This window comes from Salvelinus sp. IW2-2015, linkage group LG22 (assembly GCF_002910315.2).
Source record: "Salvelinus sp. IW2-2015 linkage group LG22, ASM291031v2, whole genome shotgun sequence".
Lineage (NCBI taxonomy): Eukaryota > Metazoa > Chordata > Actinopteri > Salmoniformes > Salmonidae > Salvelinus > Salvelinus sp. IW2-2015.
In genome coordinates this window covers 2777011-2837958 of record NC_036862.1, presented here as the reverse complement: position 1 = coordinate 2837958, position 60948 = coordinate 2777011, and the positions used below count along the sequence as shown (strand labels likewise).

General features: G+C 42.3%; 4 protein-coding genes across 4 annotated transcripts in view; 2 read left to right on the top strand and 2 right to left on the bottom strand.

The window, feature by feature from the left end:
* Positions 1 to 3880: 3880 nt before the first annotated feature.
* LOC111982819 (stress-associated endoplasmic reticulum protein 1) lies at positions 3881 to 8510 on the bottom strand. Its single transcript, XM_024014426.3, has 3 exons — positions 8138 to 8510; positions 7890 to 7965; positions 3881 to 4517 (listed from the first exon to the last, which is right to left on the bottom strand). Exons 1-3 carry the CDS (start codon positions 8219 to 8221, stop codon positions 4477 to 4479), a joined length of 201 nt encoding a protein of 66 aa, XP_023870194.1. The 5' UTR covers positions 8222 to 8510; the 3' UTR covers positions 3881 to 4476.
* Positions 8511 to 8728: 218 nt separating this feature from the next.
* Positions 8729 to 15801, top strand: LOC111982818 (eukaryotic translation initiation factor 2A). The gene is made up of 14 exons (XM_024014424.3): positions 8729 to 8819; positions 9173 to 9242; positions 9341 to 9412; positions 9654 to 9772; positions 10213 to 10312; positions 11113 to 11195; positions 11425 to 11498; positions 11592 to 11736; positions 11866 to 11982; positions 12290 to 12864; positions 14227 to 14340; positions 14548 to 14664; positions 15177 to 15242; positions 15383 to 15801. Exons 1-14 carry the CDS (start codon positions 8792 to 8794, stop codon positions 15446 to 15448), a joined length of 1746 nt encoding a protein of 581 aa, XP_023870192.1. The 5' UTR covers positions 8729 to 8791; the 3' UTR covers positions 15449 to 15801.
* Positions 15802 to 23282: 7481 nt separating this feature from the next.
* tsen34 (TSEN34 tRNA splicing endonuclease subunit) lies at positions 23283 to 25740 on the top strand. Its single transcript, XM_023966980.2, has 4 exons — positions 23283 to 23860; positions 24156 to 24294; positions 24385 to 24669; positions 24870 to 25740. Exons 1-4 carry the CDS (start codon positions 23564 to 23566, stop codon positions 25070 to 25072), a joined length of 924 nt encoding a protein of 307 aa, XP_023822748.1. The 5' UTR covers positions 23283 to 23563; the 3' UTR covers positions 25073 to 25740.
* Positions 25741 to 36025: 10285 nt separating this feature from the next.
* mindy4b (MINDY family member 4B) overlaps positions 36026 to 60948 on the bottom strand; it is a 25147-nt gene continuing 224 nt past the window's right edge. The window contains 13 exon segments of the mRNA XM_023967041.2: positions 36026 to 36873; positions 37274 to 37454; positions 38190 to 38366; positions 38679 to 38751; positions 47694 to 47764; positions 47918 to 47983; positions 48328 to 48493; positions 50462 to 50559; positions 51945 to 52064; positions 55108 to 55287; positions 60358 to 60385; positions 60570 to 60700; positions 60703 to 60741. Of these exon segments, the coding sequence (XP_023822809.2) occupies positions 36731 to 36873; positions 37274 to 37454; positions 38190 to 38366; positions 38679 to 38751; positions 47694 to 47764; positions 47918 to 47983; positions 48328 to 48493; positions 50462 to 50559; positions 51945 to 52064; positions 55108 to 55287; positions 60358 to 60385; positions 60570 to 60700; positions 60703 to 60741 (1473 nt within the window). The 3' untranslated portion in view covers positions 36026 to 36730.

Here is a 60948-nt window from a genome sequence, read left to right as displayed (position 1 = left end):
GAAAACCCAGAGCGTCGTAGCTCTTATTGCGGGACTCCACTGTGAATTGAGCCACATTTATTGTACCAGTCAACCAACTACGTGTATTGAACACTATTCCAGAGGAAAAACAATGCAACGTGTATGTTTTTGATTCTGAGGACTCTATTGGACTATGGGAAAAAAGTACTTTGGTACTAAGTAGACTGATACCCCATTTCATTGATCCCCAATCCAACCCTATTTAAACGTTCTTCAGGATTGGTGGGTCCCCTGCGGGACGTTTGAGCTAACGTAGGCTAATGTGATTAGCATGAGGTTGTAAGTAACAAGAACATTTCCCAGGACATAGACATATCTGATATTGGCAGAAAGCTTAAATTATTGTTACTCTAACTGCACTGTCCAATTTACAGTAGCTTTTACAGTGAAAGAATACCATGCTATTGTTTGAGGAGAGTGCACAGTTTTGAACATGAAAAGTTATTAATAAACAAATTAGGCACATTTGGGCAGTCTTGATACAACATTTTGAACAGAAATCCAATGGTTCATTGGATCAGTCTAAAACTTTGCACATACACTGCTGCCATCTAGTGGCCAACATCTACATTGCACCTGGGCTAGAATAATACATCAAGGCCTTTCTCTTGCATTTCAAAGATGATGGTACATGAAGTAACATTATCTAGTCTAAATATGGCATGATTCCACCAATTTTAACCTTCTGCATCACTTTCAACAAGGAACTTTTATTTTGAAGGCAAACCGCAAATTCCACTATTGTGGCTAGCTTCACAACACATACCAGGTCCGGTCAAGCCTGACTAGCCAGATGAAGCTAGGTGGTTGTTTATAAGGTTAGCTTAGGGAAACAGGGTTAAATAGCTGGCTAGCTAGTCTTTTTTATTTTCTGAACTTTAGTTAAATTTCAATAGGCGAACAAACAGTGGCTACCTAGCGAATACTTACTCACAATGATTCCTAAATCATTGCTAAGAATATTGAAAATGACTGCAGTTTCTACTGGTCATTGTTTTCAGGCTGGTTGCATTGGTGCTATCTAGGTACCAAGCTAAAKCTAGCTAGCTACTCCAGAAGTTTCTAATAACATCTGTATCAAAAATATTTGCACATTTTATTGATCCTGCTCGTTTGGTGGTGCTTGGCTTGCACGTGCAAATTCAGCACACACAACATTCTATAATAGAATTGTGTTATTTGACGTGTCAAATTAAAAGCTTATTTGATGTGTCAAATATTGTTGTTTGACGTGTATCTTTTTGACACGCAAAGACCCAAACGGTGTTCCATAGAATTTGATAGGTACAGTGGCGATTTTAGCATTTGTCTTCAGAACAGACACAATTCGTACGGGCATTCCAAAGGGATGCTGGCCCATGCTGACTCCAATGCTTTCCACAGTTGTGTCAAGTTGGCTAGATGTCCTTTGGGTGGTGGACCATTCTTCATACACATGGGAAACTGTTGAGTGAAAAACCCAGCAGCACTGCAGTTCTTGATACAAACTGGTGCGCCTGGTGTAACAGCTTAACTTTAGTCCGTCCCCTCACCCCGACCCGGGCGCGAACCAGGGACCCTCTGCACACATCAACAACTGACACCCACGAAGCATCGTTACCCATCGCTCCACAAAAGCCACGGCTCTTGCGGAGCAAGGGGAACCACTACTTCAAGGTCTCAAAGCGAGTGACGTAACCGATTGAAGCGCTATTAGCGCGCACCACCGCTAACTAGCTAACCATTTCACATCCGTTACACTGGCACCTACTACCATACCCCGTTTGAAGGCACTTCAATCTTTTGTCTTGCCCATTCACCCTCTGAATGGCACACAAACGCAATCCATGTCTCAATTGCATCAAGGCTTAAAAATCTTTCTTTAACCTGTCCCCACCCCTTCATCTACACTGATTGAAGTGGATTTGACAAGTGAGCTCAATAAGGGATCACAGCATTTACCTGGATGTCACCTGGATGTTTTGTAAAGTTTTGTACACTCAGTGTATATCTGGCACACCTGGCTCATGTGGTTGTGCATTCTACATCACTATGAGAAATGCAGGGCATAAACTACAATTATATTTCATACAGGAATGGTCATGCAAAATTTTCCACTAAAACCCCATTGAGTTGTTTGGCGGCCATATTGGAAAAATGGCTTCTGTGGGGTTAATGAGGGAATTCTGTGATGGCCCTACAAATCTTCCGTTCTAGCTGTGTGTGTGCAATTTGGTGCCTTTATCGCCAAAGTTACAATCCAAAACATAGCTGCCCCATTACATGGAATTCTATGGCTAAGCTTCCAACATTCTAATGTCATTGGTAAAATATAGGATTTTAAAACAATAGTTGTAGCTTTGCTTTCAAAGTTGATTATATTGGGCCTCCCGAGTGGCGCAGTGGTCTAAGGCACTCCTGCGGCAGGCTGAGTGCAATGCATGCTGACACAGTTGCCAGGTGTATGGTGTTTCCTCTGACGCATTGGTGCGGCTGGCTTCCGGGTTAAGTGGGTTGTGTCTCGACCTTTCCCTCTCCCGAGTCTGTATGGGAGTTGCAGCGGTGGGACAAGACTAACTACCAATTGGGGTAAAAAAAGGGGTAAAAAAAAAGAAGTTGGTTATATAATTTCATGATCTTTTAGAACTTGTCAAACATTGCTTAAAATGTATCAGTGTTTCCTTTTTAAAGCCACTTATACAGGTAATTCTGATATGTCCACTAAAGGTCAAAGTTCTGTTGACCCGAACGTTCCAAAAATTATTATGGATAGCTGTGAACCTAAGCTTTCCAATGATATATGATTAAAGGGTATAAGTAAGCAATAACTTGTTGTATACGGACATTGTCATAGGGTGCTAATCTCTATGGGCAAAATTAATGGGATGGAGGGATGAAAGAAAGTAATAACACACAAAAAGCTACCAATGCTGCACTGCTACTACACATTTTCCAATTCTAGGGACTAAAAGCCCAATTTGCACAGGACTAGTATTACTATGGAACGTCAGTTAATTATTACCCCAGCATGTCCGTTTTTCCAGTGGACGATTCGGACGGGATTAGTTTTAACCAAACTGCCCCAGTAAAGCTTTTTTTTCCTCATTCAAAATTGAACGTTATGACAGAAGCCTGGAGGCCCTTCTAGGCGTGAAGATATTTCATATCTAGGGATATCCTAATATTGGTCTAATGGCCTTCAGTTGGGTAAAAGTCTAAATAATAATRCATATCAATAAGAACCATGAACTGTAACCTATGCAGACATTTAATTAACTGACGTAGTCTGCAATTTATCTATTCATTGGCACAATATTGTCCACTTCATCTTTTTAAAATAAGTATGTCACTAGGACAGTTAATATATGACAAAACAGAGCATTCATCTGTAGGCTACGTGTATAGCACTTTGAAGAATCAATTTCTTCCCATGTTCTTACCCAAACTGGGCCCAGCACCTGTTAAACTCTGTAATATCCCTCAAAACACAGGGATGACGATTCGCACAGGGTAAGTATTATCAGAGGACCAGAGAGTTTGCCAAAAAACAGTAGGTTTTTATGGCTGGGATAATAAACCTTCCTGCCAAGTAAAAACTATTGACATGGCAGATTCAGACAGGACTAAAATGACAGATGTTACTGAGCTCCACCAGTAAAACTTATCCCATCTGAACATTTTAGAGCACATACATTTTCATACTCCCCCCCCCATGGGAATCAAACCCACAACCCTGGTGTTGCAAGTGCCATGCTCTACCAACTGAGCCACACATGACCAGTTGTTTATATTCCTCTTTCAATACAACATTACACATTTGAAGTGCATGAACCCATACAATGTTATTTGGCATGCAGCCACTCAAGAAAATAACATGTCAAACCATAACAAGGACACACCTTTTTTTAATTTGTTTAAGCAGAAATAGTAGATGTCATTGTCTTAGCCAAACAGTGCAAATCTTCTGATTCAAAAGACCTTTCATTTCCTTTCGTTGACTGAAGAAATTACTGGAAATACAGAAAAGGCGTCACATAACATATTCATTATAATATAAAGGGTATAAGACACCAGATACTGGCCGTGTACAACCAAGAATAGTTAAGAGTTTAGTCCTAGAATGAAGTCACTGTGGTCTTGTGTTCCGGAATTTATACCACAGGAGAATATCAGACATTCACTCCATTTGGTTTTGGCACATCAATCAACACATACAGCAGTCATCACTGTACAAATACCCATGTAGTTCCCTGAAACAACATCTCCAATCTTTTTTTTCTTCTTTCAGTTATGTAAGGCAAAGATGACAAGGGTGTGCTTACTCTGTTTGGCAATGCCAAAGAGGGGAAAAGAGAAATAGGGAAAAAAGGAATGGACAGATGGTAGTTGATCATCTTCAGTCTTGTGAGGCACCATGAAACCACTTGATGTGTAGAGGAATGCTGGAAACAGGTGATGGCGGTAGGGCTCCTGATATTACATTCCCATTCGAATGCTCTGAATGATCTGGAAGATTGCTGAAAAATAATCAGAGAACACTATTAAGCATTCGATACGTTTGAGAGAGGGATATTAAATAGGGCCCTCAATCACATTACATAAACTGATAGTTCCACTGTGGTTTATGTACTCTTGATTTATTTATCCCACTTGTGGAAGGGAAAAAAACATGCGTGATAGTATGACGCAGCAAATACAAACCCATCTTATCTTTAGATTGAGCATTTAAATACAGAGGTTATTCCTGCTTCTATCAAATAGCAGGGGGATGGTTAGATTAGATTGATGAACTGGCGTCTTGTTCCCAGACAAGCTAAACACCTTCTTCGCCCGCTTTGAGAAGAACACAGTGCCACCGACGTGGCCCGCTCCCAGGGACTGTGGGCTCTCGTTCTCCATGGCCGACGTGAATAAGACATTTAAACGTGTTAACCCTCGCAAGGCTGCCGGACCAGACAGCATCCCTAGCCGCGTCCCCAGAGCATGTGCAGACCAGCCAGCTGGTGTGTTTACGGACATATTCAATCTCTCCCTACCCCAGTCTGATGTTCCCACTTGCTTCAAGATGTCCACCCTTGTTCCCGTACCCAAGAAAAGGTAACTGAGCTAAATGACTATCGCCCCGTAGCACTCACTTCTGTCATCATGAAGTGCTTTGAGAGGCTAGTTAAGGATCATATCACCTCCACCTTACCTGACACCCTAGACCCAGTTCAATTTGCATACCGCCCCAATAGATCCACAGACGATGCAATCACTACCTGCCCTCCAGGACATCTACAGCACCAAAACTGGGACAGAGAGACTGAAAAACAGCTTCTGTCTCAAGGCCATCAGACTGTTAAATAACCATCAATAGCCAGCTACCATCCGGTTACGCAACATTGCACCTTAGAGGCTGCTGCCCTATATACATAGACATGGAATCGCTGGCCACTTTAATATGGAACACTAGACACTTTAATAATGTTTACATACTGCTTTACTCATGTCATATGTATATACTGTATTCTATTCCACTGTACAGTCAATGCCACTCGACATCGCTCGTCCTAATATTTATATATTTTTGAACTCCATTCCTTTACTTTTAGATTGTTGTGAATTGTTAGATACTACTGCACTGTTGGAGCTAGGAACACAAACATTTCGCTACACCCGCAATAACATCTGCAAAATATGTGACCAATAAAATTTGATTTGAATCTGAAAAATGTATGTGCGCTCCTATTCAGCAGTAGCCTGCTGGCTATGGTATCACTACAGCATACAAATCAAGTCACATTTTATTGGTCGCATTCACATACTTAGTAGATGTTTTGCGGGTGTAGCAAAATGCTTGATTGTTGGATAGGACCTTGCAAAAGTAACACTACACTTCTTCCATATGCTTATTAGGTACAGACAGGAAGTATAACTATCTAAAACTCTGTCCACAGCCAGAGGGCCTAACCTCAAGGTTTGTGAGAGTTAGTGGATATAGTGGTGAACTTCAACCTTTCAGTCAAACAGCACTTATTTGAGAGACTGATGTTTGATATCATATTGCATCTCCTAACCTAGCCAAAGAATGTACTCTTAAGCAGTGTAGGCAAGCATACCGTTACTCCTGAAAGCCAATTTATGCTTGATTTAAAAATGTGGTTGGAGGCTCCGTATGGAGGGTGTAAAGCAATTGTGGAGCATCCAGAGGGATGCAGAGGCCAAACTGAGCTCCGTACCGCATCGCCATGCGCCTCCAAAATGCTGTAACAATGAGGGCGCAGTATAGCTCCACAATGAGCTGATTGGTTGACGATAGGTGGGGGCGGGAGGTCCTGTATAAACACAAACGAACTTCCTTGACAACAGCTCTGCGCTACTCCACAAAGCGCAAGAAGTATGAATGCCCTGACTTCTGCAGAGGCCGTATCACCTTAAATGCTGCACGGCCAATGCAGATGTCAGATGGACATGAAAAGGCGCTGCATGGTCAAAGGATCTTATGTTATTTTCAGAGGTAGACTGGCTCTAGCAGCCAAAAACTCCACCTAAACATTAAATCAATTCTCATTTACATTACAGTTTTAGAATCAAAACCTATTACTTTCATATCAAATCAAAACAATTTCACAAATGCAAAATATACCCTTAAATGTACATTATTTTATCTGGATTTATTGCAGTTACAGCCGACAGAATTTTTCAGTTCCAACATGTTTCTGGCGGCCTTCTTCCATTACACACAGGTGTTTGGAGCATGCTCTATAGCTAATTAGCACAGGTGGTCGCCACTGTCTTCCGTAAACACACACTGTAACATGGAGATAATGGCCGTGTGATTGCCAGAAGATACTGACCCTACCGTTACACTGGTTTACACTGAGCTGCACTGAGGTCGGAACGCAATTGCCATTGCAAAATGCATTGAGGTACGTTTTCTGACCCATATCTCGCGCCGGCTCCACAGTGTCTTAATGTAACCATGATGGCGTTCTGACCTCAGTGCAGCTCAGTGTAAACAGGTGTAATGGTAGGGTCAATATCTTCTGGCAAGGCTGTGTGGGAACACGAATCCAAACCCTATAAAAAGGTGTGTAGTAATTTAACCTTTTGTTTTTTGAAAGTTATTTCTCGCTGATATGAAAGATGTGATCCTTATGTTTCCAAAACTGTACCGCAAGCCACGCATGTTCACGTTGAAACCTAGCCTTTGAGCATGACTCTCAGTTCCATTACATTACAAATAAGAGAGTCATTGAATGAAGGCCTCTTCTGTATTTTTTTCTCCAAAAAACAAAACGTTAAATTGATACACACCTTTTATCCGGTTAGTATTCCCACAAAGCCATATATCCATGTTACGTGTTTACGAAAGACAGAGGGACCACCTGTGCTAATTAGTTATCTATAACATGCTCCGAACACCTGTGTGTAAAAGAAGAAGGCCAGCAGAGACGTGTTGTCACTGAAAAATACTGTTGGCTGCAACTATGATAAAGGCGGTTAACAGTGTTTTATGTTTCTAGAACTGTGTCGCAATTAAGAATCGATTCAAGTTTAGAGTATTTGGCTGCCAGAGCCAGTCTACCTCTGAAAATAACATAAGGTCCTTGGTAACGTTAGGCTTCTTAACATACTGGGCTAGTTCAGACCAAGGGTGGGCTCTTAACTAAAGTCCCCCGGGAAGAAGTTACCTCCATCAATAGGCGCTAAAGGTAGTTATAGTGTCTATGAATGGGGAACTCCTTACCTGAATCACATATTAGCCGCGTAAAACATTTGGTTTATCATGAGACATAGACATTTTCAATCAGTTCTAAAACATGGGGAAATAAACCAATAATGTATAACATGTTTGTATACATCATTGGGAAAAAAACACGTGTACACTGTACATATGCATTCACCTGATCCGCAGACGACAAAGATGAATAATGCCAGAAGCCATGGTCCCACTGCCACCTTGTCTTCGCCTGGATTTCTCTGCAGAAATAGATCAGAAACCAACATCAAGATACATCAGAATGTTGAAGTAGACTTTTAGATATTTTGAAACCATTCAAACTAGTAACTAGGCTATTATTTTCAAACAAAATAGAAATGTATCTAGTACAGTCTTCACTGACTATTGATTGATTGTATCCCAAAAACTTACCGTGGATTTGGCCACATTGCCTCTCAGCGTGATGTTTTTGCTGTGTTTCTCGTTGGCCATGCGTATTCTCTGTTTTGCAACCATTGTTTAAGCTAATTGTAGCCTTTTAGCTATTGATTATTTATGAAGTTGTAGCTGTCAAATGTAGACAGTAGGCTAATTTCCAGAGCTCGGTCGCCGTTTAGTGACGAGTGAGTGGTGGAGTCCGTTTTGCATGCCCCGGTACCCGGGCGTAATAGACTTTAGACAATTCCAATTGGTCCTTCAGTAAAATCTCGATTAAGCGGAGCACCGGATCCTGCAAAACGAACTCCACCATTGGCAGGGGTGTCTCGAACTTGTCTACGTACACACAAAGCAGACCACTCCCACACAGGAAAGGCTATTCCGTGGTCGTGTCATTCCTCAAATGTTTTTTATTTTCTTAGAAAGAATACAAAATGGCTAAAAGCATTTCATTAAAATATTTTTATTTATAGATCAGCATGTATTTGTTCATAAACAACAATTCAATTTAGGAGTRAATTTATTATGGACATAAAATGTGATTAGTCACATATTTCATGATGATGTGGCCAATGTTCCAATGACACGCCCCTTTTTTCTTGAGACTTCCGCATTTCCTTTTGCAGATTATTCTCTTTCCGGTACATCATGGCGCCCCCCATACCTATTTTAGCAGGTGGGTTACTTTATTGAAGAGTAAACTCTTTATTTGTTGTTTACGTGTTGTGTTATATGTTAACCTGGGTTGTAGAATATACGCAACGGCCCATCTTAACTGTCATGTGAGTTGGAATGCTGAATAATTTCCTTCATTTCAAGTCGACTGTGACCTGCTGTTGTCAGAGTAATAGTGTTACAAGCTAGCCAAATGCTTCATAAACATTTTGGCAGATGCTGTAGCATGCAAACCCAATTCCATTCCTATCAGATTTACTTCCTGCTGATGATAATGTGGCAAATTCTTTCATTTTACATAGCTATTACATCAGTGATTTTAGATTAACTACTGCTGTTATTGTGATCACACAGTCCGGGGATCTGACGGGACAGTGCTGCTCCGTGGACCACCAAACTGCGAAAAGAATGCAGATTTTCAAAGGTCATTCCCCTTCTATCAATTTTAAATTGTTAACCAAATCAATCAATGTGCAACTGTTTCAAATTCTATTTTTTATTTACTAAACCTTTCAATTTCAGGGACCCTCGGCAAAGTAGATATGTGGCTTTCAGCAAGGACGGGACATTGTTTGCGTGGTGCAATGGAGAGAAGTAAGAAAAGCTACATCATGATACTATGGCTACGTCCAAAATTGCACCCTATTCCCTTTATAGTACACCACTTTTGACTTGAGCCCTATGTATCAGTATGCAGAATTAGTATACAACCCTTGCATGCTGTAGTGTGAATGACATTAGTCCTGTAGACTACCTCTTCAGTCATTGGAATATTTTGCATGTGTTGAGACTGTTCCGATTACAGTAGTTGTCATGCCCATGTTTTGTTTGTCAGGGTCACTGTTGTGAAGGTTGCAGATGGCTCTCAAGTCAGGTTGTTTGACCTTCCAAAGACTGCAATGTTGGAGTTCTCTCCGCTGAACACTGTGCTGGCTACATGGCAGGTGTATAGCAGTAAGTTTCCATAACTACATTGAAATGCAATAAAACATTATACGGTTTGGTTAGATGATGATAAATGGAAAACACTGACTCTTGATATTGTACTCCTTAGCATATTTCAGGAATCTATTTATGGCTGAAGGGCTCTACACACTACGCAAATGGAGTGACGGAGAGTCACTTTCTACGTAGTTCTATGCACCTTTTATTCACAGAATTTTTGTTTGGCATATTTTTTTTTAGAACAGACCGTATACGTTACTCTGTTTGCCTAGTGTATTAGAGCCTTCAAGCAGGCACACAAGTAGGCAGTCGAAATGTATTCCGTTTGAAACTAGATATMATTTGAATGTCCATGTCCATTGCAATGTATGGTTTGTGGTTGTTTGTGCTGCACTAGCAATCATCTTTACAATAAGTAATGTAATTATAGTTTCCCTTTCTCTTGTCAGAGACACAGGACAACCCACAGGGAGATGCCAACTTGCAGCTGTGGGATTTGAAAACTGGGACCTGCCTCAAGGCTCTCTACCAGAAGAAGGTACAGGGATGGTGAGTTTGCACAGTGTTCTATTATTGTGTGTTTGTCCATCTGTAAAGAAATGCAGAGGATTAGCCAGCAGCATAACACCCTGCATCCCACTACTGGCTTTCCTCTCAAGCTAAGCAGGGTCGGTCCTGGTCGGTCCCTGGATAGGAAACCAGATTCTGCTGGAAGTGGTGTTGGAGGTCCAGTAGGGGACACTTTTCACTCTGGTATAAGGAGATCCCAATGCCCCGGAGCAGTGAAGGGGACATTACCCTGCGTAAGTTGCCGTCTTTCAGATGGGACATTAAAACAGGTGTCCTGACTCTCTGTGGTCACTAAAGATCCCATGGCACTTATCATAAAAGTAGGGGTGTTAGCCGGTGTCCTTGCAAAATTCCTATCCTGGCCCCTTTCAATCACCCCCAGCTTCCAATTGGCTCATTCATCCCCTTTCCTTCCCCCTGTAACTCTTCCCCAGGTTGTTGCTGTAAAAGAGAATATGTTCTCAGTCAACTTACCTCGTAACATAAGGGTAAATAAATACATTAGTGACTGAGTTAGAAACTGGTTCTCCTGTGTGCCCGCTAAGCTAAAGCCTAGGCCCAAGTCTATGACAAGGTTACTAATCATGTGAGTGTGATTTAATTAATGATGGACTTGGGAAGGCTAGATAATGTCTTCCACCACTATGTCCTACTGTCGGTCATTATCACCTCGCGCTCCATTGAATAGAAACTGAAATTGATGAGAGTTTTTTAGTTATGTTTGCATAGTGCCCTTTATTTTCTGAACAGATCATTTTTTGTCTTGTCAATGTGTACAGGTGTCCAAGTTGGTCAGATGACGAGAAGATTGCGGTCAGGAGTGTTAACAATGAACTTCACTTTTTTGAGAACAACGATTTTAGTAAGTGTCTTCATTGCCCCCTTTCTTGTTCACCATAAATTGTATTTATTCAACCAGGAATTCCCATTGAGGTCAAGAGATCTCCTTAATGGAGAACAAGCTATGATGGCAGCTCCCTACTGATGTGACACATAGAACCAATCATTTATTGAGAGAACTAGGTAGTGATTGTGCACTTTATATTGTGAAAGTACCAATATTTGTATTAGTTAATCATCTCTTTTTCCAGTCACCATTGCCAATAAGCTTCACTTGCAGAAGGTGTCCGAGTTTATGCTGTCCCCTGGAAGTCAGCCTAGTAAGGTATACCTCTGTTTTGTCTTGTTTTCATATATCTATTTGGTTAGCTGACTGTAGAAGAGGGTATTGACATTTGCCACTGTGTTTCTGCTGAAGGTGGCTGTTTATGTCCCTGGGAGCAAAGGTGCCCCCTCGTTTGTCCGGCTATACCAGTACCCCAACTTTGGTGGCCCGACCTGTGCTCTGGCCAACAAGAGTTTCTTTAAGGCCGACAGGGTGACCATGCTATGGAACAAAAAAGGTTGGTCAACGTTTCTAATAGAATTATGTTAAGTAAATGTTATGGAGAATGTGTGGTTTGCGTTTTCCTAATAAAGTTTGTAGTTGTAGAAGATTACTGCCATGGCGGCTTTTGTTTTTTCCCCATCAGCCACTGCGGTTCTGGTGCAGGCCAGCATAGAGGTGGATAAAACAGGAGCCTCATACTACGGAGAACAAACTTTACACTACTTGGCCACCAATGGGGAGACTTCTGCGGTGCAGCTACGTGAGTCTGCAGATTTGTATATCGTGTGTTTTTACGCCACCATTATTTGTATGTCTGAAGGCATGGTCATTCGGTATGTTTTTAGCTGTTACACTGGACATGTAGATTTGGCCTGCGTGAGCCACATTATTAAGTGTTCTCTGGCGTGAGCAGCGCGTCATTCTTCAAAAATAGAACCAGAGTGCAATTGTACGCTGAGCAGCTCAAACCTCTGAATGAGCCATGCCGCTTACGCCCAGGTTTCATTTAAATGAATTTAGCTGATGCTCTGTGGTTCCTAAACGTGTGGTGTCTGTGTTGTGAACAGAGAAAAACGGGCCCATCTACGATGTGGCATGGAGCCCAAGCTCCACAGAGTTCTGCGTGGTCTATGGCTTCATGCCCGCCAAGGCTACTGTCTACAACCTCAAGTGCGACCCTGTCTTCGACTTCGGCACGGGCCCCCGCAATGCCGTCTACTACAGCCCCCAGGGCCACATCCTGGTCTTGGCCGGCTTCGGGAACCTGCGGGGCCAGATGGAGGTGTGGGATGTCAAGAAGTGGAAGCAGGTGTCCAAGCCCCAGGCGCCCGACTCCACCCACTTCGCCTGGTGCCCGGATGGTGAACACGTCGTCACGTCGACCTGTGCCCCCCGGCTACGTGTCAGCAACGGCTACAAGATCTGGCACTATACCGGCACGGTTCTGTACAAGCAGGACACGCCGACGGGAACAGAGCTCTGGGAGACTGTGTGGCAGCCCTTCCCGGACGGGACGTTCCCTGAGAGGCCAGTGAAGTACCAGGCAGCACCCAGCGAGCTGGGCAGCACAGAGGCCAAGCCGGCCCAGGCCTACCGCCCACCTGCCCTGCGGAATAAACCGGTCACAGCCAGCTCCAAACTGGTGAGTAGAGGAGGTCCAGGGGTCAGGTTTGGGTTGTTTTCAGTTGGCATTCAATTGTAAAACAAAAATGTGCATTTAAAGAGAGAGTTCCTCAAATTCTAATTAGCATGTCCAATCATATTTTAAGTAACTTTATTGAGCTACACAATCAGTTTGAAACACGCTGGGTTGATTTGGACATAAAACGCATTGGTGCTAATATTAGTGATACCAGGCATTGGTTTTGTGCCATAAATGCTGAAAAGTTAGCATTTGGAGACAGTGGCCAGGTAAACAAAACCAAAGGATGTATTGCTGTCTTACCTTGTCCATAGACTGCTTACGGAGTAAAGAAACCATGATGTCATGTGGGTGAACTATCCTTTTAACCCCCGAAGGTCAATGTCGGCGTGGAAATCTAATTAGCATAATACATTTAAAAAACGATGTTTAAGATAGAGACTTCTTTTGCATTGGATGTGTCTCAATCCACCACATGTGCCTATGTCGCACTTCCGCATCTGTGGTGAAAGGTGACAGAGCTAGAGCGGTGTTTGTCAGACCATGAGACATCCCGAAAATCGGTCTTCTCACAAAATCGTCTGAACGTTTTGGCCTACAAACTATTATGACCCCTCTATGGAAAGATGAGACTCTCACGAACACGATGGTAGCGTTTTGCTCTAAGACCATTACAAGTGTCAGGAGACTCGTCTGACGTCGGTACAGCCGATCTGCCAACTTCTGTCTGTAGCGTCCAAATCGTTTGGGCAACACACTAGTATTACCCCTCTGTGCAAAGGTGAGATTCTCACCAACATGTACAGTACCAGTCAAAAGTTTGGGGACACTTACTCATTTAAGGGTTTTCTTTATTTTTACTATTTTCTACATTGTAGAATAATAGTGAAGACATCAAAACTATGAAATAACACATGGAATCATGTAGTAACCAAAAAAGTGTTAAACAAATCAAAATATATTTTGCCCAGCAAATGTTTTTGTTCCTGATCTTAGCAGTTATAGGAGAGACACTTCAGAGCAAACTTCCTTTCGATATTTTGGGGTTTATCTGTTGTTCCATGTAGTGAATCTGTTATTCAATGCGTTTGTATGGGCTAGTAGCAGTAAGGCCAAAAATAATTATTTCATCAAATCTGTTTTTTGGTGTCTTAACATTTTTAAATCAAATAACTAAATGATCCCTGTTATGACCATCTTAAAACAATTCCATATAACTTAGTAGAACCCACACACCCCTCCCCCGGCTTAAACTCTGATGGGTTAAAGGGCCAAATAAAGTTGTATTGAATCCACCCCTGAGGAGAAAGACCTAATAGCGATGAGGGAATATCCATAAATATCCACCCTTTTCTCTGTCAGCATGAAGAGGAGCCTCCACAGAACATGAGGCCTGGCGCCACCGGGGACAAGCAGCTGTCAAAGACGGCTCTGAAGAACCAGAAAAAACGAGAGGCAAAGAAAGCAGCCAAACAGGTACAGATGCTTTGCACGATCTTCTCCGAATGTGCGGTAATGAATGAGCGAGTTGGGAGAATAGCTCAGAGCTACTGCTCTTGTCTAAGTTATCAGATGGGGAGAAGTGGGTGTTAGCGAGGTAAGTGATCTCAAGTTGTGTGTATTATTCTTGTGATGTTTGAAGCCTTCTAGGGTTTGAACAAGTTGTGTTTTCTGCTTGTGTAGGAGATAAACCCAGATGCCCTTGAGCCTCAGTCAGACCCATCTCCAGCCAGCAGTGCTCAGCCTGAAACCTCTTGTGGCGACCCAGAGACAGACAAGAAGATCAAGAACGTTAAAAAGGTAGCAAAACACGGTCACTGTATATTACTCAGGAGTTACTGTATCAGTTGGTGGCTGAAGTACCTGTCGTAATCTGTTTGTTACTTACAAATTGACCTTACAGTAATTTTCCAGGTGCAATATACAGTACCAGTCAAAAGTTTGGACGCATCTACTCTTTCAAGGGTTTTATTTTTATTTTCTACATTGTAGGATAATAGTGAAGACATCAAAATTATGAAATATCACATATGGAACCATGTAGTAACCAAAAAAGTCGCTATTATTCTACAATATAGAAAATAGTCAAAATATAGAGAAACCATTGACTGGTTTCCCGAATGTCTGTGGGAAAGCGAGTTTTACTTCTTACTGTAATTGACCTTTTCATTTTCACTTTTATGAAAATGATTTATCACAAGCATACTGTAGACAAATGAGTCTTCGGTAAGTTCCACTTCAAGTGTTGCCCTTTTGGTGTTGAGAATGGCTTAGCTCAACGTTAATTCTGTTCATTTCAAACTGACCCCTAGAAACTGAAAGCTATCGACGAGCTGAAAGCGCTGCAARCAACTGGGAAACCCATTCAAAAGAACCAGGTATTATTCTGACAAACTATTGTCACGCACACCGTCAATAAATATCCACAGTTTTTACATTTGTATATTCAACTTGAAAATATCACAGATGTGTGTTAAAATATGTATTCTCTTTTTCTCCCTTGTCATTTCTCTTTTAGCTGGAAAAGATGGAAAAGGAGGCTCAACTCATGAAAGAGCTTGAGGATCTTCAACTAAAAGTGTAAAAATAAATGACTGAATTTGTTCATGAATAAAACACAAAACATCCATGCCATATGATCAAGATCCAAGAGCACTCCCAAAGCTATATTTAATGGACACAAATTCGGATCTCATACAATCTTTACTACTTGTCACATTTTAAAGTAAATTTGAGCCTTAAAAGCATCAAGGCGCTATTGCTATGCAATGTATGTACAGGTTATTAAAGCCAGTGATAATACATATTATTTAGAATTGATGTATATAGTAAGCAGTTAAAGGTTTCAACAGCTAGGTGTTACGTTGGTTTTTACTTTAAGTTGAATTAACTAGTTTCAGTTCATTGAGATTATGGAATAAAAACATTTTAAAAAGGTATGCTGCCAAAACAGTTGTTCTTTCATGGTTCCAAGAAATGGTTGCTAATTTCATAAATCGCCACAAAAAAAAGTATAATTGAGAATAGTTTGTGTGATGTCACTATTATTGATTGAATTGGGTTTTCATTGGACGAGAGCATTGCCAATCACGGTTCTTCCTTGCCATTGGCAACCACACAACACACCAGTGATACTGTAACCACCCGAAAAGGTCAACCGAGAAAAATAAACATTTATGTAGAAAACGTTTTTGTGGTCTCAAGGGTCGGTGGAGAAGCAAAATAGAATCCATCGTTCTATATTGGGTTAGGCTGTACTGGACTGTACACGACATGGATGATAGTTCTGATGGTATGGGTGGGGATGATGAAAGTCATGGACCTGAATGGTTTGGGGTGAAAAGGAAAAAGAATGACCCTTCTATACGCGCTGCTGACAGCGGTGGCACTTATAGTGTTGCGAGGGTGAAGGTAGTGAAAAACGAAAGTAATGTGTCGAAGTGGAAAGTTGTAATCGTGTTTGATGAGACCACGGGGTCTTATCTACTGTGCAACCTATTCGATTAACCAATGGCGTAAGAAAGATAGGTGAAGTCACATTAGCCGGATTCGTTGGTTAATATTCTGTGCTGACCATGTTCAACCGGGGACGATTCTGAAAATTAATACTCTCAATGGGAAGAAAAAAACAAGTTATGTCCCTGGAGCTTCGGCTAAGCTGAGGGGGGTCATTTCTGCGATTCCACTATCTATGTCCATAGATGATATAAAATAAAATGTAGAGGGGAGCATAGTGGTTGAAGCCAAAAGGCTGTTCAGTAATAAAGGGGCAGAGAAGTGAAAGCCTGACAGTATTATTCATGTTTGAGAAGGTTTAGCCTAAGGAAGTTCAGATGGGCTTCCTGGCTTTCGCTGTTAGAGAGTTTGTCCCGCCTCCATTAAGGTGTTTTAAATGCCAACGAATGGGACATGTAGTGTCTCTGTGCAAAGAAAAGAAAACATGTACCAAGTGGGGAGGGGAACAGGATTATGGTGAATGTGGAAACAATGTCAAGGTTAACTGTTGTAATAGTGGGGGGAACACAGTGCCGCAATTGGTGGATGCCGGGTGCAGAAAGAGGCTAGAGGTCCATATATATATATATAAAATAACTCATTATGTTTCTTATGCAGAGGCTGCAAGGCAGATTGGAACTATTAGACAGAATGATGGAGATAATAGGGTCAGTCCTGGAATAAGTGGAACTACGGTAGGAAATGTTGCTTGTGTTGGTCCAGGCACGGATACCAGACCTGTTTAGAAATCTTGCTCTCACAAATGTGTTGTGTCGAAGAACACCTTGTTAGTTAATCAGATTGACTTCATAGCCTTAATTGGAAAGGTTACTGACCTGACTGTGTTTGTGGAAAGAACAACTGCCACGTTAAAGATCATTGTGGAAGCAGCAACAGAGTATTTAGGAGTAACAGTTACTGTCACCATGGCTGTTGATATGTTGACTCCTAATGATGGAATGTTACTGTCGCCATGGTTGTTGATATGTTGACTCCTAATGATGGAATGTTACTGTCACCATGACTGTTGATATGTTGACTCCTAATAATACTAATGATGGAATGTCTCAGTATGATGATAATCCAAGTTATGTTTTTTGTTATCCTTCAGTGGAATGCCAGAAGCCTTATTGTTAATGGTCAGGAGTTTAAGAAATATTGATATGGAGATCAAACTTGATGTGATATGTGTGGCTTAGACCACATCTTGATTGTATTATTCCTGGTTATTGTTCAATCAGATCTGATGGATCAATTTGACAGAGTGGTGGTTGTGCTACCTTCATAAGGGAAGATCTTGTATATCGTAATATACCTGTCCCATCTGGATATGAATGTGTGATGGTGGAATTTTACAGTGCAGGTAGTAATATTAAGTAACAACATTTTTACAACCCTTGTCAACTATCTGTAGTGATGTTTGATGAGAGATACGGTGCGGAAACTTCAATACACGTAAGTTTATGGGGAAGCACACATACAGATGCTAATGGTACTATTGTGGAAGATTTGATGGAAACGAGCATTAGTATGCCTTAATGATGGATGTGGTACAAGAGTTGATGTTAGAGGGGTTACATCCTGCCTGGATCTCACCATGGCTTCTAACTCTACTGGATCTATGTGTGAATGTAATGAATGATTCTACTTGTTGGAAGTGATCATTTCCTGATTTCATGTACCATGAACATTGATGTTACTATTCTAGATAGAGTACCATTCAGAAGATGGGGATTTCAAAAAGCAGACTGGGAAAAGTTTAGTGATCATTGCTTAAAGTCTGTTGGACAGTTGTCTTTAGAGAGGCTGGTCGATGTATGTGCTGCCTCTGTGACCTCTCTGATTTTGAGTGCTGTGAATGTATATTTGCCAGTAAGTGAAGTGGGTGAGAAAAGGAAGGTGGTTCCTTGGTGGACTGAAGAGTGCACTGCATCTATTCGAGAAAATAAATTGTGTTTACAGGACGTTGCATAGGGATTATGACTCCTGAGAATCTACTTGATTTCCAAAGGATGAGAGCATTAGTACGTAGGGTCATTAAGTCTTTCAAGTGAAATGCATGGAGACAGTTCTGCTCTACAATAGGCAGGGGTACAGAGCTGGGGGGGTGTATGGTCTATGTTCAAGAGAATGACTGGAAGAAGCAAGTCCACTCGAATTCCAGTTTTAATTGTGGGTCAAAAAATGACTGTAACTGATAAAGAAAAAGCTGACTTGTTGGGGAAGACATTTGTTAGGGTACATAGTGGGGTTACTTTGGATGAAGTATATAAGCAATGCAGGTGTGAGATTTTAAATTCTCATGTTAATGTGTATAAGAAAAGGGATACTGTTGACTCTTCTTTGGATGCTGTTTTTACCATACATGAGATGCGTTCAGCCTTAATAGCCTGTGGATATACAGCACCAGGTCATGATCAGTTGTGCTATGTAATGTGTAAGCATCAACCTGATGAGGTCATACATGTTCTCCTGGGATTATTTAATACGATTTGGAGTGAGGGGGTTATACCTTCTGTTTGGAAATGTGCAATAAGGCCTGATCACCGACAACGAGGAGACAGCCTATAGGGAGGAGGTCAGAGACCTGGCAGTGTGGTGCCAGGATAACAACCTCTCCCTCAACGTGATCAAGACAAAATAAATGAACGTGGACTACAGGAAAAGGAGGGCCGAGCACGCCCCCATTCTCATCGACGGGGCTGTAGTGGAGCAGGTTGAGAGCTTCAAGTTCCTTGGTGTCCACATCACCAACGAACTATCATGGTCCAAACACACCAAGAGAGTCTTGAAGAATCCCTCAGGAGATTTGGCATAGGTCCTCAGATCCTCAAAAAGTTCTACAGCTGCACCATCGACAGCATCCTGACTGGTTGCATCACCGCCTGGTATGGCAACTGCTCGGCCTCCGACCGCAAGGCACTACAGAGGGTAGTGAGTACGGCCCAGTACATCACTGGGGCCAAGCTTCCTGCCATCCATGACCTCTATACCAGGCGGTGTCAGAGGAAGGCCCTAAAAATTGTCAGAGACTCCAGCCACGCTAGTCATAGACTGTTCTCCCTGCTACCGCATGGCAGCAAGCGGTACCGGAGCGCCAAGTCTAGGTCCAAAAGGCTTCTTAACAGCTTCTACCCCCAAGCCATAAGACTCCTAAACCGCTAACCAAATGGCTACCTGGACTATTTACATTGAACCCCCCCACACACACACATTTGCTGTTGCTACTCTTTGTTTATTGTCTATGCATAGTCACTTTACCTCTACCTCTACCTACATGTACATATTACCTCAATTACCTCGACTAACCTGTGCCCCCGCTCACTGACTCTGTACCGGTACCCCCTGTATATAGCCACGTTACTGTTATTTTATTGTTGCTCTTTAATTATTTGATATTTTTCTATTTTCATATTTTTTTTTACATTTCACTTAAAAACAAAAAAAATCTGCATTGTTGGCTAAATGCTTGTAAGTAAGCATTTCACTGTAAGGGTCTACACCTGTTGTATTCGGCGCATGTGACAAATAAAATTAGATTTCATATTACCTTTTGTAAAGCCTGGTAAGGACCCTTCATGTGCTGATAGTTATAGACCAATAGCACTGACCTCTAACTTGTGGAAACTGGTGGAAAAGATGATAGTCAACAGATTGTCATATTTCCTGGAAYATAAAGGTTTATTGAGTCAATGTCAAAGTGGATTCCATAAAGGTAGATCTACTTTGGATGCATAATTAAAGGTGAGCAATGAAGTTGAAAAAACCCTGGTCATGAAAGATGTAATGGCTGTTTTTTTTATATTGAAAAGGCATACAACTCTATGGAGAGAAGGCCTACTGATTAAAATGGAAAGACTTGGTATTGGTGGGAGATTATATAACTGGGTTTTGGCCTTATTTAATCACTCTTTTTGAGTTAAAATAGGCAAAATTGTATCTGATGCCTATGGAGTTGACAATGCCATTCGTCAAGGCAGTGCTATCAGTCCTATTGTGTTCAACATTATGATTAACAATGTGTTTTTGAATGTAGGTAGGGGTATTGGGGCTTCCCTATATGCTGATGATGGAGCTATTTGGAAGAGGGGAAGGAATGTCTGTCATCTGATCAAATCTATTCAACAAGCTATAGTGGATGTTGAAAGATGGTCGATTGACTAGGGTTTTAAATTGTCAGTGAAAAAAGTATTTCGAAAATTGGAAGTTGCTGATAATATACAGTTGTTTCTCTATGGACAGCTTATGGGGAGGGTTTCTGAGTACAAATATTTGGGTCTATGGTTCAATGAGGGATATACATGGAAAGATCATGTCATAAATGTTGAAACAAAGTGTAAAGAAGGTGGTGAATCTTATGCGCTCGGTCTCAGGTTATGAATGGGGTGCTGACAGACAATTGTTGATGGATATTTATAGAGCTCTGATCAGGACGGCAATTGATTACGGGTGTATAGTTTATAGAATGGCGGCGAAGACATGGCTTCAGAGGCTGGACAGAATCCAGTATATAGCTTTAAGGATATGTATTGGTGCATTTAAATCAACATCTGTATGTGCCTTACTAGTGGAGGCAGGTGAGATGCCTTTGCATATACGACGTAAAACATTGTCATTACCTTATTAGGTTAGGCTGAAAGGCAGTGAGGTTGACCATCCCACTGCTACTGTTCTAGATGACTGTTGGGAATATACTAGTAGACAWGGCAGTGGTTTTGGTTGGACAGTTGGAAAGCTTGCTGATGAGAGTGGTTTGAGGGAGTTGGAGGTTAACCCTTCTGTAGTGATAGGGGATGTTCCTCCATGGTTACTCCCAGATCCTGTTGTTGATCTGACCTTGGCAGAGAAAAGGAAAGATTGCTCAGAAGTCAGGGATAAAGGGAAACTGGTTGATAATTACAATGGTAGAAGTTTTTATGCCTTTTTCCGCTGTTCACAGATGGATCCAAAGACCCAGATAGTTGGTGCACAGGAGCAGGCGTTGACGTTCCTGAATTTGATGTGCAGATATGTAGAAGACTAACAGATGAACTGTCAGTGTACTCTGTCAGTATACAGTTGAACTGTTTTCGATAGTAGTTGCCCTCTAGTGGGTGGAGGATGTACAACCTGTCAGAATTATAGTAGGCTCAGATTCCCTGTCTGTATTGAATAGTTTATCATTTGGCAAATCTAATAGGAGTGACATACTATTGGAGGTATTAATGTTATTATGGAGAATTGAGAGACTGGGTGTAGTAGTGAGATTCTGCTGGGTCCCAGCCCATTCGGGTGTGGAAGGGAATGAAATTGTAGACCATTTAAAACGAGATATATAAATTATATTAATGTTCCACTGGGTAAAGGTGAGGGCAAATGTAAGATCAGAGCCATTTTGATAGTGTGGCAGAAGAGATGGGTCATTGAGGTTGGGGGGTTAGGAAGGGATTTGAGGGATGGCGTCTATTAAAAGTTAATAGGGCTGTTTTTTATTTTCCCAGTAGTACTGAGTTAGGTAGGAGGATTTAATATTGTAAACCGTGATTGACCACACACTCCAGCACGGTAGGTAGCGGCATGCACCTTTAACGTTTGTTTGCGGACCGCAATCATATAATAGAAGAAGGTTGTTCCCACACAAAAGGCTTTGCCCAAGTCTTAATCTTAAGTAAATTCTAGTTGCATATAATAAACGTTGTTGTGGTGAATGCTAGTAAGTGTTCTAGGAGGTGATCCTGCGGGGTTCGTGCTGATTGTACAGAGATTGTGACAGCCGGTTAAATGGCGTCCCTTGAGAAAGCAAKAATAAGATATATGTCAGGAGAAGTGCAGTATTATCATAAGGAGTCGTGTACTTGGAATACGGAGGAGGAATGGACGGGAAAAAGAGAGGCAGAGGAGGGGTCTAAGAGAGGGAGAGAAGAAGATGGTTGGTTAAAAATGGCAGAAGAATGGTAGAAAGTGTAAGCAGAGGGAGCTGAAGACAGGAGGAGGAATGGAAGTGAATGAGGTCGAAGTATCAGAGGTGGTAGGTGTGGTGAAGTTCTCGGAGCCCGAGGCTTGCACCGAGGGTCAGGATAAAGATGAGTCTGACAGTAGGAGTGAAGTTTTGGGAAAAAGTGGGACCCTTGCCTTTTGGCTGATCCATTTGTGGTTTCAGGGTGGGTGAAAACAGATTTGGGTATTGTAACCAGAAGAGGTCTTGTGATAGTTTGTGTTTCTGTTGATCAGAGGGAGAAGGTGCTCTGCGTTAAACAAATGGGGGCAAGAAATGAGAATTGTTTCGCTCTCAAAGGGCGCCATTGAAAGGAGTGATTACAGGGGTAGCAGTAAATGTTAAAGTTGACCAACTGAAGGGGAAGATTCCTGGTGTTTGTTGTGCTCGTTGTTTATTGTGTGACGCAGACAGGGTGGCAAGAGTGGTGAAACAGAAGAGACATTGTCTGTTATTTTGAGTGAAGAAAGTAGAGGAAGATGGGTCAAGGTGGAGGGATCCTGAGAGGAGTGTGTGACTAGTAGATCTGTACCAGTACAGAGGGATAGGCCAACAAGTGATATATGTTTCAGTAAGATTGGATTTTTAGCATTTATAGCAATGGTTATCAATTGTACTGCAGGGATGGAATGTAAGTTGCAGAAAATTGAGGTTGTGGTGGCAGCTGCAGAGAGGTATTTGGGTGTATGAGACTTGACATCAGAAGAGTTACATGGTGTGTTAAGTGGTGATATCCTCTCCTATCAGGTTGTTGGCATGAGGTAGGTCTAAATAGATTTAAATAGTGGAGTATTTATTTGGTRAATAAAAAAATGWGAGTGTAGTGTTAGATGGTAGGGTATTTATTTATTTTACAAGCAAAGTATAAGAGAGTTGTACTCCAGTCTAGTAGGTGGCGGTAATGCAACATATTGGATGCCATCCSCCGTTAAACCTCATCGAATAAGAAGTTGTTCCCACACAACAAGGAAGTCCCAGAACTCACCCGCACTAGAATTGCACGTAAGGTACGCTCAATATTTAAGAGATTGTCTTGTCGTTTCTCTCGATATTACTGTTGCAAATAGCTTCTTAAACCCAAGGAATCATTAAATTATTGTGCTTTTCAGCCAATACGCATCATGATAACTCATGTGGACACCACCCCGGTGTATGCGACAGTTAAGTGCGTGAACATTTAATTCAAAATCGACCTCAAAAGTATCATATGTTTGGGTATGCTACATTCAGATGGATTCGCCGGAGCAAAAGATAACGAAAACTGTGTCCAGAGAGGACGCGAGTAAAGAAAGCATGGCGAACAGCCGCCATGTCATCGGAATACATTTCTGTGGGCCCACGCCTCTGGTGTGGCGTGCGGACGAGTTGAAATCGGCCCGTGAACTGGGCATCATAGGGACCCTGGTGGGGTCTCTGGCCCGACAACCTAGGCAGAACACCCGGCTGGGGAGACCCCTCGAGCTGCTGCCGGAGGAGGGACGACTGCTGGCGGACATGGGGAGAGCTGCAGTTATTCCTGACTCGACAGTAAACACTTTTTTTCACTTGTTCAGTACTTTCAAGTGTAGTGGTGACGCTATAATAACTAATTGGCTGCAAATACTTTGACATTACGATTTGTACTGTATAAATAAAGCAATTGGTGGTTGGGATTGTAAAAGACAGATCTAGCCACTTAGTGAGCATAATATAGCCTCTGCCAAAGACATTTATGGCACAGGGGKTAGTGTCTTACCATATAACTGGGTTGTGTGTTCAAGCCCTAATCTGGCGTTTCTCCCTCAAGCCCTTCACGCTCAGTTTGGTTAATTGATCCTTACAGAATGAGGATCCCGAGGTGAATCCAGAGCAAGTGGAGCAGTACCATGCAGGACTGGAGAACAGCTTTCAGGAACAGGGTGCCATGGCCTTGGAGGACAGGAAGACAACATTACTGAGAGTAATGACTGAGAAACATAACGGTGAGGGGACATCATCACTCACATACAGGCATTTGTGCGAGACAAGTGCATCAAGTGTCCTGGCTCTGATGGCACTATGTTTTCTCTTAGAGGATTCTGTAAGCCAGGAGGATTCAGACGGTGCGGTGAGAGACCGCCTCGACGCTCTGGAGCACGGCTTCTCATTCCCTCGCACGGCCATGGCGGTGCAACTGTGCACAGCCCGAGCAGGACTGTCTCACTGTCCCGAGGTGCGCCGTTTCCTGGCCGCAGACTGGCCCACACCACGGGACGAGAGGTCCGAGACSCGGTTCCGAGTGTTCAGGGACCTGAGACGCCAGGGCTTTTACCTCACCTCGGCCGGGAAGTTTGGGGGAGACTACCTGGTGTACCCAGGTGAGCTCCGYACTTCAATCACATTGATCTATGGTTAAATTTGATTGAGCTCAGCTGAGTGCATGATTCCAGTAGTTTCAAAGTGGCTTTTTTTTGGTCCGATCTTGCCGACTTGGGTAGCCTATCATTCTCTACAAAACAGAACTTATGGTCGTGTCAGTCTTTTTCTGTTCCTCTCTTCTGTATCCCCTTTCTCTCAGGTGACCCCCTCCGTTTCCACGCCTATTTCATTGTCGTGTGCATCTCCATGGACGAGTCGATGCCCCTGTGTGACGTTCTGGCCATTGCCAGGCTAGGGTCCAATGTGAAGAAGACTGTCCTCCTGTGTTCGTCAGGGGAAAGCCAGGAAGATGACAGGGAGGAGGTGGTGTACACGTCACTACAGTGGAGTGGAATGGTGTAGGATCACAGTTGGGAGACTATAGGTGGAAACAATATGGCAATCTAGAAGGGGGATAAAATGGAGACATCTCTCATCTAGCCAGAGGCTACACGTCACTACAGTGTAGTGGAATGTTGTAGGCAGCACCACAGTGGGACACTATATATGGCGATATATTTCACCTAGCCGGAAGTTGTCATAATGCTTATATCTTTCATATTCATTCAACACGACAGGAGTGCCAAGGGTGTAGAGTCTAGGGTTCATTTGTAATTTCAGCCACTGAACAGGAGGTGGGACGGTTACAGACAGCAGGGGTGTATCCACTAGGAAGCAAACAGGGTGGAATTTATCTGAATTTGTCCAATAAGAAGCTTGTTTTTGTTGCAAAACATTTAGCTAGTGTCCACTAATGAATACACCCCTGGTGCGTTGCTCTCCAGTCCAATGGGGAGGCTACTATTATTGTACAACAATTARCAGCGGTACAGTAGGAGTTTGTGAATAAGAGTGTATGATTTTGATTAAGTAGCTTGGTTTTTATCAAAGATGAAAAGTCGATAATACTGCCAACAGTCATGGCTTGGCTTGAGTGGGGGGGGGGGGCGTTTCCTTGGAAAAATATTTACTTTGAAGGGTGTGTGGATTGTAATGTGACAATTGTTGAAAATTTAATTGAAGACAATTCACTTTTGTGTAACCATTGTTTGAGTGCCGATTTGTGTTCAGAAATACCTGACAGAGAGTTGCCACCACAGAAGAAAAGGAAAGCACTTGCATTAGGAAATGCAATTGAAAACATTTTGTGGTGGAAAACAAAACATAAATGAGTGTTTCTTAATGAACACTCCAGGTAGTCCCAGTTTAAGTTCGGTTTTCTTTTTGGTGCTTAATGAACACGACCTTGGACTGCCCCACATWAAACTGTCGGCTTCTTGGAGAATGGTCAACGGTGTGAAAAAGCATGTATATTTACTGTACATGACACCAAATAGATATGACAACATCCACGTTAGAACAATACATCGTATTTTGCTGTTGGCTTGTATTCAAAATTGATTAAATAGATTTTTCTCACCCATCTATAAACAATACCCAATAATGACTAAGTGAAAATATGTTTTGGACATTTATTGAAAATGAAATATAAAATTTACACAAGTATTCACACCTGAGTCAATACATGTTAGAATAACCTTTGGCAGCGTTTACAGCTGTGAGTATTTCTGGTTAAGTCTAACAGCTTTRCACAGCTGGATTGTACAAAATTCTTCGAGCTCTGTGAAGTTGGTTGTTGATCATTGCTAGACAGCMACTTTCAAGTCTTGCCATAAATTTTCAAGACGATTTTAAGTCAAAACTATAACTGCCACTGGAACATTCCATGTCGCAACATGGAACATTCCAAGCAACTCCAGTGTCTATTGCCTTGTTTTAGGTTATTGTCCTGCTGAAAGGTGAATTTGTCTCCTAGTGTCTGATGGAAGGTACACTAAATAAGGTTTTCCTCTCGGATTTAGCCTGTGTTTAGCTCTATTCCATTTTATTTTATCCTAAAACACTCCCTAGTCCTTGTCGATGACAAGCATACCCATAACATGATGCAGCCACCACCATGCTTGAAAATATGAAGTGGTATTCAATGATATGTTGGATTTGCCCCAAACATAGCATAATTTACATAATTTGTTAGTATTGTGGAGTAACTACAACGTTGTTGATCCATCCTCAGTTTTCTGCTTTCAGCCATTAAACTCTTAACGCCAACCTTTTCTGAAGAAAAGTAATTTCAACGATTTTACTGAGTTACAATTCATACAAGGACATCAGTCAATTTNCTTTTCTGAAGAAAAGTAATTTCAACGATTTTACTGAGTTACAATTCATACAAGGACATCAGTCAATTTAAATAMATKTATTAGGCCATATTCTATGAATTTCACATGACTGGKCAGGGGCACAGCCACRGGTGGKTCTGGGAGGGCATAGGTCCACCCACTTAGGAGATAGGCCCAGCCAATCAGAATAAGTTTTCCCCYACAAAAGGGCTTTATTACAGACAGAAATATTCCTCAGTTTCATCAGCTGTCCGGGAGGCTCGTCTCAGATGATCCYGCAGGTGAAGAAGCCAGATGGARGTCCTGTGCAGGCGTGGTTACACATGGTCTGCGGTTTTGAGGCCAGGTTGGAAGTAATTCAAAATTMTTTTAAACAGTGTTGGAGGTGGCTTATGGTAGAGAAATGAACATTAAATTCAGCTCTGGTGGAMATTCCTGCAGTCAGAATGCCAACTGCACGCTTTGGCAAAACTGGAGATTATCTTGACAATGGAGAAATGCTCGCTAAGAGGGATGTAAACACATTTCTGGCCAAAATTTGAGAGATAACTTTTCAAAATTTTGTGCGTATGGAACATTTCTGGGATCTTTTATTTCAGTTCTTTACATGTTGCGTTTATATTTTTGTTTAATATAGATTATTTAGCTCTTAGCTTAGCTCTTAGCTTAGCTTTTGGGCCAATCTCCAGCCTTACATTCTTAAGCAATAAAATTAGTTTTCAAACAGCTAAATAATTTTTTATGTTCCAGCTTTATTTTGGAAAAATTCCAGTCTGGTTTTTGAGCCCACCACAGCACAGAGACAGCCTTCGTTAAAGTGGTAAATGATGAGCTCTCTGTCCTTGTACTCTTGGATTTAAGTGTTGCATTCGACACTGTTGACCATGATGTCCTTCTAGACAGACTGAAGAGGTGGGTTGGCCTCYGGTCCAGTTCTAAATTGGTTTAGGGCCTATTTAACSAGTCAAGAGTTTGTCACTCTTTGTGAACATAACTCAGAGGAAATACATATCRCGTGGCATTTCACAAGGTTTGATTTTGGGTCCAGTACTGTTCAGTTTATATATGTTCCCTCTAGGCAGCGTTATCATAAAGCACCRCATWGATTTTCACTGCTACGCAGACGATACACAACWTWACATTTCTGTGTCACCATTTTAGCTCCACGGATAAATTATTMGAGATTTAAATACTTGGATGGCTCACAACTTCCCCCAGCTAAAYCAAGACAAGACTGAGGTACTTATTGTTAGAGCAAAGCACAGAGAGAGAATCTRGCMGCWSATTTTAATTTACGGGCAATAAAGATAAAACACCGGGTAAAAAAMCAAGGTGGTWTTTTAGATTCTGAACTCAATTTCGATTCACACATTAGRAATGTGACCAAAATAGCTTTTACCACCTGAGGAGCGGCCGTTTCTCTCTCAGGCTGATACAGAGAGACTCATCCATGTTTTTATTACAAGCAGGCTTGACTACTGTAATGCTCTCCTGTCTGGTCTACCCAAGAAAGCCATTGGTCAACTGCAAAACATACAGAATGCTGGAGTATTACACTGGTTTTAAGGTCTCTGCACTAGCTGCCTGTGAGTTTTAGAAATAATTTGAACAGGGGGCTCAACTTTCACTGGGGATGTGAAATTGCATTTTTGTCCCCCCCCCTAGTTTTATCATTGGAATGTGATACAAAACAGGGCAATTGTGTGCTTTAGGGCCATGCGGATGCCTCCGAGCAGTTGGATAGGCTGTTTGGAGCATTTTATCCGTCCGGATAAAAAATTAAATTGTAAAAGTTGTTCAGTTGTTAATGTTATTCTGTAGTTTTTTTATCCTCTTGTTTGTTGTGTAGTAAATATTTCAGTTTTTATTTTCATAGTTTTTATTTTCCTGTGAAGCACATTGTGTTGTATTCCATGTCTGAAATGTCCGTGCTGTATAAATAAAGCTGGATTTGATTTTGATTTGAAGATCACTTTCGNTTTCCTGTGAAGCACATTGTGTTGTATTCCATGTCTGAAATGTCCGTGCTGTATAAATAAAGCTGGATTTGATTTTGATTTGAAGATCACTTTCGCAGTCAAAAAGCAAGCCTAGATCTACCACTCAGATAAAATATAACATGACTTAAGCCTCCCGAGTGGCGCAGCAGTCTAAGGCACTACATTGCAGTGCTTGAGGCGTCACTACACACCCAGGTTCGATCCCAGGCTGTGTCACAACCGGCCTTGACGGACAGTTCCATAGGACGGCGCACAATTGGCCCAGCGTTGTCCGGGTTAGGGGAGAGTTTGGCCGGGAAGGCTTCACTTGGCTCTAGCGACTCCTTGTGGATGTGCCGGGTGCCTGTTGGCTGACTTTGGTCGTCAGTTGAACAGTGTTTCCTCTGACACGTTGGTGCAGCTGGCTTCCGGGCTAAGTGGGCGGTCGTTTAAAATAAGTAAAATCATAATGTCAGTAATCTTCAGGTCAGAGCTCAGATTGGGAAAAATAGTTTTCAAGGGTCATGCAACACGGGAACTCGGGCCTCTTTCTAGAGCTCCGACTGTTCGACCTGAAGATCACTGACGTCTTGATTTGACCTCGTATTTTTCCAATTTCGCAGTTGTCTTGAACGCACCAACAGCCTCAGAGGAGGGAGGGAGAGTGCAGCAGAGGGTCTGCCTCTCATTGTCCCTGCTCTCTCCTTCCTCTCCCGGTAAGACTGACCAAAGAGAGTGGACACCATCTTCCACCTGATGGTGAAACTCAAGTCGCACCGCATCTATGACCAGAGAAAGTGAAATATTCCTTGATATTAAAGTAGACATGACGAGCTGCTAATAATAATAAAAAACGCAGGGCTGTCGATACACTTGCCTACTCATTCACTGCAGCTGCAGCATGAGAGGAAGTAGTGAGAAGCGTGTTTTATGTTTTGTAATAGCGTTGAATAAAAACTTTTGACAGTGCTGAATAAAAAATGTAACATGAACTCACTCATAAAAACAGCAGCTCTTTGCTGTATTCTTTGACAGTCTGTCTCTGGTCATGGTTTTAAAAGTTATGAAATCTCACGTAGGCTAGTATCAAACTTTGCTGTGGTCGGGGTCTGTAAAATCTGTAAGCACAGTGATTTGAGCTATCTGATTGTCCAGCAGTAGATACACTTGATTTAGCCACAGATCTCCTGGTCCGTTGGCTAGAATTCATTTGTCTTTTCAGAGTAATGAAATAGTCCAAAATGCCTACATGGCGCACAGGGCTTCTGAATCAAGTGCACCTACCATGATTTTTGTTGTTCTTGATGTCTTTTGTTATTTGCATTGTTGTTGTCTGTTTTCCTTTGTCTTTGTCTTTTCTATTTTGTTCATTTTGTTGGTTGTTGGTGAATTTGGAGATGGGCTGGGGGGTGGGGAATGGAATTATTTTATTATGTTTTCTTTGGGGGGTGGACTGTTGGGGGAGTCTTGGATGGTTGACGGGCAGCTCCCGGGGAACTGTAGGGTGATCTTGGAGGGCTGGTGGCCTGGTAGTTGGGAGCTTGGGCCGGTGGCTGATAGTTCACTAGTTCGGGTTCCCGTTTTTGACCTTGTGGGAGATCTGTCGACGTGCCCTTGAGCAGGGCGTTGACCCTGGTTGCTTCTGTGGGTTGCTCTGGATGGGAGTTTGTTAGATGACTGAATGTAATGTAAATGTTGAGCGGCTTCACTACAAGTAGATTGTATGTTTTAATATTCAATAATAAAGAAAGTGCACCTACCAACAGCACAACACAAAAAATAAGAAAAAAAGGAGCGCAAGCCTTTTTTCAACAGAAATGTTTGGTAATCGACTAGGAATGCCTTGGGTTGGTGACCACTGCTCTAACTGTTGGTCTCCTGGTGAAATCTCTGAGTGGTTTCCTTCCTCTCTGGCAACTGAGTTAGGAAGGATGCCTGTATCCTTGTCATGACTGGGTGTATTGATACACTATTCATACACCATTCAAAGTGTAATTAATAATTTCACCATGCTCAAAGGGATATTCTTTGTGAGGCATTGGAAAACCTTCCTGACTTTTGTGCTTGAATCTGTGCTTGAAATTCACTGCTCGACTAGGGTCCTTATAGATAATTGTATGGGTGGGGTACAGAGATGGGGTTGTCATTCAAAAATCATGTTAAACACTATTATTGCACACATGCAATTCATGTGACTTAGGCTAATTTATTTAGGCTTTCCATGACAAAGGGATTGAATATTTGTTGACTCAAGACATTTTAGCTTTTCATTTCTAATTCATTTGTAAATATTTCTAAAAACATGATTCCACTGTGACATTATGGGGTGTTGTGCGTCAGGCAGTGACACAATAAAATGTTGAAAAAGTCAAGGGGTGTAAATACTTTCTGAAGGGGCTGTAGTTCCACTATATACTGTTGAAGTCGGAAGTTTACATACACTAAGATTGGAGTCATTAAAACTCTTCTTTTTTTTCAATTTAAACATGATTCAATAATACATGATTCCATATGTGTTATTTCATAGTTTTGATGTCTTCACTATTATTCTACAATATAGAAATAGTACAAATAAAGAAAAACCCTTGAATGAGTAGGTGTTATAAAACTTTTGACCCGGTAGTGTATATCGACATAACCTGAATGGTCGCTCAGCAAGGAAGAAGCCACTGCTCCAAAACCACCATAAAAAAAGCCAGACTACGGTTTGCAACTGCACATGGGGACAAAGATCGTACTTTTTGGAGAAATGTCCTCTGGTCTGATGAAACATAAATAGAACTGTTTGGCCATAATGACCATCATTATGTTTGGAAGAAAAAGGGGGAGGCTTGCAAGCCGAAGAACACCATCCCAACCGTGAAGCACGGGGGTGGCAGCATCATGTTGTGGGGGTGCTTTGCTGCAGGAGGGACTGGCACTTCACAAAATAGATGGCATCATGAGGAATGAAAATGATGTGGATATATTGAAGCAATATCTATAGACATTAGTCAGGAAGTTAAAGCTTGGTCGCAAATGGGTCTTCCAAATGAACATGAACCCAAGCATACTTCCAAAGTAATCAGAAGCTTCTAAAGCCATGACATCATTTTATGGAATTTACCAAGCTGTTTAAAGGCACAGTCAACTTAGTGTCTGTAAACTTTTGACCCACTGGAATTGTGACACAGTGAATTATAAGTGAAATAATCTGTCTGTAAACATTTATTGGAAAAATGACTTGTATCATGCAAAAAGTAGATGTCCTAACCGACTTGCCAAAACTATAGTTTGTGAAGTGGTTGAAAAACAAGTTTTAATGACTTCAACCTAAGTGTCTGTAAACTTCCGACTTCAACTGTAAATAATAGAACGAGCAATGTCATCGTGGCATTGACTAAAATACAGTAGAATAGAATACAGTATATACATATGAAATTAGTAAAGCAGTCTGTAACATGTCTATATAGGGCAGCAGCCTCTAAAGTGCAGGGATGAGTAACCGGGGGGTAGCCGGCTAGTGATGGCTATTTAACAGTCTGATGGCCTTGTTTTTCAGTCTCTCGGTCCCAGCTTTAAAGCACCTGTACTGACCGTGCCTTCTGGATGGCAGCGGTTGAACAGGCCGTGGCTCGGGTGGTTGATGTCCTTGATGATCTTTTTGGCCTTGCTTTGACATCGGGTGCTGAAAGTGTCCTGGAAGGCAGGCAGTGTGCCCCCGTTGATGCGTTGGGCAGACCACACCACCCTCTGGAGAACCCTGTGGTTGTGGACGGTGCAGTTGCCGTACCAGGCGGTGATACAGCCTGATAGGAGGCTCTCAATGGTGCATCTGTAAAAGTTTGTGAGGGTCTTAGGGGCCGAGCCGAATTTCTTCAGCCTCCTGAGGTTGAAGATGCGGTGTTGCACCTTCTTCACCACACTGTCTGTGTGGTTGTACCATTTCAGATTGTCAGTAATGTGTACACAAAGGAAGTTGATGCTTTTCACCTTCTCCACTCTCGCCCCGTCGATGTGGATGGGGGCGTGCTCCCTCTTGAAGTCCACGATCTTGAGGGAGAGGTTATTTTCCTGGCACCACTCTGCCAGGGCCCTCATCTCCTCACTGTAGGCTGTCTTGTCATTGTTGGTAATCAGGCCTACCACTGTTGTGTCGTCTGCAAACTTGATGATTGAGTTGGAGGCGTGCGGGGCCACGCAGTCATAGGTGAACAGGGAGTGCAGGAGGAGGCCGAGTACGCACCCTTGTGGGGCCCCTGTGTTGAGGATGAGCGTAGTGGAAGTGTTGTTGCCTACCTTCACCACCTGGAGGCGGCCCATCTGGAAGTCCAGGACCCAGTTGCACAGGGCGGGGTTCAGACCCAGGGCCCCGAACTTAATGATGAGCTTGGAGGGTACTATGGTGTTGAAGGCTAAGCTGTAGTCAATGAAAAGGCATTCTTACATAGGTATTCCTCTTGTCCAGATGGGATAGGGCAGTGTGCAGCTCGATGGTGATTGCACCAACCGTGGATCTATTGGAGCGGTATGCTAATTGCAGTTGGTCTAGGGTGTCGGGAAAGGTGGAGGTGATATACTCCTTAACTAGCCTCTCAAAGCACTTCATGATGACAGAAGTGAGTGATATGGGGCGAAAGTCATTTAGTTCTGTTACCTYCGCTTTCTTGAGTATCTTACTGTAATAAACTGTAACAGTTTTCCATTCAAATTGAAAAAAGCAAGAATGTSTGGGAGTRGGGAGGGGRAAACTGAAAACTAGCTGTTATTGGCAGTGTGGTTTGGAAGYCTTTATTGTTCTATTAACCAATTTGCCTCCGTTGATCAACATTAACACATTTATCACCACGCAAGCCAAAACTCTCRCACATGCAAACCTGCTGATTAGAAGGTCCTATGTCAAGAAATAAAATGGATGATTTTTTTTTTTACAGTGCTAGTTTTCTCAGCTGTTGTACAAAGCTCAATGTTCTGGTACTGTACAACAAACGTTAACTCCAGTTGCRAAGCAGAATAGATAGAATTTGGTCTCTAATTTGGTGGATTTAATTTGTCATGCCATCATAGAGACTAACTATCTCCTTTTCATCTTGCACAGGACACAGAACAGTAGGCTACTGTAGCCATAGGTTAGGCCAGTTGGACAGTCTACTGATGTTTACAGTGTTTATACCTTTCACTTTTTTATTTTTTATTGAACCTTTATTTAACTAGGCAAGTCATTTAAGAACAAATTCTTATTTACAATGACGGCCTACCCCGGCCAAACCCTAACCCGGATGACGCTGGGCCAATCGTGCACCGCCCTATGGGACTCCCAATCACAGCTGGTTGTGATACAGCCTGGAATCAAATCCAGGGTCTATAGTGATGCCTCTAGCACTGAGATGCAGTGCCTTAGACCGCTGCACCACTCGGGAGCCAACGTACTTAGCTCACGTTATTCCATTGTAACCAGGATGGTTCAGAACCACACTTGTGCAACAATTTAAATTTCCCTGAAGACWTGTTTCGTCTCCCCAAGTTAATGCCTTCAGGCTTTAGCTCAGTGGGCTAATACGCTCTAGTGGAGTGCAGTAGACCCGAGGGGTATACGACAAAGCAGGATCAATGAGTTAGCCAACCATCTTTGATAAACAACCAGAAATAACTATTTATTTTCTGGTTCAATAAGAAAGCTAGACATGTGTTTATGGTTGATGAGTCAATTAGACCATGTCAATTTCAAGCTCATTATTTCAGAATATTTAGGCAAGTTTGCTGGTTGACTCATTGATCCTGCTTTGTAGTATGTCCCTCTGGGTTCGACACTTGTTGATCACACCATTATCACTATCAGGAATCATTTATTGCTGTTATTGTTGCAGTTCCACTGTACCTCAAAATACTAACAGAAGAACAAATGCAAAACACAAATGCATTGAACATTCATTCTGTTCATCCTCCTCACTGAGGGTGAGAGGGAAGCATACTGTATACACACCTTGAAATTGCACCGTGGATGCCACYTTCTCCATGGCCAGGTTCCGGATGTTTGGGGTGAGTGAGCCCCTGCACATCGAGCAGCTGCTCAGCTTCTGCCGACATTGGTTGCAGACTAGATGGTCAGCTCGACACTGCAGGATCAGAGATAGAACATAGTCGAAGCACACAGTACACTAGAGACGGAGGGGAGTTCGTGCTGCTGCAGGGACACTGCACCCTGTTCAGGGATGAGGCCCGCCGTTTGGTTGTATCGTCTGGGTGGCCGGTGAGGGCGAGAGATGCTCTTTGATGCAGGTCTTGGCACGGGTACTATAATGGACGGGCCACTCATCGTTGGTAAAAGAACTCCCAAAGTTGCTACTGATTTGGCTGACAACCATGAATATCTAAGATGTAAACAATGTTTAATTTCAACAGTCAGGAGACTACTGATATCACTCACTCAGCTGCGCGATTCCTTATTAAAATCACCAAGGACATGAAAATTATATTGCAATAGCGTCTAATTTCGTCAATATCGTCATCTTTCTCATGATTATGGTGGACATATTTAATTCCCAGGTTGTACAGTATTTTCTCTCAATGGACTTCCACGGCTGCGTTTAGACAAGCAACCCAATTCTGATCTTTTTTTATTTTTACTTATTGGTCTTTTGACCAGTTAGATCAGGCCTGAAAAACATCTGGTGTCAAAAAATCTGATGTGATTGGTCAAAAGACCAATTAGCGGACAAAAAAGATCTGAATTGGGCTGCTTGTGTAAACAAGGCCCACGGCACGAGGATTACACAAGAAAGTAGGCCTATAGTTTGAGTGTGTACAGTCCCCGCCCAACAGTTAGACCTATTGTGTTTGTGTAATGAAATGTAATGTAAAATTGCAAAGTAAGGGATCATTTTCTTTCAATATTTTGTAGCCTGGTTATAGACCTATAGACATACAGAGTGACAACATTGCAAATATTGTCAGATTCATTGTCTGACAAGACTGGATAAAGGGAACATAGTACACATACAGTATACCCTACAATCACTTTTTTTACTTTAACATACAGTGCATTCGGAAAGTATTCCGACCCCTTGACTTTTTCCAACTTTTGTTACATTACACCCTTATTCTAAAATGGATTTAAAAAAAATCCTCAGCAATCTACAGACAATACCCCATAATGACAAAGCGAAAACAGGTTTAGACATTTTACCAAATTTATTACAAATAGAAAACAGAAATACCTTATTTACATAAGTATTCAGACCCTTTGCTATGAGACTCGAAATTGATYGTCCTTGAGATGTTTCTACAACTTGATTGGAGTCCACAGTTAAATAAAGGTTAAATAGAAAAAAAACACCTGTGATAAATTAAATTGATTGAACATGATTTGGAAGGGCACACAACCGTCTATAAAAGGTCCCACAGTTGACAGTGCATGTCACAGCAAAAACCTATGATGGTCAACAACATTGAAAGTATAGTTCTATTTTACAGAACATCTTGTAAAAAAGTACAATAGAATGCCTGACAAATATTACACAGTAAGAAATTCTTTACATTGACCTCTTATCTTTCTATGACCGGGATCCGATCGCGTTTTATCGATAACGCTCCATTTAAAGGTAATTTCCGATTGAGCTGACATACTGTATATGCAGTGTTTACTGTGAACGCAGGAATATAGCCATTAAATGGTGCATTTCCGCAAAGCATGATAGGATTGAATCCCGGCCTAAGCTGTAAAAGTTGCAAACACACTTTTTGTGTTTTCGGCTGGAACTGAACATTTAGTTGCTTTCTTGAATGGGTTGGTAGCATAAGGACGCCTTCAAACCAGACAAACGAATGCATTAAAAAAATGATTAGGAATCCAGAACATTACGATCATCAAGTATCTTCCCTGGTCAGAAAAAAGGCATGGTTCCGTTCCAGTCGATGGCAGCTCCCTCCCATTTGGTCCTAACGGCCATCTCTACAGAGGGAAACCTCTTCTCTGGGTCTCCCTGGGTGTCCTTGATCCCTACCTCCCAGTGGTGGGAGTGAGTGTCTGTAACAAGAGAGGTGTTAATTAACAGTAAAGACACGAGTGCTGAATCCCAAATCAACCCCTAGCCCCTAACCTCTAGGCACTTGTATAGATCTGAGAGGATTGAATAAGCAATAATAAGCTAATAATAATATATTATATAATAGTATATATATAATAGTATTAATAGTAAGCAGGGAATAATTCTGGGCCCTATGCCCATTGTTATTTGTGAGATGACACTCAAGCCATCATTTAGCTTTGATAAGCAAAAGTGTAATCACTTAGACCTATAGATTATTAAGATGCAATAAAATTCACATTACACATTATATTATACTCAATATTGAGACTGAGGGGTAAATGTATGTGAATATATCAAATGGTAGTCAGAGATACAGGTACATGTAGTCCATCCTACCGATGGTCAGCAGGGCTGTGCTTTGTTGCGATGGCTGGCCATTGTAGAAGTACATGTGGAACAGGTGCTCCATCTTCCAGTCAGAGAGCAGGGAGCGGTTGGGACTGAAGAGGACGCTGTAGGTGCCATTGATACTGCACACCCAAATTGGCAACCTTGGTGTTTTCAGCATGCTTCCAACCTAGAGGGCGCCATAGGGCACAGATGAGAGATCTACACCTGGACCCATATTTACAAAGCGTCTCAGAGTAGGAGTGCTAATCTAGGATCAGGTCCCCCATGTCCATGTAGTCTTAAGCTTTGTTTAAATTGGGGAGACCTGGTCTAAAAAGGCAAACTTGATCCTCGATCAGCACTCCTACTTTGAGACGCTTTATGGATATCGGCTTAGAGCAGTGCATCTCATCCTTTTTTGGTGCAAGGGACCAGCAAGCTATGATCCTGCGTCTTTGGAGGACTGCAGATCAAAATGAACACTGTAGAACTGACAAAATCAGTGTCAACTAAGCATCTGGGGTTCCCGATTAGCAACATCCTAAGGACCGGTGCCCGGGCCATGGACCAGGGATAGAGAAACACTGATCTAGGAGATCTATTGAGTCATTTCTAGTAGCTCAGCCTCAGCCCTTAAATGACTAATGAAATATCAAAGGATGAGCTAAGAAAGTATTAACAGTTTAGTGCCTGTGGGACCACCATGTTAACTTTGGAAGAGGGATGCTGATCAACAGATCAAAGTTTGACAGGCAGACAGACAGACGAACAGATAGACTGTAGAGCTGCAGATGCAGTGTCAGCAGCAGGTTAGTGTCTCATGACAAAATTAATAATTAGTTGGCGAGTGCGCACAAGATTCGGTTCTGGGTGCTGAGATTAGTAGCAGTTATGAAAAGACAGGAAGGCACTGTTACTGTACCATGGGCAGCTTTGTACGTTCCATCAGCTCGCGGCTCCAGTGCAGGTAGCCTACGGCGCTGCGAGCCAGGACCCCGTGTAGGGGCTTCTCCAGAGGGCTGCCGTCGTCACCACACTGCAGAGTTCCATTGAATACATTGGGACTGGCTCGGCCAGTTAGCAGCAGATTCATCAGTGCCTGGTGAATACATAGGGACACAGCAGACGCATGATGCTTGTGTGATGGCTAAGCCATATTCCAATAGCAATTTACTGTATATAAAGATATAATGGAATCCGTTTTTGCACAATAACACATTTATGCCAGGAGGTCTATCTTGAGGGAGGGCATAAAGTAGGCTCCTTCAAACTGCTGTGCTGCCTGCAGCTATCAACTGTTGATAAAGCAAGGTGTTACTGCTATAGCAACTGTTGATAAAGCAAGGTGTTATTTGTACATGAAGCCCACAAGCAAGAGTATGGCCCACAAAGAAACACTCTTCACACTTACCTGACGACACACAAAGTTGCCAAGGCTCAAATGGAGCAAGTGAGAGGTGGTACAGTCAAGATCCTCCCTCAACCTTTCAAACAAGATGCCTTGATTTAGTTAGTGAGTTAAGTCTTTTCTCTCCAAAAATGAGATTAATAGAAAATGTCAAGATTATTCAATTATATTGTTGTCAGGGTGGTGTGTAACACCACAAAGTCTTTCTTACATGGAACATATTGTATTAACTGTCTTTACATTCCCAGAATTATACACAAACCACGATGCACCTATCATTAAATGGTTGGTGCATTGTGGCTGTTGCTAAGGATCGCAAGTGTCAAACGCACGTTAGTTTGCAATTTCGTCATGTAAAAACTGGCACACTAGCATTTTTCACCCCTTACACCAGGCTCGGGAATTTACCTGTAACATCAGGACCCAGATTCACAAAACTCTATACTTAAGAAGAAACTTGGAAATATGTGAGGTGTGACCTTAAAAATGTGCGCCAACATGCCAATTTCAGTCAGCACAACTAGGAATATTTAAGGTCGACCAAAAGCTGGACTTAGTGGTAACGCAATAAGGTTAAGGCATTGATTTTGCCAGAGGTCCACAGCCTTATGTACCCATTTTATAAAAACATCACAAGCAGCAAAACAGTTTGCATTTACCTTTTTTATTTTTTTGGACATTCATATTGGCCAGCTTCTGTGAAAAGTTTGGAGTCATAATGTGTGATACCCTTTGCATGAAAGGTGTCAGTGACTGCACTATAAGAAGCCTGTTTAGGAACATCAAGTTATTTAAAAAAGACTGCTTATTGTTTTTCATTAATCATTTTGTAAAAACAAATGCATCTTCCACTTTCCTCTTTTGGACCTACAGTAACTGTCAAATTGTGGGAATTCCGATCGCTGTGCGTGGTGCTGAATCCACTTGTAGGCTATATTTGCCTGTTTGTTTACCTTTCATGTGGAAAAGTCATACTAGCCATATCAACGCTGATGTTAGGCTATACTGTATATTTATTTGGGASCAGTATAATGGTGAGTGTACATTACCCCTTTATATTGGATATTTTTCCAGCTCCTATGAAAAGTATGGATGTGCGTAAAACCCTCCATAGACTAAGTTGTCTTAATATTATATGCCCACGGGGAGCCAATATGGTGCCTGGAACTGTATTTAGACAGCCTATTTAAAAAGTTGTTTCATTTTATTAGTGAATGATTGTCTTTTTAGGTCTTATTAATAGTGCATTTAATCTTGCTTATTGAAGTTGGGCATGTCCATGGCTCAGACATAATGCATTTTACAGTAGTCCTATATCAGTGCAAACAGAGGAAACATGCCTAAAGGGGGCACAGGAGCATGTGCCCCCTCAGGTTTGTCCTGTTAAAATATACACACACACTACCGGTCAAAAGCTTTAGAACACCTACTCATTCAAGAGTTTCTTTATTTTTACTATTTTCTACATTGTAAAATAATAGTGTAGACATCAAAATAATGAAATAACACATATGGAATAATGTAGTAACCAGAAAAAGTGTTAAACAAATCTAAATATTTTATATTTGAGATTCTTCAAATAGCTACCCTTTGCCTTGATAACAGCTTTGCACACTCTTGGCATTTTCTCAACCAGATTCACCTGGAATGCTTTTCCAACAGTCTTGAAGGAGTTCCCACATATTCCCATATGCACTTGCTTTTCCTTAACTCTGTGGTCYGACTCATCCCAAACTATCTCATTTGGGTTGAGGTCGGGGGATTGTGGAGGGCAGGTCATCTGATGCAGCAGTCCATCACTCTCCTTCTTGGTAAAATAGCCGTTACACAGCCTGGAGGTGTGTTGGGTCATTGTCCTGTTGAAAAACAAATCCCACTGAGCCCAAACCGGATGGGATGGTGTATCGCTGCAGAATGCTGTGGTAGCCATGCTGGTTAAGTGTGCCTTGTAACGGTTTTGACTTGAGGTTATTGTTTGTTGAGGTGCCAGGTAGGTTGTGCTTACCAGAGAAAATATTGATTTCTCCTTTTGATTTGGGAGGGAATGAGTCCCGTCTGGTCTGTCAAGTCTACACCAATACAAAGGACTCATGTAAAAGTCAGGATGGACATACACTTTTCATAAACCCTTAAAACATTGGAAATAACTTTAAAACAACTGTATTCTTTTGCATGGGTTGTATTAGCAACATAAATGATCACACACACACACACAATAACATAACAAATAATGAGCTCTGGAAAAGTTCTGTACCTCGGGCCTAAAAGAGTCCAGCCTAAAGGAGTTCAGGGAACTCAAGTGACCTTAGTCACCCAATGTTTGTCCATTCATAAAAGTATAGCGTAAACCCAGTCTCAAATCCTACAATCAAAATATCAAAATCTTTTACCACACAACCATAAAGAGTATCAAATCTCAATACGCCTTCAACTACAACTGACCACAAATCATCATGGTGTACATCACACTAAAACAAATAAAATACCGTATGCAAAAAACGTGTAGTCAGTCGGTCAGTCAGACAATCCAATTCGCCAACAGAGGAGACAGGCCATGAAGAACCAGCGGAGACCAACTGAGATGTGTAGTCCAAAGGAAGCAATGAGTGGATCCGATCCTGGTTAAACTTGAGACAAGGCTGCAAAGCACACTTTTAAATACAACAAAACAAACGGAGTGAAGAAGCTTCGGAAGTGAAGCTGAAAGAGGAAGTGAAGCTTCCTCATCCTCCACATCCTCATTCTCACCACCATCACAAAACCCACTTTTGTGCAGCTGATGCTGGCTATTTAATTGGGAATTAAAGGGGAAGCGCCCTATTGGAAGGAGAAGCACTGAGACGGTTCAGACAAATTCAGGGCCGTCACAGCATTGAATTCTAAATAAATCATAGACAGTGTCACCAGAAAAACACCCCCACACCATAACACCTCCTCCTCCATGCTTTACAGTGTCAAATACACATGCAGAGATCAACCGTTCACCCAAACTGCGTCTCACGAAGACACGGACGTTGGAACCAAAAATCTCCAATTTGGATCCAGACCAAAGGACAAATTTCCACCGGTCTAATGTCCATTGCTCGTGTTCCTTGGCCCAGCAAGACTCTTCTTCTTATTGGTGTCCTTTAGTAGTGGTTTCCTTTCAGCAATTCGACCATGAAGACCTGATTCACACAGTCTCCTCTGAACAGTTGATGTTGATATGTGTCTGTTACTTGAACTAAGTGAAGCATTTATTTGGGATGCAATTTCTGAGGCTGGTAACTCTAATGAACTTCTGGGTCTTCCATTCCTGTGGCGGTCCTCATGAGAGACAGTTTCATCATAGCATTTTATGGTTTTTGCTACTGCACTTGAAGAAACTTTCAAAGTTCTTGAAATGTTCCGCATTGACTGACCTTCATGTCCTAAAGTAATGATGGACTGTCGTTTCTCTTTGCTTATTTGATCTGTTCATGCCATAATATGGACTTGGTCTGTTACCAAATAGGCATATCTTCTGTATACCCCCCTACCTTGKCACAACACAACTGATTGGCTCAAACACATTAAGAAAGAAAGAAATTCCACAAATGAACTTGAAAGAAGGCACACCTGTTAATTGAAATGAATTCCACGTAACTACCTCATGAAGCTGGTTGAGAGAATGCCAAGAGTGTGCAAAGCTGTCATGAAGGCAAAGGGTGGCTATTTGAAGAATCTCAAATATAAAATATTTGATTTGTTTAAATAAATTGGCTTACTACATGATTCCATATGTGTTATTTCATAGTTTTGATGTCTTTACTATTATTCTACAATGTAGAAAATAGTAAAAATAAAGAAAAACCCTTGAATGAGTAGGTGTTCTAAAACGTTTGATCGGTAGTGTATATATAAAATATATATATATACACATACACACATACAATACATTTGTTGTTGTTTCTCTCTAATACTTCTAGCCACCTAGCAATTTTATGAAGTTGGCTTTAGTTAGCCCAGATAGCTTCTTGGAGGAGGTTGGGAGAATGGGAACCTATTTCAGGCTATCAATCAAGTAAGTTAGACAGACTAGCTACTCTATCTTAAATCAAATAACATTTTATTGGTCACATACACATGGTTAGCAGATGTTAATGCTAGTGTAGCGAAATGCTTGTGCTTCTAGTTCCGACAATGCAGTGATATCTAACAAGTAATCCAACAAATTCACAACAACTACCTTATACACACACAAATGTAAGGGATGAATAAGAATATGTACATATAATATATGGATGAGTGATGGCCGTGCGGCATAGGCAAGATGCAGTAGATGGTATAGAACAGTATATACATATGAGATGAGTAATGTAGGATATGTAAACATTATTAAAGTGGCGTTATTTTAGTGATACCTTTATTAAGTCCATTTATTAAAGTGGCCAGAGATTTGAGTCTATATGTTGACAGCAGCCTCTCTGTGTTAGTGATGGCTGTTTAAGAGTCTGATGGCCTTGAGATAGAAGCGGTTTTTCAGTCTCTTGGTCCCATCTTTGATGCACCTGTACTGACCTCGCCTTCTGGATGATAGCGGGGTGAACAGGCAGTGGCTCGGGTGGTTGTTGTCCTTGATGATCATTTTGGCCTTCCTGAGACATCAGGTGCTGTAGGTGTCCTGAAGGGCAGGTAGTTTCCCCCCAGTGATGCGTTGTGCAGACTGCAATACCCTCTGGAGAGCCTTGCGGTTGAGGGCGGTGCAGTTGCCGTACCAGGCGGTGATACAGCCCAACAGGATGCTCTCAATTGTGCATCTGTAAAGGTTTGTGAGTGTTTTATGTAACAAGCCAAATTGATGTTGCGCCTTCTTCACCAYGCTGTCTGTGTGGGTGGACCATTTCAGTTGGTCCGTGATGTGTATGCCGAGGAACTTAAAACGTTCCACCTTCTCCACTACTGTCCCATTGATGTGGATGGGGGGTGCTTCCTCTGCTGTTTCCTGAAGTCCACGATCACCTCCTTTGTTTGGTTAATGTTGAGTGAGAGGTTATTTTCCTGACACCACACCCCGAGGGCCCTCACCTCCTCCCTGTAGGCCGTCTCGTCGTTGTTGGTAATCAAGCCTACCACTGTAGTGTTGTCTACAAACTGGATGATTGAGTTTGAAGAGTGCATGGCCGAGCAGTCATGGGTGAACAGGGAGTACAGGAGAGGGCTGAGAGCGCACCCTTGTGGGGCCCCAGTGTTGAGGATCAGCGGAATGGAGATTTTGTTTCCTACCTTCACCACCTGGGGGCGGCTCGTCAGAAAGTCCAGGACTCAGTTGCACAGGGCGGGGTGGAGACCCAGGGTCTCGAGCTTAATGACGAGTTTGGAGGGTACTATGGTATTAAATGCTGAGCTGTAGTCGATGAACAGTATTCATACATAGGTATTCCTCTTGTCCAGATGGGATAGGGCAGTGTGATGGCGATTGCATCGTCAGTGGACCTATTGGGGCGGTAAGAAAATTGGAGTGGGTCTAGAGTATCAGGTAGGGTGGAGGTGATATGCTCCTTGACTAGTCTCTCAAAGCACTTCATGATGACAGAAGTGAGTGCAACGGGATAGCCATTTAGTTCAGTTACCTTAGCTTTCTTGGGAACAGAAACAATGGTGGCCATCTTGAAGCATGTGTGGACAGCAGACTGGGATAGGGATTGATTGAATATGTCCGTAACCACACCAGCCAGCTGGTCTGCGCATGCTCTGAGGACGCGGCTAGGGATGCCGTCTGGGCCGGCAGCCTTGCGAGGGTTAACACGTTTAAATGTTTTACTCACGTTGGCCACGGAGAAGGAGAGCCCACAGGCTTTGGTAGCGGGCCGTGTCGGTGACACTGAATTGTCCGCAAAGCGAGCAAAGAAGTTGTTTAATCGATGTCCGCGACGGAGCTGTTTTTGTTTTTTGTAATCCGTGATTGACTGTAGACCCTGCCACATACGTCTCATGTTTGAGGCGTTGAATTGCGACTCTACTTTGTCTCTACACTGATGCTTTGCTTGTTTGATTGCCTTGTAGAGGGAATAGCTGCACTGATTGTATTCGGTCAGGTTTCCAGTCGCCTTGCTGTCACGCCCTGGCCTTAGTTATCTTTGTTTTCTTTCTTATTTTAGTTAGGTCAGGGTGTGACATGGGGAATGTATGTGTTTTTGTATTGTCTAGGGGTTTTGTATGTTAAATGGGGCAGTGTCTTGTGTAGGTGTTTGTATGTCTATGGCTGCCTAGATTGGTTCTCAATTAGAGGCAGCTGTTGTTCATTTGTCTCTGATTGAGAGCTATATTTAGGCAGCCATATTCATTGGGTATTTCGTGGGTAATTGTCTATGTTTAACGTTAGTAGCTTGTGTGTGCACTTTCGTTTATAGCTTCACGGTCGTTTATTGTTTTGTTAGTTTTGTAAGAGTGTTTCGTTTCGTGTTACGTCTTCGTCAAATAAAAGGAAGACGTATTTCTCTCACGCTGCGCCTTGGTCCACTCATTCACGTAAAGACGATCGTGACACTTGCCATGATTAAAAGCGGTGGTTCRCGCTTTCAGTTTTGCGYGTATGCTGCCATCAATCCACGGTTTCTGGTTAGAAAATGTTTTAATAGTCGCAGTGGGTACGACATCTCCGATGCACTTGCTAATAAACTTGTTCACCGAGTCAGCGTGTACATCAATGTTGTTGTCTGAGGCTATCCGGAACATATCCCAGTCCACGTGATTGAAGCAATCCTGAAGTGTGGAATCAATTGGTCAGACCAGCGTTGGACAGACCTGATCACGGGTGTTCCCTATTTTAGTTTCTGTCTATAGGCTGGGAGCAAAAAAATGGAGTCATGGTCCGATTTGTCGAAGGCAGGGTGGGGGAGGGCTTTGTATGCGTCGAGGAAGTTAGAATAGCAATGATCCAGAATGCTAGCAGCCTGTGTCGCGCATTCCATATGCTGATAGAATTTAGGAAGTCTCGTTCTCAGGTTAGCTTTGTTAAAATCCCCGGCTACAATAAATGCAGTCTCAGGATGTATGGTTTCCAGTTTACATAGAGTCCAGTGAAGTTMTTTCAGGGCCGWCGAGGTATCTGCTTGGCGGGGATATACACGGCTCTGACTATAATCGAAGATAATTCTCTTGGAAGATAATGCGGTCAGCATTTGATTGTAAGGAATTCTAGGTCAGGTGAACAAAAGGACTTTGGTTCCTGTATGTTGTTGTGATTACACCATGAGTCAATCAGAAGGCATACACCCTCGCCCTTCTTCTTACCAGATAGATGTTTGTTTCTGTCAGCRCGATGCATGAAGAACCCGGGTGGCTGTACTGACTAACAACATATCCCGAGTGAGCCATGTTTCACAGAGAATGTTGCAATCTCTGATGTCTCTCTGGAAGGCAACTCGTGCCCTAATGTCGTCCACCTTGTTATCTAGAGATTGGACATTGGCGAGTAATATGCTCGGGAGCGGTGGATGGTGTGCTCGCCTTCTGAGTCTGACCAGTAGGCATCTCCGTTCTGCCTCTCCTGCGGCGACCGCGTTGTTTTGGGTCGGCCTCTGGGATACGATCCCATGTCCAGGGTGGAGGTCCGAGCAAAGGATTCGCTTCGGGAAAGACATAGTCATGGTCGTAATGTTGGTAAGTTGTCATCGCTTTTATATCCAATAGATCTTCCCGGCTGTATGTAATAACACTTGAGATTTCCTGGGCTAACAATGTAAGAAATAATACGTAAAATAATACATTGAAAAACAAATAACTGCGTAGTTTCCTAAGGACCTGAAGCTGGGCGACCATCTCTGTCSGCGCCAAGCGCGTAACGTCTTTGTTTCCTCTGCGCGAAACAAAAAAGCTGGCAAGGTTAGTACGCTTTAGAAAAGCAAGCAATTACTAAATGTACTTTCAATCTTTTACCCAGACTTTAGCAGAGATGCGGAGAACCATTTTTATTTCATTTAGAAAAACAAGCCAGCTCAAGAGGTATGCAGAGAAATATACAGATTCTTTTTACATAGAATTAAGTATAATAATTATGGCTCTAGATTGCAGGGAAAGTGGTTTCAGGTGTTTGAAAAATGCTAAATTCTCCAATTTCCACCCACCCAGCCATCATCATGTACTTTTCCCCCCTCAGATTTTTGCCCCTGAGTGGGAATGCTATGTTTAACAGTATATTTCCATTATGAAGCCATGCAAGTATTTAGAATAATGTGGACCACAAATATGTTCAACATGTTTAGCAAATATGGGACAGGCCTACATTTTGTCATWTCGAATTGGAGTTGATGACACCGCAATACTTGCCTAGTTAAATAAAGGTTACATTAAATAAAAAAAGACATAAAAGACCATAAATACACAACTTGAAGCAACCACATATTTAGCCATGGAGCATGTTCTKATTAGTCAGTGAGCGGTCAAGCCTCGACACACCTACAACTTTTCCTCCATCAAAACCGAGCACTTTCGTGCCACTGCCRGCTACTGCACCCATAATTCAGGTTGTGAAAATAGCAAAAKAAATTCTGATACACCCCCGAACCTATAACGCTACTGCCAGCACTAAGATTTACCRTTAGGTTTCTTAAAATAGAGCCAAGAGTGTAATCCACTCTTTGGGTTAGAAATTTTAAACTTGCCAATATTGGATACATTCCAATGGGTTTTGGATATAAAATGCTATAGTCAGTGGTTGGCAGTGCTTKCCCCGGGCAGGAGCTCACCGGTACTGAATATTGGCACCTCAAATGTTTTACTGCTTGATCTCCTGCACATCTGATAAAATATTAGCACAACATTATTGTGGAGCTCCTGCGCCTAAATATAAACAGTACCGGCAACCAAAATGAGTACCAGTGCCTATTTCAGCCCTTGTCAAGCACTGGTAGCTAGGTAAACAAATCCAAAGCGTGGATTGCGGTCTCTCCTAGTCCATCAATTGCTTTCAGGGTGAAGAAACAAATGAGTAATTTTGTAATGTGGGTGAACTATCCTTTTAAGAAGCTCTGGTSTATTGGACTGGTGGTTGTATACCTGGTGATGGTCCTTGAAAGGATTAAGCTGTAGAGAAACAAGATGACTCCATGACTCCCCTCATCTTCAAACTGCAGGCAGGAGGGGGAAAAAAGAAACATGACACTACACAGTCACCATCCAAAACAGGTTATTTTTGTATTGGTCCAGAAACTTTGGAATCTGGGCAGCCAGTACTAGGAAGTGTTACCCACATATTAGCTAAAAATTACTTGTTTACTCACACACTGGATGTGCTCATAGACAAATTTCTTGACATCCTCTTTCTTGTTGAAACTAAAAAGCTGTAACTGGAAATTAAGAATGAAAAACAAATTCTCAGTACACAGGATGGATGTCACTACACACTRGAGACATTTGCCAACTATTGTCCAGCAGAAGGTTAGGTAATGGTAAAAACTAGAACAGTCATGATACATGAMTAAAGGCGTTCCTATGTTCCTAGATGACCACAGGCTATTTCAGGTCTGGACCACTATTCACAAAGTGTCTCAGAGTAGAATCGATTTAGGATCGGTTTTGCCATTTAAATCATGATGAATAAGAGGGAGTACCTGATCTTATAATCAGCACACATGATTCACGCTTTGTGAATCATGCCCTGGCATGCAACTTATGACAATGGAGGCCATACTCTCTCAGTGAAGTTGTCCAGTTTGTAGTCCAGGTGGGGGGTGAAACAGTAGTCTGATGTCACTAAGGAGATGGTGGCGCTCCTTTCCTCACCAGCTGCCCACAGAATGTCAGTCAGAGCGACGACCAGAGCCCTCTCCTGCTCCTTTTCACCCACCTCACTCAGACTGGGCAGGAGCAGAGACGGAGGGAGAGAGCATAGTCAATGACATGTCTCTCCACTTTTTCCCCCTTTGTCCTAATAATCTGTCCTTTCTCCCCAAGTGTACACTCGTTCACTCCTCCTCACACATTTACAGTTGAAATCGGAAGTTTACATACACTTAGGTTGGAGTCATTAAAACTAGTTTTTCAACCACTCCACAAATTTCTTGTTGACAAACTATAGTTTTGGAAAGTCGGTTAGGACATCTACCTAAGTGCATGACACAAGTAATTTTTCCAACAATTGTTTACAGACAGATTATTTCACTTATTCACTGTATCACAATTCCAGTGGATCAGAAGTTTACATACACTAAGTTGACAGTGCTTTAAACAGCTTGGAACATTCCAGAAAATTATGTCATGGCTTTAGAAGCTTCTGATGGGCTAATTGACATCATTTGAGTCAATTGGAGGTGTACCTGTGGATGTATTTCAAGGCCTACCTTCAAACTCAGTGCCTCTTTGCTTGATATCATGGGAAAATCTAAAGAAATCAGCCAAGACCTCATAAAAAAATTATAGACCTCACAAGTCTGTTTTATCCTTGGGAGCCAAATGCCTGAAGGTACCACGTTCATATGTACAAACAATAGTACGCAAGTATAAACACCAGCCATCATACCGCTCAGGAAGGAGACGCGTTCTGTCTCCTAGAGATGAGCGTACATTGCTGGAAAAGTGCAAATCAATCCCAGAACAACAGCAAACAACCTTGTAAAGATGCTGGAGGAAACAGGTACAAAAGTATCTATATCCACAGTAAAACGAGTCCTATATCGACATAACCTGAAAGGCCACTCAGCCAGGAAGAAGCCACTGCTCCAAAACCGCCATAAAAAAGCCAGACTACGGTTTGCAACTGCGCATGGGGACAAAGATCGTACTTTTTAGAGAAATGTCCTCTGGTCTGATGAAACAAAAATAGAACTGTTTGACCATAATGACCATCGTTATGTTTGAGGAAAAAGGGGAGGCTTGCAAGCCGAAGAACACCATCCCAAGCTGGAGTGGGGCATGGGGGTGGCAGCATCATGTTGTGAGGGTGCTTTGCTGCAGGAGGGACTGGTGCACTTCACAAAATAGATGGCATTATGTGTAAGGAAAATTATGTGGATATATTGAAGCAACATCTCAAGACATCAGTCAGGAAGTGACCCAAGCATACTTCCAAAGTTGTGGCAAAATGGCTTTAGGACAACAAAGTCAAGGTATTGGAGTGGCCATCACAAAGCCCTGACCTCAATCCTATAGAACATTTGTGGGCAGAAGTGAAAAAGTGTGTGTGAGCAAGGAGGCCTACAAACCTGACTCAGTTACACAGCTCTGTCAGGAGGAATGGGCCAAAATTCACCCAACTTATTGTGGGAAGCTTGTGGAGGCTACCCAAAAACGTTGACCCAAGTTTAAATTGTTTAAGGCAATGCTACCAAAATACTAATTGAGTGTATGTAAACTTCTGACCCACTGGGAATGTGATGAAAGAAATAAAAGCTGAAATAAATCATTCTCTCTACTATTATTCTGACATTTAACATTSTTAAAATAMAGTGTTGATCCTAACTGACCTAAAACAGGGAATTTTTACTTGGATTAAATTTYAGGAATTGTGAAAAACTGAGTTTAAGTGTATTTGGCCAAGGTGTATGTAAACTTCCGACGTCAACTGTAAATGCATTGTATTGGTGTAAGACAAGTTTCATCCATATTTCTTATATCAGTCCTTTCCTTTTAAGGGAAGAAGGGAAGAGAACAAGTGCACGCTACGGTAAAAATTCCTTTTGAGACGCAGGGCTAAGACTATGGCATCCGACCCATCCATGTCGAAGGAGCAGGCATAGTGTGAAAATGAATTTGACTGTTTCTAGTCGGGTGACGTTCGATTGGGTTTAATTTGACTTGATTTAGTCAAATTTGAGCCATTTTCTCACCTTTGCAGTCTGCAACAGTCTGAGTTGGTCTGGCGGGTGAAGAGCAAGTATTTGATAATGTTCGCTTGGACCACCATTTGAATGGCACGGGATCCTCCCTAAAGAAAAAAATATGCTGTTTCATTAAAACTACTGTTGAACGAAATGTCTTGAGTTTGGCCTTCAGGAAAAATAAATGAATCATGACTTTAGGAACTTTCCCTACAACGAGTTCCCTGTGTGAGGAAGATCCGTTACAGTATCGCTAATTGACCTTCCGAGTCATGGTTTATTTCTTGTTCCCAATCTTGTACAGGCAGCCATTTAACGTTGAGTCACCTTTAACACTCAACATTAAAATCACCTTATTATGCGAGACCAGACACCTTGACACATCCTGAGATAATGGTGACACTGATCTATAATTAAGTCTAACAACAACTAGCTAATGGTGTAACCGGGATGATCTCACACCCAGAAAACAGCTTAGCAGTCTATCTCAGTTAATTGGTTTGGGCTAGACTCTAGTCTAGAGGGTCTCGACATCCGACTCACTGAAATTGGACAAAGAAGTTACATATCCCATTACCCAATGAGTCTGTTTAAGGTGGAACCTAATCCTACTACAGTTAAGTAAGAGATAGGGGTAGGGGTACATTTGATTAATGAAGACATGTACGTGTAGCAGTATGGGTCTTAGGACCAGGGAGTCACAAGGAGGGGGACGGCATTATTTCAGAACTACAGATAAGACCCCGGTCTCCGATTACAACTGTTATATAACGGTCTGATCCTTTAAGCTTGTAGGAATATCACCTGTCGATCCTCTATCTGAGATAACAACTGTGTCATCATCACATTTATTTAACAGGGATAACTATCTCTTAAATTAGACTCAGATTGGGAAAAAATAGAGGGCGTGCCATTGCAATTAGTTAATCACCTTAATGAGGCCCTTATGAAATAATCTACAATGCTGCCTACGGCTCTGTAATTCTTTAAATAACCGCATTTGATTCTTCTGGGTATATGTAAAAAAGGTAACATATCTACATTGTTAGATTGATAGTAAACAACATACAGTGCTGCCATTTCATTCATACATTTTCTAAGTTTGTTAGCTGGTTATTTAGCAGCCTCCAGAATCTCCTGGCTAGCATTTTTACTGGCATTAAATTTCATTATTTTCACTATGATGACTAGAAAATGATATATAATTAGTGTTTAAAAAAAACGACTTGGTTCTTCTGTAGGGGCTAGTTTTACTAGTCTATTCAACAATTATCCTTCAGTCAATTATCCTTCAATAATCAAAAGTCCACACTGCTACTCTTGACCAAAGTCTCTCCGCCCTGTTTCAAAGTTCCCCTCCTCAACACTGGTTGTAGCCCAATAAATCGCTCCTTTCTTCTGAAGTGTGCACTTGTTTGCTTCATAGTGAATGAGTGCACACTTCAGGAAGAAGGGGAGATTATTGAGACACACACACGGTTTGTTTACTCACTCTTTCTGCCTCCAGGGCATAGGACAGGTTGGAGTAGGGCTCCCTGAATTTGAAGAAGGACTTCTTCCACTCATAGTTGAAGACGTAAAAAGTATTGCCGAACAAAATCTTCCTTAGGTTCTGAAAGACATAAAAACACATATCCTCTACCAGAGCTTCACATCTATTTTATATCTGAATATTTCTAATCAAACCTCTACCTTTGTAATTCAACTCGAGGTAAATGTCTACTTATTTAGAGAGACAACAGTCAAAGGACAGTTTTTGGMAAATGTCAGATGGGCTGGCCCATCTTTCGCCCAGTGGGCCTGTCTCAACTGGAGTTTTTGTGCAAAGGGATCATTATTTGGCAAATAATGGGTTAGGGTCAAGGAAGAAAATAGGYCAATGTGGTGGCTTTGAGGACAAAAAAAAATGGGCCTATTAGAAATGCCAGGCCTTTTTCTGATCCCTGTCCAACCAAGCAAGATTCACATTGGTTTTGACTAGAGCTGTTATGGTGACCGTATTACCACCACACTGGCGGTCACGAGTCATGACCACAGTCAAATTCCACATGACCGTTTAGTCACGGTAACTAGGCTTCTCCAAGCTCTGATGCTGCTGATGGTCATTAGTTGCCTAAAAAAACTTGATAGACACTGATAGAGCTCCATAGTTCCTCTGTGGAGATGGGAGAACCTTCCAGACGRTCAACCATCTCTGCAGCACTCCGCCAATCAGGCCTTTATGGTAGAGTGGCCAGACGGAAGCCACTCCTCAGTAAAAGGCACATGAATGCYACGCATCCGTCCTAGAGGAAACCTGGCACCATCCCTACAGTGAAACATGGTGGTGGCAGCATCATGCTGTGGGGATGTTTTCAGCGGCAGGGACTGGGAGACTAGTCAGGATCGAGGGAAAGATGAACGGAGCAAAGTACAGAGAGATCCTTGATGAAAACCTGCTACAGAGTGCTCAGGACCTTAGACTGAGGCGAAGGTTCACCATAAGCACACAGCCAAGACAACACAGGAGTGGCTTCGGGACAAGTCTCTGAATGTCCTTGAGTGGCCCAGCTGGACTTGAACCCGATCTAACGTCTCTTGAGAGACCTGAAAATAGCTGTGCAGCTACGCTCCCCATCCAACCTGACGGAGCTTGAGAGTATCTGCAGAGAAGAATGGGAGAAACTCCCCAAATACAGGTGTGTCAAGCTTCATATCCAAGAAGGCTGTAATTGCTGCCAATAGTGCTTCAATAAAGTACTGAGTAAAGGGTCTGAATACTTATTTATTTTAATTATACATTTGCAAAATTTTCTAAAAACCTCTTTTTGCTTTGTAATTATGGGGTATTGATGACGGGAAAAAAATGTATAACATTTTTTAATAAGGCTGTAAAGTAACAAAATGTGGAAAAAGTCAAGGGATCTGAATACTTTTTTCCCCTTGCCCCTGTACCGAGACTCATGCATGATAATGGTCCATTGAAAACGAATATCACACATACAGCATATTATTTAGTAGGCTATAGTCTGATCGGTGACAATATTAGCCTATCACTTGTGAATGATGTGTTATCACTTGCGAATGATTCCCAGCTTGTGCAGTAAAGCAAGAAACAGTGTATGCCTTTTGTTGCGACTTTTCCAATCATAGTCACACACCTCATGTAGCCTAGCTCATAGGCCTATATGTTTTGATAAGGTTTGTATCACAACTAATGTGGCCAAATAACAGCTTAACTGGCATACGTAGGCGGCGTGTGAGTTTCAAGTTTGGGGAAGAACATTTTCACCATAAAAATTAACCTTTATAATAAAGCATTTGCAGTCACTTTTGAGAACACAATTTTCCCACTAATTGATTGCATTTTGGGACGTTTACACTTATAGCCTACTGCCGTGTGTGCATTGCTGCACTTACAATATGAAGAAATAGACTAACAGTTTATCAGCATTTTAAGGTAAACATTCTGATCTGTTGCATCAGCCTCATTGCTTTAAAAAAAGGTTGTATTCATTTGGAATCTATCACATCCCACAACTGTCCCAGAGTATGTTTGGAACATTTATTTATCGCACAGAAGGACAAGTTGAGCAATAGAATAGGTCAACTTTTGTATTATAAGGTCTAGTGTCTAGTCTAGTGCATTTGCTGTTTGTTAGGTCTACTMATCTTGTTGGCTGACAAAATGTAAATGTGGACAGTGCTTCTAACATCTTCAATATGCGCCTTGGAATTCGATAAGAGGGACGCTCACAGTTGCATCATGCAGACATGAATGCATTAGAATGTATTAAAAATCAAAACGTATAGCCCAACGTTTGTATCACAACTAAATAACTATAAATTAAGCATATAGGAGGACATGTTTCTTTGTTAACCGCTCAACACMGATTAGCCGCATGTGCGCACTCCCTCGGAAATCGTTTGGAGAAAATATCCTTACTTTTTTATTCAGCTATGTTCAATTGCATTATTCACACTATAAAATAATGCCACAAAATTCTAATCAAATAATWTTTGCTAAATKAACTAGTGTAGCTCACAGCCACATGGCATAGCCAGATCAGGCCCTAACATAAGGACAACTCGGAGTATGCTATTCTGTTCTTCTGAAATAGACTACATTTTCTTCATATCATAATGTTTCTTTAGCCCTGTCTAAAATAATGGGTTTATTGTGATGGTGTAGTCTATATTACATGGATTTTTTTGACTTAAAAAAAAAATGTAGATGTTTCGAAGGTCTGCATCAGTGGCTTGTAGGATATGCGTGGAAACCAGGAGATGCTAAACGCGTTTATGTTAATTAATGGTTAATTACCGTGAGACCGGAAGTTATTTGCTCGACAATTACCAGCTGACAAAATGTAATGACCTCCACAGTCCTAGTTTTGACAGATGTCAACAGACTGTACGGAAAACAACTACTCAAAAACAGTTTCCAGATCATTTGGCTGTAGTAAAAGACCTTGTTAACTTGTTTTCAGATGACCACACTTGCTAACTCAATCCATTGCTTAAGAGGACCATGAATAAATAAGGTCTCTGTATTGCTGCTCTTTTGTCTCTGACACACACACACACACACACTCACACACAGTGAAACACACAAACACAGCAACTGGAAGCAGCAGGTGTCAAGTGACCAGCTCATGTTGCTAGTGCAGACTCACCCCAGCTAACTCGGCTGTGATAGGGAGCCCTCCTAGGCTAGGAGAGACAGTCAGGGCCAGGGGGATAGAGTAGGGCACTGTCAATAGGTTGGCGTTTCCACGAGGCGGCTGTGCCGTGGATGGTGGCCTGCCTGTGCCATCCTCGCTTTCCTCCTCAAGCTTAGTCCTCTCCAGAGGCCTCTGCAGAGAGACGTGACAGAGACCGTCATTAAGATCCCACCTTATCGTTCACAATGTCCCACATAGTCCAACAACACACAATTCCTCTTCTTTGAGAAAGCCCCACATTCTTTAAAAGAGGTCCAGGCTAGGTTTCAATCCGCAGCACCCTATAACAGACTTTTAAAGGTAAATAACGATTGAGCTGACATGCACAGCCTTTACCGTGACTGCGATCTCTGGGAAAATACCTTATAAAAGGTACATTATCAGCAGTCTAGTTTGCTGCTCTATAACACTCGTTGAATTGAGCCGTGACATTCATCCAATCAACAAGAACCTGCAATATGATAAGGTCACATGGATGAGATGATGGTAAACATATGGTTGAACTCTCTGCCGCTATGTGTCTCTGTCTCCATTTCTCAGCCCTCATGGCTGTTTTGTTTTCCATTCAGTTTGGACACGGTGGCACATATACAGTGCCTTCAGAAAGTATTCAAAACCCTTTACTTTTTCCACACTAAATTTAAAAGAGATGAAATTTAGATTATTTTCACTGGCCTACATACAAAACCCCATAATGTGGAATTATGTTTTTTGAAATGTTTACAAATAAATAAAAAATGAAAAGCTGAAGTGCCTTTAGTCAATAGGTATTCAACACCGTTGTTATGGCAAGCCTAAATAAATTGAAGAATAAAAAAAGTGCTTAACAAGTCACATAATACGTTGCATGGACTCATTCTGTGTGCAGAAATTGTGTTTAACATGATTTTTGAATGACTACCTCATCTCTGTACCCCACACATACAACTATCTGTAAGGTTCCTCAGTCAAGCAGTGAATTTCAAACACAGATTCAACCAAAAAGACCAGAGAGGTTTTCCAATGCCTCGCAAAGAAGGGCATCTATTGTAGATGGGTAAAATAAAAAAAACAGACATTGAATATCCCTTTGAACATGGTGAAGTTATGAATTACATTTTGGATGGTGTATCAATACACCCAGTCACTACAAAGATACAGGCGTCTTTCCTACTTTAGTTGCCAGAGAGGAAGGAAACCGCTCAGGGATTTCACAATGAAGCCAAAGGTGTCTTTAAAACAGTTAGAGTTTAATGGCTGTGATGGAAAACTGAGGCTGGATCAACAACACTGTAGTTTTTCTCCACAACACAAACCTAATTGACAGAGTGAATAGAAGGGAGCCTGTACAGCATTCCAAAACATGCATTATTTTTGCTTTAAGGCACTAAAGCAATACTGCAAAAAATGTGGCATGGCAAATGCAATACAAACCATTACTGAGTACCACTCTCCATCTCCATATGTTATGGGTATGCTTGTAATCGTTAAGGACTGCGTAGTTTTTCAGGATAAAAAAGAAACGGAATGGAACTCCGCACAGGCAAAATCCTAGAAGAAAACCTGGCTCAGTCTGCTTTCCACCAGACACTGGAAGATGAATTCACCTTTCAGCAGGACAATAACCTAAAACACAAGGCCAAATCTACACTGGAGTTGCTTATGTAACCGATGTGAAATGGCTAGCTAGTTAGCGGTGGTGCGCACTAATAGCGCTTCAATCGGTGACGTCACTCGCTTTGAGACCTTGAAGTAGCGGTTCCCCTTGCTCTGCAAGGGCTGCGGCTTTTGTGGAGCGATGGATAACGATGCTTCGTGGGTGACTGTTGTTGATGTGTGCAGAGGGTCCCTGGTTCGCGCCCGGGTTGGGGCGAGGGGACGGACTAAAGTTATACTGTTACATTGATGCTGTTGACCCGGATCACTGGTTGCTGCGGAAAAGGAGGAGGTCGAAAGGGGGGTGAGCGTAACCGATGTGAAATGGCTAGCTAGTTAGCAGTGGTGCGCGCTAATAGCGTTTCAATCGGTGACGTCACTCGCTTTGAGACCTTGAAGTAGTGGTTCCCCTTGCTCTGCAAGGGCCGCGGCTTTTGTGGAGCGATGGGTAACGATGCTTCGTGGGTGACTGTTGTTGATGTGTGCAGAGGGTCCCTGGTTCGCGCCCGGGTCGGGGCGAGGGGACGGACTAAAGTTATACTGTTACACTTACCAAGAAGGCAGTGAATGTTCCTGAGTGTCCGAGTTACAGTTTTGACGTAAATCTACTTGAAAATCTATGGCAAAACCTGTAAATGGTTGTCTAGCAATGAACAACAACCAATTTGACAGAGCTAGTGTCTCGTATACTCCCCCTCCAGCCTCTAGGTCATCAGGCTGCTGATTATCCCGCACACCTGTCACCATCATCTCGCGCACCTGCGCCTCATGACACTCACCTGGACTCCATCACCTCCTTGATTATCTTCCTTATATCTGTCACTCCCCTTGGTTCTTTCCTCAGGTGTTATTGACTGTTTATGTCGGTGCGTTGTTCGTGTTACTTGTTTATTGTTTCATTTATTTATTAAAACACTCACTCCCTGAACTTGCTTCCTGTCTCTCGGCGCACTCATTACAGAATAACACCTCACCTAAGGGAAGCATCAGGGAGTGTTTTTTGATTTTATTTTTGTGTCAGAGTAATGACGTTGAGTCCGGGAACTGCTACAGGCTCTCATGCCTCAACCAGATCGCCAGGCTCCCCTGCCTCAGCCGGCTCGTCGGGCTTTCATGCCTCAGCCGGATCGCCAGGCTCCCCTGCCTCAACCGATCTGTCAGGTTCCCGCGCCCCAGCTGACTCGACAGGTTCCCGTGCCTCAGCTGGCGTGACCGGTCTGCTCCTGATCCCCGGGTTCGTCCCCTTTGACGGCGTCCTGCGGCTGGAGCCGCGTGTCAAGAGGGGGTACTGTCAAGTATACTCCCCCACTAGCCTCTAGGTCATCAGGCTGCTGATTATCCCGCACACCTGTCACCATCGTCTCGTGTACCTGCGCCTCATGACACTCACCTGGACTCCATCACCTCCTTGATTATCTTCCCTATATCTGTCACTCCCCTTGGTTCTTTCCTCAGGTGTCATTGACTCTGTTTTCATGTCGTTGCATTGTTTGTGTTACTTGTTTATTGTTTCATTTATTGAAACACTCCCTGAACTTGCTTCCTGACTCCCAGCGCACTCGTTACACCTAGAATAACTTTGAAAATAATAACTGGCAAATATTGGTGTAGAAAGCAGGTGTGAAAAGCTTTTAGACTTACCAAGAAACACTCACAGCTGTAATTGCTGCCAAAGGTGCTTCTACAAAGTATTGACTCAGGGGTGTGAATACTAATGTAAATTAGATTTTTCTGTATTTCTTTTTCAGTACATTTACACAAATGTCTAAACACGTTTTCACTTTGTCGTTATGGGTTATTGTGTGTAGATGGGTGAGATCTTTTGTAAAAATTCATTTTGAATTCAGGCTGTAACACAAAAAAATATGGAATAAGTTAAGGGGTGGGAATACTTTCTGAAGGCACTGAACGACCCAGTCCTATAGCCTATCGTTGTTTTGCCATGTGACTGGATGGGGCCATACACATACTCTCTAGGAGTCTATACACACTCTCTACATGTAGTCGCCAAAAGGTATGCTGAGAGAGGAATGGAAGCAGAGAAGGACAGACAGAGACAAATATGTTGTGGAAAAGTTATGCTGGCTCTGGAGGGGACCAGCGCAGCGATAGCGGAGGTCAGGCTTGGGGTCAATTTAATTTAAATTCCGTTCTGAACTGAAACTAATTGGCCCCAACACTGCCGGAGGTATCTGTCATCACTCACATCCTGGTTCCTCTTTACCTCCTCTTGAAGGATCTCGATGTAGCCAAGTCTGGAGGGCTGCAGATCCCGGATGGTCTGTAGGAGCTCCTGGTAGTCTGTCATCACGCCAAGGGGCCTCGACACCCTTAACCCTAACTACAGCACGACGATACCTATACTATACACACTCTCCACATGAAGTCGCCAAGAGGTGTGGTAGACAGGGAGATATATAGGGGATATTCAAAGAGGGAAAGAGAGAGGCAGAGAGCGAAGGATACAGAGAGAGATAGACGACAGAGGGAGAGATAGAGTAAGCCTTGCTGGGTGAGCAGTAAACTTATATGCCCCACCCAGTTCTCTCTCTTTTTCTTCTCTCTCCTCTCTCCGCCCCTGGTCTTTCCGAGGCAGATCAGGTTCAGTGACGAAAAGCCCTCCACACACACTGCACCACGTTGTCTGATTGGATAGGAGTGACATGCGGTTATCTGAGAAGAGCATCTGCATAGGATCAGCTATCACACTGAAAATGTAAGCTTTAAGCTAACTGACTTATGCAAGAAGTGCAGGTGAGATGGGAGATGCAGGTGTGCAAGTGCTTATGGTCACAATACGTGGTTATGGATTCACAAAGAGAATGTCATAAAACTAAGAACCTCTTTTAAATTGATTTATATTTATAAGTAGGCCACTGAGTGTACAAAACATTAAGAACACCTTCCTACTATTGAGNCCCCCCCCCTTGCCCTCAGATCAGCCTCAATTCGTTGGGTCATGAACTCTACAAGGTGTCGCAAAGCACTCCGCAGGGATGCTTGCCAACGTTGATATCCAGTACTTCCCACAGTTGTGTCAAGTTGGCTGTATGTCCTTTGGGTGGTGGACCACTCTTGATTCACACGAGAAACTGCCTTGAGCGTGAAAAACACAGCAGTGTTAAAGTTCTTGACGCAAACCAATGCGCCTGGCACCGACTACCATACCCTGTTCAAAGGCACTTAAATATTTTGTCTTGCCCATACAATCTCTGAACGGCATACATACATGTCTCAACTGTCTCAAGGCTTAAAAATCCCTATTTAACCTGCTCTTCCCCTTCATCTACACTGACATCAATAAGGGGTCATAGCTTTCACCTGTACTCACCTGGTCAGTCTGTCATGGAAAGAGCAGCTGTTCTTAATGTTTTGTACTCAGTGTATATCAATTTTTTTTTATTTTATACATTTTTATGTATTTCAATGTATTCAACAAAATCTAATTTCTATTCATTGCATTGGTGAGCAATGAATCCATGCAGAGGCATTTTATAGGAATGAAATCCAGATTCAAGAAAGTTTATTTTGGCATTTTCAAGTTATTTAATGTAAAAGAAAACTTACTTTAATGATACAATCTTGTAATTCCAACCTGTAAATAAATATGATCTGATAAGTTTAAAGTAGTGTGCATGGTCTTGSTTGAATATATCTTTATGCACTAGATGTGTTAAGGCTATAAAACAGCATAGACTTCTCATAATTACTGCACAGGCCTATGGAATGACCCAAAGAAAACAATCATTTGAAAGGTGAAATTGACTTCTCCAACTTACCCACGCGAGTTGAAGATGTTTCTCCATTTGTCCAGCTCTGATATTTGTCTGAGGATGTCATCCAGCTCGGTGTTGCGGTTCACAATGTCGGGATCCTCTTCCATCTGCAGCGAGGGACATAATAAAGCAACCAGTTGTGAACCCTGACGACTAGAACTACTGCCCTTGATATCTAGCCCCATGATGTGTTGGAGGGAAATATTTAGGAGAATGCTGGCTCTGTTCCAGGGCATTAGTGTGCGTTCCTCTATACTGACGGGACCAGAATGCCAGCAGCGAGAAAGGTGTGCAAAGGCCAATTGACCGTGCTCCATCTTGACCCCCCATGGCTTCTGTTATCCTGTCAGTAGCAGTGACGTCATTAGGCCTGGGCTTCTAG

What these genes read in the sequence shown, in the direction of transcription:
- LOC111982819 (XM_024014426.3), bottom strand. Translation starts at nt 8,221, where the DNA reads ATGGTTGCAAAACAGAGAATACGCATGGCCAACGAGAAACACAGCAAA. An exon ending in GCAATGTGGCCAAATCCACG is followed by an intron (nt 7,966 to 8,137) that starts GTAAGTTTTTGG and finishes CTATTTCTGCAG; the next exon opens with AGAAATCCAGGCGAAGACAA. An exon ending in CTTTGTCGTCTGCGGATCAG is followed by an intron (nt 4,518 to 7,889) that starts GTGAATGCATAT and finishes ATTATTTTTCAG; the next exon opens with CAATCTTCCAGATCATTCAG.